Source organism: Pomacea canaliculata, linkage group LG3, assembly GCF_003073045.1.
Source record: "Pomacea canaliculata isolate SZHN2017 linkage group LG3, ASM307304v1, whole genome shotgun sequence".
Lineage (NCBI taxonomy): Eukaryota > Metazoa > Mollusca > Gastropoda > Architaenioglossa > Ampullariidae > Pomacea > Pomacea canaliculata.
This window is the reverse complement of record NC_037592.1, coordinates 31,650,545-31,722,633: the sequence shown is the minus strand read 5'-3', so window position 1 is coordinate 31,722,633 and position 72,089 is coordinate 31,650,545. Positions and strand designations below refer to the sequence as shown.

Sequence of the window (72,089 nt, the reverse complement as noted above, 5' to 3'; positions counted from 1 at the left end):
TATCATATCACACGTTGCGAACCGACGAGAGTTAGCGAGGACAAACACACACACAAACACGCGTGCGTCACAAACACTCCAAGCATAGATAAGTTCGTGCGAGACAAGAAAGGAGGACAAGAGGAAGAAGCCAGTGATGAGGATGGCGTGGCCTGTCTGTATGTACCCCAGTCTCTACTAACCCCGATGTCGGTGGAGACCGCGAGTAAAGCGCCGGCTCGTGGAGGTGGGCGGGCTGGGGCTGGGGCTGGAGGGTTAACTGATTTTTGAGAGGAGCTCGGCGAAAATTCGGGCAAGAGATATCAGAAAATCCTGCCAGGCGCGCGCTGTGACAACACTAATCAGCCCTGCGTCTGTGACGTCATCGTGTCTGCTTGGTTTGGGCTGATGGACTGCATGCACGCAGCCTGGAGATGGGAGGAGAGGGCAGAAAGAATGTGTGCTCTGCGTGTGTATGTGTGTGAGAGAGAAAGAGAGGTGAAAGGTCAAGATCGGGGGATGCTTTTTATTTGTAGAGAAGGAAAGCTATACCGAGATGCACTGGTTTCCACTTTGTTTACTTTTATTTTTTTAAAAAGGGAAAAAGAAATCCTAGCTCATTCACTTCATTACCGGTCTTTCACAAGTGTGTAACTGTAAGACTGTAGGTGTGTTGTCAACAGGGCAAAACCCCACAATGTTATTCTTACCTTTCCTTTCTTCTTCCCCAACTCTCTCTCTTACCTGTCTCTCGATCTAATGATCATCATCGTCATCATCTTTATGTCAGTTTTGCAGGCCGTAACAAAAAAGCTGGCTAAGAAATGTAATCGTAGTAAGAAGATAAGTTCAGTAAGTGTCTATTTAATTTATCGTACTGGCAAGATAGAGTTTCAGTAAATACAAAATGTTTCATAACAAGACAGAATATTCGCATACGGTCATTTCCTACTTTCAGTGTGAACATTGCTACTTTGAAACAAAGCTTCTCATGAAGATGAGAGCAGAATCGTTGCATCTTGAGGTAAATAATGAAAGGTAAGTGCGTACGAGAGAGGAGGTCTGCCGCTTGTTGTAGCTGCACGCGCGGCTCGCATTTCTCTGTTGCCCTCCAGCCTCTGTATCAGGGACCAGGGGAGAGAAGAGAACTTGGTTATCTCCCTTATCCTCACCCTTAATCTCCGGGTGTGGCGGCCATTTAAGATACCCGGTAGTTTGACGAAGGGCATTTGTTTGTAGAAACCTGAAAAAGGTCAAACTTTTTTATTTGTTTATTTTTTATCTCTCCCTCTGTGTTCTTAAGATTTCTTCTCTCGCAGGTAGACATGCCGATGTGTGTTACGTATTATTCTAATTAATTAAATCAATAAATCTAATCGAATCGGTGGAGGATAACGAAGTCGGAGCACGAGGGAAATGCAGTGCACCTGTGCGTTGTTTACACTCCAGGCTGTTGCCGTGCGACCACCAATCGCGATGGGTCGAGGCTCGAGTGCACGAGCTTGTGAATGCGTTTCACGATCGAGGACTTGTACAAGTGCCTCGAGGCTTTGCGTGAAGTAACACCGAGATAAGCTCGTGACAGTGTGTGTCAGAGCCTACCTGGGAATGATGGGAGGGGACAGAATCATGTGTGATTCTCAAAAGACCGCAAAATCGCTTGATGAGAACACATACCCCGACTCTTCTCTCTCCCTCCTGTCAATACCGCATGTCTGTAGGCTTTGCCCCCACAGAACACAACTGCACGCGCAAAAGATGCGGCTAAAACCGCGCATGCAGCCTTCCAGCAGCAGCAGCAGCAGCAGCATAGTTCTTGACGACACGTGGAAATGCGGGCTCGTGCTGCTGCTAACGTTTACATTCCACGCATTGCACGCGCATCTCGTTCGTGCAAGGGGCGGGGTCAGCTCGGTAACCTTCAGTATGAGGTCCGTGTACTGTTAATGTGGGGGGTGGTGGTGGAAAGAAGGGTGCCGATGTTCATAGAGACTTGGAGACAAACGGAGGGAATCTTGCACTGGTTTGAAGCGCTGCCATACACAAGCACATATCACCACAACCTGCTTAATAATAATGAAGGTATTTTGCCGTTGGTGGTTAAAGCTGAAGAGGAGTTCAGTCTGTTAGTCACTCAGTTGCCTTTACAGAGACACACGAATCACTGTTGTGTCATCAACTGTCACAATGATAAATTTTTTAAAAAAAAAAAAAAAGGTCAAGAGGTAAGTTAGTATTATCTGCTTTCCCGATAGCAAAAAAAAAAAAAACTGTCGCTGGAGGCGTCAGAGCTTTGTGGTGACAGCAGTCTCAACAGTATAGGTCGACATTTCGTATCAGAATTACATGTATAGATAAACAACCATTGTTTCATCAGCTCGATCCCAACATTACAGGCAGACCGTGCTTTAGTCTTTCACGCATGAAGCAGGCTGTCCTGTTGTCTCTTTGTTTCTGATGTCCACCATATAAAATTGTTACCTCGGCAACTGTAAAACGATCTTTCAGACTTAGAACTTCTGTTTGATTAAAATCACTCTGTATCCATGCCAATAAAGCTGAAATCGTCTTAGCTCATAGAAGACACAGAGAATGCGAGGTAGCCACCCACATACATGTACACTCACCCTTCCCACACTTTCTTCCGGTTTGAGTAATGCAATGAGAAAACTTCTAAATGGTGAGTGGATGGTGCCATAGGTCTCTGGTCTAAGTGAAAGAAGACCTTCATTGAATTTGTAGAGCGACTCTATGTAGAGGTGAGTTTTATGTGTTGTGACAGAAGACTGAATACAAACCAACAGTCAACCATACAACAAAGAGGAGGGACATAGGAGGGTGTCCCAGTTGTTGGCATCAGCAAGCCTCGAAACTGCAATCTGTCTCAAAGGATGTATAAGGTTTCGAACTTTCCAAAATCTGATTTTGATGTTAAGATCCGTCAACGAACAGTCATGATGACTCATCAACAAATCCTCCTCTCTATCACACCCACGCACCCACGCACGAATTAATAGGCGAACGGGGCTATTGCGCTTGTAGTACATACAGAGTTCACGCTTAATGGCGAAGATAATTGTTATACATATTTAAAAAACACTACACTTAACTACAAGAAAACGTGACAAGAGGAAACTACTAAAGACAAACGGATATGTAGACAGATTGCCCTGACGTCTGCTTTACCGTTTGTCAAAAGAAACTGGACACACTAAACACACTAGAACGGAAAAAAAATTCCAAAGAAGATGACCAAAAAAAAAAAAAACCTGTAATAAAGCACGCAACAACCATCACGCACAATGTCAACAACAATCATCACACACAAGTTTAACACCTGTAATCGAATAAAAGACCAAGACCAGTATCACACGCCCAATGCCAGCCATCACACACAAGGCCAGCACCATCATTCACGAGGCCAACCCCAGCCTTGACTCACAAGGCCAGGAACATCAGCAACCCGAAGAAAAGCCTCCCACCGTGACCTCAGTGACCCATGGGAGGTCATCGCCGTGCAAGGCTGCTCAGGGGGAGCGAGCGGCGCTGCGCGGTCACCGCGGCAGACTCCTCCGATGTCAGTTATTTTGGGGCGAAACTCTTCGCCTCCAGACGCTTGAACGAAAAGCTTCAGCGCTCCGACCTCAAAAATAGCTCCAGCAGAAATTGTGTGGGAGAGACGGGTGGAGGACGAGTGGGGTGGGTGAAGGAATCTAAACATAGTTCCATAGCATGGGTAGCTGGGTAGTAACCTCACCCAGTAATACATACATACGCTTGTCACACACTGAATGTTCCTGTATGTTGGATCCAAAAACAAAAACAGAAAAAAGGAGAAAAAAGACGTGGGAGGTTACCGGAAGTCTTCATTCTAAACGCTGCGCGACTTTTCACTTTTCTCGTCTGACGGTTGTTGTTGAGACTAAACACCGAAGTATATTCTCAAAATGTAAGCTGGGTGGAGCGGGATGTTAAGATGGGGTGGAGTGTGTGTAAACGAGAGGAAAAGACGAAGAAAATTTGCGTGAGTGTGTATACGGGTGGGCGTGTGGCTGTGAGACGGTAAGAATGTCTGCGAAAGAGTGTTTATCTGAGAGAGAGGGAGGGAGGGAGGGAGAAAGAAAGAGATGCCGGTTTTCACTTCAAAGCAAGTCCCACACTGCCGTGCCTCAATGTGCCTGTCTACCGCCAGCCCGAGTTCTGCGAGGCTTGCGAAAGAACTGCAGCGCTAGCAGACAGGGTGCAGACGCCACCCCAGAACACACAGGCCTGCCATCCGGTGATTGTGGCCAACGGTAAGCAGAGGCCCGCATATAGGACGGCGGCGAACGTTGAAACGTGCGCGAATGATGGTCTGGCAGGCTGACACGTGCGCGTGTGCAACTATCGGGGAGGCCACAACGGACTGTTCTCTCCCCTGCAGGAGCAACAGCCCGATGCTGGGTGTATCCGCGGGTAGATAGTTAAGGCGACCTGTTTACACACTCACCTGTCCACTACCTTAAAAAGCGAGGATAGTCGTGCAGGGTGGGTAGGTGGGAATTATTAAGGGCAAGAATATGTAGACATGACTAAGGGTCCAGACCCCTCGGATGTTCCATTATCCTTGGGGTGGTAAAGGGTAAAAAGTAACATCAAGAAATATCCTCGAGGTCTGGACACTGCTTTGTAACTATGGGCACATGATCATTGCCTCTGATTTCCCCCAGTTTCAGAGAAAGAACAGAGTGCCCGAGACGAGATCTGAACCCAGGACAGCAAATCCTCACTGCATTCTTAGCAGGAAACATCCGTCTCTATGTAGGCGTGCACTCTTTTATCTTCATTTAAAGTGCTTGTCTTATATCCAACAGCATCTACCTGTCCACCCAGCCTTAGTTTATGTTTTGAGTCTACTTTGCACGCTACATCAAGAATGAAGGATGACAATGTCTGATGCATGTGGCATGAAGTATTTTGCTCTCTGATATAATTTCTCATCACCAGTCAAGGATATCGCCGAGCTCTTCAATCATTTCGTCAGCGCCAACCGACGCCCGGCAATCTGGAGGATTCCAGTGTTATTCACAAGGCCCTCCGTAATGTGTCACGTGTTCGGATCCCGGATTAGATGAGAGGAAGATCCGTCTTAGTCGCTGTTCAAGAAAGATACCAGTCTTTTCACCAACTTTAACGATGTTTCATGGTGAATGTAACTATGAACCCAATAAAGTTAATTGCTGGGTGACAGATTTCACTTGATTGTCAATCCATTAAGAATTGGGACAACTTGATAGTGTGTGACTTCTGATGCAGGTTTTACTTGAAAAATGAGCCATAGGTAAGTCGGATTTCTAGGCACCAACACTAAACTCTACTAGAAAAGAGAGAAGGACAACAAGAAGGAGAAAAGTTTGTTCAACATTTTAACTAATCACCTAATCACTTTTGCAAGTAGCGGTCAAGAAAAAACCTCTTCACAAAACGAAAACTCTAATTTAGTGTCCACTATAATTCTCGTTGCACTTCTGTGGTCCGTCTTGGAGGAGGAAACAGCTAGGTAAAATACTGCAGCTTACATCCCTTTCACCGACGAGAAGCAGCGAGAGTAGAAAGGGACGCCATGAACCTCGTGTACAAACGGCCGGATATGACGTCTACAGCAACAACAGCACCCGGTGCAGTGACAACAAACAGTCAGACATTCATCCGGTGTGCAGTTTCTGGCCGGAACACACAATAGGTGAGTGTTATTCACACCTTGTCAAAAGTGCATCTACAGTTACCCAGGATCTGCTTCTTCTCATCCCTCTCTTGCATTTGTCGACTCGGTTTTTTTTTTTTTAAAAAATTGTCATGAAACAGGTGTGGGATGGGTGGCTGTACACCAACTACAGCGGAAGCAGATCAAAGAGCAAGGAACCATTTCTCACCTGAAATGTCAGGCTGCAAAGTCTGTCTTCAAACATTGCAATCGTCTCTGGGGTCAAGAAGTCTGCTCGCCCTGTCAGCCATGTGAGTCATCAAGTCTATGGCAACAATTACAAGAAACTCAGACAACCAGGGAAAAAGTCAAATCATCCAAATGTTTCAGCTTGGAATTCAGCCAGACTGACTAACTACTACAACAGACTGGGATAAAACCTCTTGTTTTCTTTAATTTCTTTAATTATCTCATCGATAATTCGGTAGACGCCACACAACTCTATCTGTCCTCAGAACTTAACCCTCCACCGCCACCTTCTTCTGACTGCTCACCAGATATTCCCGTCTCTCCCCTTAATATCCCCGACTTGTATCTCAGGGCTGTGTACATAGCTCGGTTTTAGACCACCTGTGAGTCATAATGCTGTCGGAGATACACTGGCATCATCATGGCAGTTAGAGAAAAAAATTGTTTTCAGCTTTTCAGCTTTGCCAAAAATAAACTTGGCAACTGTGGGCCATGCAGTAGGACATGCATCTGATTGTGACTGCTCGTCAGTGCCTCCTTAAAATCAGTAGACGGAAACTAAGAGGCATGTAAATGTCGCGAATTGCTAGTCCATCAAGACATCTCTACCCAGTCAGTATTCCTGCTGGAGCGAACATTATTTACAAACAAATGTTTTGAGACGAGGGGAGTACGGGGTGGGGAACGGCACATTCCGAAACTAGAGGAACTCAGAAAAAGAAAGTAGTTTCTGCATCAGATGATGAGCTGTGTCCTTGTGACGAAGAAAAATAAATGAATTCTGATTGTGGGAAAACAAATGATAATTTAATGCCATACATTCTCTAGCATTAGTCTATCAACAAACATCATCACCGATCAGTCATGCGTGTCCGAGGTAGGGTTGGTACTAATGACAGTTGGCGGAGGTGTCGTAGTGTTGGCGAAGGACAGCTATGATACACATGATACATAGCTGTCGAATGGTAGTGACGTGGCAGAGATGGATGAAGATGTGATAGCAACAAAGATGGATGGTAGCACCAGAAATGTTAGATATTATAATTCATCACAACAAAAGCAACGTGAAATATGAAGTTGAACTACACTAGTTGTGAATAAACTTGTGCTTTTGAGTTTAAAATTTCGAATATTTGCAGTAAAGCTGCTGAAACTGCTACTTCCAAGCATACGATTAATCTTTTTGTAAAGGACAAAAAAAATTGCACAGGTGTACAATATTACGAGATGCAACCACACGTTCAAACCTACACATGAGCATGCATTTTCTTGTTTCTTTATATACACTTGTCTAGCATGTATACAAGATCTCCTCCCCCGCCAAACACACACACACAAACACTCCACACACGCACACACACACACACACGAGCAACAGACACACGCAAACACACCACACAGACACACAAACACATACACATAAAAAAAACTACACACGCACGCATGCAGACGAGAATTTCCCCACCAACCATCTGAAAGCGACTGTGTGAACTAGTAAACAGAGAGGGAGGACAGTCGGTAGGGAGTGGCGAGGGATGGCATGCATGTACAACAACAAACGTCTACAGCCACCACTGTCTCTCTGCAGGCGCCACCAACAGTTGCAGGCAATACTTACTGTCTACGCAACTCTCTCTACTGACATGTCCCATTTACAACGTTGCCGGCGCCAGAGCGGAGCTGAGCGGCTACCACAATCCACAAGTCGATTCCGATGATGGCGGCGAAGAAGTCCACGCCTGAAGAAGAACAACAACAGCAGCAGCAACAACAAGGGTGGCGAGGGCTGCTTCGTCACCTGTGGCGCCCGACGTCGTCTCCATCGCCACCACCATTGTGCACAACGACCGAACGAATGCTCACATCTTCCTCGACACCTGTAGCACCGCCAGCCATCTGTTTCTCACCTTCATTTCACCCCCAAACCCCCCCTCTCTCGCTCTCTCTCTCTCTCCTTTTTCTGCCTCCAACTCTTTCGCCTAGCGTCTACCTCCAGGCGAGGCAGCGACTTCCGGCAACGGCGGAACTTCAAAAGTAAAATTCACAAGCATAATGCTGCTGATGATGCTGATGATGCCGGTGGTGAAGGGAGGAGGGCAGGCTTACAGCACCCACTCTCGTCTGTGTCGCTGGATACCAAAGAGTTGACGTCACTTCCGTGTCGGTCTGCCTGCAGGTCATCCTTGCGACAGCTGACGAGACACAGGGGCCATTCCGCGAAGCCACTGCGGGTTCGGTGTTACATCCAGCTTGTACTGACAGGGTGGAATCCTCGTCTTGCACACCCCGAACACAGCCGTCCTTAAAGGAAAACTTCAAGAACACTCATTGGAATCCACAGCGAGAATCTGCCAGAAGCAGCGCCTGCATTATTCACTTATCCCGACAGGTCTCGTCGAATGCGAACAGTTTCCGGTTTTTTTTTTTATTTCTCGTTTTTCTTTTCTTCCCCCTTCTGGCCTCTTCTGCCATTCCACAGACGATCGGATCTCTGTAGCAGGCTGCGTTGGCGTGGGGGTGTGGTGTGGGTGGGGGGATGGCGGCAGACAGTAGCGTCAGGTGAAAGAAAGGACTAAAGAAGACCGGAGCTCTCAAACACACCTGACCGCTGTAACCAGCCGATAAGTGAGTTTGAAGACAACATCACCGGCACCCGCAGCTAAACACACACCTACCCCCACCATCACCTTGTCTTCCTCCTCCCCTAACCTCCCCAACCCCCAACCCCCGCACACACTCGCCTTCCTTCTCACTTTCTTCACCCTCCACAGCTCCTGCTCGTGCACTGCGCTTGTGAGAAGTTCACCGAGGTCAACACGCTCGCCAGAGAGATTGACGAAATTCTGTGGCATCCGCCCTTGCTGGTGGATGTGGGGTGTGTATGTGGGGGTGGGGTAGGGTGGGGAAGTGGAGCACGGTACAAGGTTGAGCGGAAGACAAAATATAGGTACCAGGGGCAGGATGATGGTGGCTGGAGTGTGTGTGTGGGGGAGAGAGGCAAACAGCAGAAAAAGTTGCTTTGAATTCCGAACAAAGTTGTCGGCAGGAAAAAGCAAAGATGTATGTAATTTATGCTAGTGACTGTCTGAGGTTGCTGCACGACACGGCAAAGGAGCAGATGGAGTTTTCATTGCCATCAGAAGACATTTGCAGCTCACACACACAGTTTCACCTTTACAACAATGAACCTGAGGATTTAGATTAACTCGCTCTCTCTCTCTCGTCAGCCTCCTTCCTTGAAGTCCCCTTCTCTGATAATTATTTACCCTAGTCTTGACCCCTTTCATTTTAATTTGTTCCCTCCTAGCCACTCCTCTGCACTAGTCTGTCTTAATAAAGCTAGTTTTTGTGAATAACGAACTCTAAACTCAAAGTAATGAATTAAATACTCTGTGACACGGATAAAACTACCGACAGACAGCCCTTAAACAGGTGTCATGTCCAGAAAAAGAGAAAGAAGGAGGTGTATCGGAGTCGAGATGTGAACCCTCAACACCCGATTCTCCTCAGAAGACTGATTGCCGGTATTCACATGATCACCAAGCAGAAATGCAGTCAAATGTTTAAGCATGAGACCTTTTGACACTGATGTAAAGTCTATCGCAGGGAAGACTCGTACAGACACAGAAACTCAAAAGATGTTGGGGACCATTTAATTCCAAGATGCGTACAATGAGCGGATGAGATTTATCTTATATATTACGTATCAATTACTAGCCACTTCATCAAGTCTGAGACGGACGTATGGGGCTCATTCATAGTCCTCTCTCACAGTCGCTTGTCAGAATGACAACAACCTTTGAACCAGTCTGATCACTACGGCCGTCTGTAAAGACGATTTGTACGTTCATCGCGGGTACCCGACAGGACGTAAGTCAACCAACCGTGACGAATTTGCACTTCCCACTTGACCTGATCCAACTTACAGCAACGAACGCAGACAATACTTCAACTCTAAAACACACAGTCGGGCAAGGTTGCTTAGCGTCAGTCCGTTCATATTCTGTGTGCGTCCATGTCTGGTCAGGTGAAAACGTTGAGAGGCACACAGGTAGCTGACGGAATTCCATGCCTGGCATCTTTTAGATATCAGAGTGTGCCATCACTTAAAGAAAACAAATCTCTCCATTCAGAGCATTAAAAATAAAAAGAAGCAAGAACTGCTAAGAGAATGGCACGGTGCCATAGGCTTTTGAAGTCTCAGCATGCCGCAGCGAGCCTCCAGAAGCAGACAGACATGGCTATGCCCTCGACAGACTTGTCGGCACTGTGTGTGTGTGTGAGCGCGAGCTACGTTGCCCAACATTTTCACGCCGCAAAATCAGCGCCTGCTAAACAGTTCTTCGTCTGCCTTCGAGGCTCCTCTGTGTGTGTGTGTGGTTTTTTTTTTTTTTTCCATTTTTTTCTTCTTTTTTATTTATTTTGGTAACCATCCGACGCTGCTGATTGGCTAGTCATGACATCATCGCGGGTACATATAAGGAGGTAGTATACGCAAGGGGCGGAAAGTCACGAGCAAGACATTCGACACTTGCTTCCAGGCTGAGCGAACCCCTTTCCTCCCCTCGATTCCTCCGTGGAAGACGAGATTTGTCTGTCTGTCAGGTAGGCGAGCAGCTCTACGGAAAGCGGGGTAATGCGCACAGCTCGCAGGTAGAAATCAGTTGCTTCCCTTAGAAAGGGGCGTTAACATTACTGAGCAGCTCGAGGAATAATTATTCGTCTTGTCAAAGTCTCTATTTTTCCTTAATCAAAGCATTGAAATGTTCTTCAATTTTACACTGAGCATGCACCCACGGAACTTAAAAGCAAACAAAAACAAAAACAAAAAAAAACTTACTATGACATATGTTAGAATCAGATTTCTTGTTCAAAAGTGTTGTACTACTTTAGTCATAATAAAAGACCATTTTCTTGTTTTGTAGTTGCATAAGCATTTTGTATTTTTTCCCAGATTACATTTGTACTCTATGTTTGTATTGCTGACATACTGAATTCGCTGACAGTACAATTGCTTGATATGTAGGTATGATTAAATAGAGCAAGCTAAGTAGATCGTTTTGTATAGCCTGCGAATTGTGTTATAAATATTAAAATGGCCCTTAGAGAATAAAAATCCTGATTCCTTCTTCACGGGGTCAGGTACCTGCTTCAACAAATGGGACAACTAGAGGAATATACGTTGTACCACATGAGAATCGAACTTGTGTGCTCCTCTCTTCCCCAGCTCGCATTGTAATATTATAGCTTGCTTGTGTGCTTGTGTGTGTGGGTAGCGGGAGAGACAGAGTGTGTGAATAATGTGTGTGTGTGTGTGTGTGTGTGTGTGTGTGTGTGTGTGTGTGTGTGTGTGCATACCTGCGTGTGTGTGTCTGTGTGTGCATAAGATTGTATTGTGTGGAAGGAAGTGTAGGTGGAGGAAGAATGTGGTTAATGGCACTCGTCTGGCACTCGAGATAACCTGTTTTTGTTATGGAATATCAAAGGCAAGTGGCGGTCTTCTAAAACCCATGGGACAATATCCTTGCTAGAATAAAATGTCAGCCTTTGAACTTGCATATTTTCTTGCTTGTGTGGACATAGCTGCTACATTAGTAATTGCCGGGTCGTGACCTCGTCACTTGTGAGCAGTGCTCAAGTCACAGCCTACATTTCTGACTTACCAAGGTGAGATGGTATGGTTGGTTGAATTTTGAAAGAACAACTCCAAAAATGGTTGTAAATGTTTTATACAATTTATTGAAGTGCACCTCATAATGCTAAAAGTAATGTCAAAATGCGGCTAAACCACAAAACTCGTATCACAATCTTACTAAAGCATTGTTTACAGCTCTTATTGAAACAACAATCAAGATGAGTTTATTTCAGCAAAATATTAGTTTCCGTGTGTGAGACAGCTTTTGGGTGGTGGGATGTCTTACTTTAATAATTAAATCGGTCCAATGTAAATGGACCTGCAGTGCAGTGGGTCCTAAACAATGAGAGACAACAAGGTCCCGGTCTGTTGGACACATTTCTGACAGTCGTCGTCTTTACAAAAGGTAGACTCTGATTTTAGGGCCTTGCATATTTTCAGCTTTTTTCTTTGCTGCAATATTTACAAGAAAACAGTTTTCGTCCATGGAACTTTTTATAAAAATTTGTAAATTTAGCAGCAAGTGCTAACACTCTTGCAATTGCACTTCATAGTGTTTGTCATACGAAAATTATCGTTATGCTCTAGGAAGGTATCCACCTTCATAGCATTTATTTTTTTAAACAGTTTCAATATAAGAATTTAATGTGCCGACCTCTTTTAAAAACACAAGAAATTTAAAGACAAGCAAATTCATATAGAAAGATAGTTTTCTACTTAAACACAACTTTTTGTGTACAGCAAGTCTGGATACTTTAGCATCACAGACATAAAATATCGATCCCAAAGTCTTTGATAAAAGCATGAAAACAGATGAAAGCATTTTAGCAGTATAGTCGTGTCATTTAGAAGGGAAATGCTACTTTGTGTACGCAAAACAAACACATGTAAACAATGAAAATGAATATCCCTCACATAATCTCGTCAACAGAGTACATCCAACAGTTCCAACAAAATGTAAATCTTAACAGCACATCTGAAAACAGGTTCTGCAGGAGGCAAAGAGACTAGTGCCTCCCTCAAACACTGTTACAGAATGTCTAAGGACTAGTGTAGCTAACAAGAAATGTCACAGAGACACTAAGCACGACACCCAGGGTTTTGCAGTCTTACTTGAAGCGGCGTTCCCCTCACCCACCAGCCCTTGAGCAGATACACAGATTCTTTCCCTGTGGAACTGATGATGATTTCTGACATTTGACAGAATCTGTAAACAGTTTGGGGTGGGTGGGTGAGGTCTTGGGGGAGGGTCAAGTGGTTTTGGAATTTATTATAAGAGTACACGACCACACGCTCGAGGAACACACACAGTCTGCTTGTTATGCGTTTGAAGTTTAAAAATTGAAGTTTATTTAAAATGAATAGCCTGTCTCTTTTTAAGCTCCACTTCTATTCGAGGCGAGAAACAAGCCAAGTGCCCTCTTGTTTTGAAGTTTTAGGCGTAGCAACAACAAAATACAGAGACTGTTCCTACTGGAATCGCCGCTAGTTTTGTGCAAGCGGTGCAGCAACCTGTAAACTCTTGTCATCTTACAGTCTTTTCTTAAATGGATTGTAAAGTTCCTTGAGTGGCAGATCCTGGAGAAACATTATTATTAATATGGGACCCCGTTGTCTTAGTTTTCAAGAGAGAAACAGGGGCACACAATTGGTTGAGGGTGGGGGCGAAGGCACGAGTAGAGGGTGGGCAGGGCTGAAGTTGGTGATGGGCGTGGCCGCTGGCACAACAGCGCGTGCTCGATAGGGGGTTGGCACTGGAGGACGTAGGTACGAAGGAGGCGGTGTATAGGTGCGTGTAGATGTGTTGGTCATCTGGTCCTCCACAGCCTTGCTCGCTACTTCTTTCTCTGCAAGACAAAATGATGTGTTTATCAGCAGCCGAAAAAGTTTAGTTCTCGCCTTTATCTACAGGTGACTTACCTGACGAAGACTTCCCGCTGAGTTTATTGAAGAAGTCTATATGCAATCACATGCATGAGTGAGCGAATGAGTGTGTGCCTGCTTAGCATCAGAGAGCTGATAGGGTCTCATCAGGAACTTTAAACGTTTACCTCGCGACATATCGTGACCAGAAGTCAGAAGTCTCACCTTCATTCCTGGCTCTCTCCACGCTCGCCATCAAAGCTTCTCGTTCCAGACGTCTGTTGGTGTCACGAATCTGATCAGCCACGGCGCCGGCATTGTCGTTATAGTGGCGGTCGTAAGTGGTGCGACTCCTGATGTCCAAGCATGTGGCATTAGAAGAGGGAACTAGAAGATAGAAGAGACATATGTCTGAACAACATTCTTTCAACAGAAGATGTACTGGAGCTCTCTGTATCCAGCAACTGTTCATTGGGTCAGTTTTTGGCTGACAACATATGCTTTATATTTTATAGTAACCACCACCAATAATTCGATCTTTTGCGGCATCTTGCTTACCTTTAATGATTCTCATTTTAGATGTAGGCCTAACCAAACCTCACCCTTGACCTAACAACGCAGCACACTCGCCCTTTGTCGGAAATTCCAGTCATATGGGTCGGTTAGGTAACTTCACCTCCTCAGGGGCTCATATATCGGGAGTTAGTTTGTCTGTCGGGGATAACTTAACCAGATGGTTACCGATCCATGTTACCTGTGGGTAAACTGCCAGCTATGCAGCCACTACCATTGACATAGGAATCTGGTCGCTGTTGTCTACATCACCTAGAGTACTACTTCGGGCTCTACAGTCGAGTGTATTAACTACCAGAAGCCTTCCGCTAAACCTTAAAACTAAGACAGAATAATAGCGGGAGGTACAGGAGCTAAGGCAGAAAGAGAGAGGTCTGTCGTAAGACGATGCGCTTGACTGGCCGTTAAACAGTTGCACTGCCTCACCGATGCCTTTGGACGCCATCCGTTGGCTGGCGCCGTACCGGGTGGTGGGTACCGCGTGCTCCGGCTGCTGCTGCGGTACTTGGTACGTGGAGCGCTGGAAGCTGTCCACAGAGTACTGTACCCGTTCCTTCCAGTCAGGGGGCAGATTGAAAGCGCTCTTCATCTGGTACCCTGTAATATCAGTGATGCGTGGAAATAAAATCTTGTGACCTGGACGGACAGGCAGGGTGCGTGTCGTTCTAGGTAAAGATGGACAAAGGGATGGGTGGATCTGAAGAGCTGGATGTTAGACTGGCAGACAGGCCCAACGAGTGACACCTGGTGTCTTTTTTTTCTTCTTTTCCTTTCTATTTTTTTTTTTTTTTTTTTTGCATTTTCCTTTTCTTCTTTAATACGAGATATAGAAGAAAGATTTACTAATGCCTTTGCTCCTCGATGATTTCATGATGGCAGACTCTCAGGGCTTATTTTTTAAAAAAACGTTTTATTTGCAACCACTGTGTATCTTCTGGCTAGTTAGCAACAGCAACTGGCGTGACATTTCTCCATGTTAAAAATTGACTATTTCTCTAAACGTGCATTTTAGTTCAGTCTTTTTACTTTTGTCATAATACGCGTGACATTTTAACTTTACGGGTTTTTTCCACAGAACATTGTAAAACTCGATTCCTGTGACTTCTTGTCTAAAAATAGTTATAATTATGATTATAGTGATTACAGGAAGGTAGTTTAAAGAGCAAAGGTAGCCCTGTCTGCGAGTGTAATTAATTTTAAATTATAAAACATGTCCGCCTCACCTTGGGGAATACCCTAAGTAGTCTGTCTTGATAGACAGAGCGACAAAGCCGCTTAGTCACCTGGTTCAGCTTCTCGTTGGTCACTTCTTCTGACCAGGGCGAAGGCGGCTGGAACCTCTGACCCTTTGAGGGTAATTTCCAGACAATGAAGGACTGCAGACAAAGAAAGACAAGGCTTGAGAAGAGAAAAAGCAGTTATAGCGGTAACAGTCTGCCCTGCCCTTCCCATTATCCGTCACGGTAACATGGTGGATGCTTTAGGTGTTGTACATCTCTATTCCAAGAATCCAATGTAGTACGGATCCTTTGAATTGTCGCAAAATAACACTACTCATCGTCACACTATAATGCATTTAGATTCATATAAGTACCCACTACCGCAGTTTCGTCCCCCTACTATCAGTTATATGACACACTGCAGTCTGACTAGCGCTCGTTCCAAAGAAGACCAACGACATTTTGAATGAAGCAGATAATGCACTGATAATAACTGAGGATCCAGTGACATACCTTAATGCCTCATGTTATTGTCCCCATGAACACTGTGCACGCAGCTCGCCTCCACAAGCGGCAATCAGTCAATCGATCGATCGATCACTATTGTCGCGTAATTCTGCTACTTTCAGATTGATCTCTCTTTTACGCTGGTAGTTCCTTTCCTCAGTTAAAATTTAATACAAAAAAAAAGGCTTTTGAAATGTACTCATTCACAGTATCCCGTACCGGAAGTTCCAAAGTCATATGTCTGAAAGCACTCGTTCTCTGTCATTGTCCTCTGACCCGCGACTGGCCAGTGCTAGACTCCACAATGGCGACAGCAGGCTTTCACGTGCAGTCTTACCTGAGGCGGATGGGGTTTGTTGTTCCTGTCGCCGGAGGCAGTGCCAGAACGAATCGGAGTGGCCGGACGCTGATTCTTTCTAAAAAACTCGTCCTGGTAGGTAGTGATGCTGCCAACAGGGGGCGCAGAGCGCGGTCCTGAGAATGCATGTGACGTCATTGGCCTGAAAATATAGGAGACGGTTCTCTAAATGCGAGAGTCCGGGACTGTAGAGAGATGAAACATTTACCTTATAACTCCCTTCTACATTCAGTGAAGCTATATTACTGTGTTTATTACTGTGTTACTGTGTTGTGTTACTGTATTACTGTATTACTGTATTGCTGCAGACCAGACGCATCTATGTTATGAGAATGTTGAGGTGAGTTCTTCGCTGATAGCACAGCTGTTCTTTAAGCAAGTGCACATTCTTGTGAACACACTCAGTGAGCGACACTCGCACACAAGCCAACACATTAACGTACAACTAAACTACACAGTTACACAACCTTACGCCGTGACGAACATGAAAGCATGGATGAAGATGGTGAGTTGAGGAGTGAGTTTATCTACATGAAGAAGGTATTTCTGAAATGTTTGGGAGTAGGGGAACCTTGTTGGAAGTTTCCAACGTTGTCACAATGGGAATCTGTCTCATCTTGTGGATGTACTTATCAGGTCGACGAGACTGCCTTGGGTGACAGGGTGACGAAGAGATGAACTTCACTACTATGGTAGCACACTGTAACGATTGTGTCATCATTGCCACTCCATCGTCATATACCATGAGCCTCCCCGGAACCATATAATCGATCCTCATTTCGTTTTTGGACAATCAACCATTTTATATGCGTTCTTCTCTTTCGGCGCGTGCGTGAGCATGTGTGCGTGCTTGAATTAGGGAGAGTAGCTGGAGCAAGCTTTACTGCACAACTCTGTTTATCTGCAACTCAGTGTAGTTTAAAAAAATCCCGCTTTAAAACAAAAAGACAAATAAAACACAGTGTGCAATAATATCAATTACTTAGTCTTCCACAGTCAGAACCCACTTTTGTACGGCGTATGTTCTACATAGTCAGAAAGGCGTTCGACCGGTTCCATTTCTAAGCCGTTGAGCGTATGCTGGCAACACCAAGAGCTGTGTTCCCCGGATGCAAGATAATGAAACCTATCGCGGTGAATATGGAGAGGGACAGATAGTGGAAACTGAACACCATGTAACAGCATGTCTAGTGAAGCCATGTACACGTCATGCTTGAAATTCTCCAACAATACCGCCACACCGTGCGCGGGTCGGTGCCGTCTGCAGATTGTATGAAATAAAAGGCGCTACCTGGTGGAGTCATGATTGTTTTGTCCTCCAATAAACCCAATAAATCCCTCTCAGGTGAATCCACGCTTTGCTGGGCTTTTGTGAGCTACCTAACTCGTATGATATTTTATGTTCTAAAATCGTTGTTGAGTTTTGGACTGCTATTGCTGTCTTCTCTTTAAAAAAAAAAAAAAGTGCCTCAGAATGTGTGTAAGAAGCCGAGTCAGTTCTGCAAGCCCTACTCGTCTCCCTTTTCCCCTCTATGTGTTTGTGTGAGAGAGAAAGAGAAATAGAAACGATGTTCCAATCAAAGTGTTCACCTGGCAAGCCTGCAGAATGTTTTAAAAGTACAAAGTATTACGAATACTGCTCTGTTGATTTTGCTGAAACATTCTGGCCGCTTAACGAATGAACATCAACATTAGTTAAATTACTCAGCCAATAATACTAAGAGTAAGATATTGCAATTTTTAAACGCTTTGTGTTATGATTAGGCAAAAGCTGAAAAGCAAGTATTCGTAATGCCGGCCAGAATATGCATATCTTCTTGTTTAATATGTTGAGACAGAAAAGTTCTGGTTAAGGAAACCTTGCCAGGTTTTACTGTAAAACTTTTTTTGTTTCTAAGTTATGAAGATTTACGCAGAGTGGAACCAGTACACGATTAAAATGAAAGAGCTGACCTTAATGCCCTGACATCTGGATCGGGTCGTGGTACATACTCTCGTGCATAGGTGGTCTCATAAGGCTTGGTCAGGCAATGTTTGTCAGACATACCTGCAACAGGTGAGGCAATGTTTTTCAGACAAACCTGCCACAGGCAGATGAAACGTGTTGCTGATAGCTAGGTGAACAACAACAACACATACACACACACAAGCACGCATGCACAGATAGATGAAAAACAAATCATTTTGAAGAAAAAGGAAAAAACTTTGATAAAGAAGACAGCTGCATGATCTGCCGAGTCTAGCTCCCCAACAGTTAACAGCAGGTGCTATCATCTGTAACTTTTACAAACGATGGAGCCGGGTTGTTTCTCGGGAACACTAGCCGTATTATCCCCCACTTGCAGACGCCCTATAGAAGCATGATAACTGAATAGTAACTAGTCAATGCAACCTCGGCCTCCCGAGAAGCTGAGAAAGAAAGAGTTTGTTATTTAGTGTTTGTGTCTTTTATTATAAGGTCCTTGGTTTTTGTTCTGCATGCCTACCCATTGCCCACACAAGTCGAAAGAAAATCGCTTATTCTTCTCAGCACGCTTCGGAGTAAGGCAAGTACCCCGCAAAGGGCTTTTGTTTGGTCTGGTAGAGCAACATGACTGAGTTCCCTTCATAAAATGTTCTCACGGGCTCCACAGGGATATCCTACCATAGTAGTCTGCTACTTCTCATTCCTCATCAGTGGACCAGTTTATTAATTTCTGCATTCTCTCTACACGTCGGGCTTACACCGAGACGGACAATGTGCTTTCAACAGATTTTATTTATTTTTTTGCCGAATAAAGATTATTTAGCGGCATTAAGCAGGATCTTTCAAAGGAAATCCCGTATATTGTAATAAAATACAGAAAAGTTCGTCTTTGAATACAGGCAATGTCAGGTATTAAACAAACAAAAATCGCGTAAAAAATATACATTTTTAGCACTATTAATTTTCCTGTGGAGAAGAAAGCCACTTTTTTCTTGCTGAAACATAGTGTGACCATCTTTTAGTTTCTAGTGCCCCCTTAAGTTTTCACCACGTATTTTTAAACTCGAATAACTTAATAATGGCTTCTTCCTCATAGATATGGATAAGATGTTCTCTCACTTCATAATCGCTTGTTCTCCAAAATATTTGTTATTCATATCCATTGACTTCATAAAAAGCCGTACTTACATAATCGCATTTAAAAAAATTTAAACCACTTGCGTTTTTATCCTATTTTTAATTAGCTCAGTTGCTTTTATGGCTTTGCGTTCGTCGGTCCGATCGTGTATTTGTCTCAATGCCGTGCCGTGTCAACGACGACAGATTAGATAGACAGACAGACTCACTGACAGGATGTGTGGTGTTCTGTCTGAAACTCACCAAGTTCAGGCATTGCTGTTTTAGGTCTCCGTACTAGAAAATCGTCTCTCCTTACTTCCTGGCCGGTTTTTAAAGATGCTAATAACTCCAAGCACTTTGCTTGATCCCTTCGATCTGCTTTGTCGTAATACTGTTCAAGCGTTCTGGCAAAACTTTCAGTCAGCACATCGTCACCAAGCTGAAAAACAGAAGACGAAAGATACAGAGCTTTCGACAAGAAAGCCATATTATCACATTCGTTTGGAACGCATTCTGGTTGAAGAAAACGACTCACCCGAGTCTCATATTTGCCGTTAAGGCCCATGTTGAAATCTGTCGTCTGCCCGAAAGGCCCTTCGACGAGCGTCGCCATGTTTCGTTAGTCCGTGACCCCGGATCAGCGTTTCTGATTGACTGCGCTGTTAGTCACATGACTTGAAACAGCAACCGGGAGCGTTGTCACGTGACGCCTAGGCGGTTGTTAAGGACGCCCCGTCAGCCACCCTGCAGTGCAGCTTTGCTTGTCGTTGATCGACACGGCGCATAAAAGCTGCATTTGTCAAAGCTTATTCACAGAGAACAGTTCACCCCCTTTCACTTGATAATGTTACCCGTGTATGGCGGACATATTTACTCTCCTAAATAGTCGCGATAAGGTACGCCTGAGTTGACAAGAGTCACGCTGTGTAAGATTACCTCGACACAGCTCGTGAATTCTACCAAAGACAAAAAGCCATCTTTCTCAAGAAAATTCTTCTAGTATCGAAAATTGGATGATATGAATGCTTTCAAAATGTTAGCCAACCCTTCTCAGACTCTGTGTCAGAGGCATTTTTGAAATGTCTGCAATTCTGCGGGATAATAGACAAAGTTCTATCGGAAGAATTCCATTTTATGACTGCGCGCTATCCACCGTGAATGAAGGGGTGACAACAAGCTTTTGATAGAAATTAGTGAAGGGTGGAAAAAGACTGAAAAGTTACCAAGAGGGAAATGCTAAAGTTATGCTTTGTTGACATGACTTTCATTTTTTCATTTCTCTCTCTCTTTTTTTTTTTTGGAGGGGGGCTCGATGTACCGTCCTCGTTCTCAAATACATGCTTCACTTTGCTCGTACTCCGCTTATGGAGTGGCGTACTCCAGAGTTCACGCAGGAAAAAAAAAACCAAAAAAAAAAAGGATGAAACGGGTGTTGCTCATATCATGTTCTTTCATAACTGAAGATCACCGACTAGATGGAAACGGAATGGTAAAGAATAAGTTCACTCTAAATGTTCCAAACAACAGAACTTTTTTCCTGAATTGTTCCATAACATTAAGTGCTTCAAATATCGATGAAGTTTTACTGTAGGTATATGACACGAGAGAGAGAGAGAGAGAGAGAGGGAGGGAGATTGAGAGAATCAATAGCCAACATAGTCAAGAGATAGTCGATAAATCAATATTTCTGTTAGCTCAAGTAACTGAACTGCATGACAAAAAAAAAAAAAAAAAATTTCTTCGTGCAAACTTCACGTCGAATAAACTTGCCATGCTTGCACGCTGTATATCAAGGTAAGAACGTTTTCTTTGTTCGACCTCTGACTGCTGGCTTCATATTAAGAAACACCTCTCTCGCACATAATGAACAGAAGAAGGGCCTAGTGACGATGCTGGGGTATGTTAGGTTCTAGCTCGAAAAGCAGGTTGATCAAGAGGAAGCAAGTTACTTCGATGGAAAAAAACCCATCCCAGAAGCATATGTGTTAAAGAAGTGTGCGACATAAATATTGCACCCATGTTTTGTCTGGAAGATGCATTTCTGGCTGGCTTTCCGCAACATTGAACACTCTAATGTACTGTAAACCAGTTGCGTAATAAACGCACACGCTATAAACAAATATGCAGTTTTGAAAATAACAAGGTTAGTGCCAGTAAGTTTATTTATTTTCCTTGTCATAACTGCGTTGTTCTAGAAGAGACAAAGAAAAAAAATCTCCGACTTCGACTTTGCACTTTTGCATCTCTCGCTTGGAAGAGAAGAGTATTAATCAAGGTGGTATTATCTTTTAGCAAGTTCCCCAACATGAAATGTATTGCTGACCTTTCTTACTGAATTCGAGCTGTATATCCTTGTTATTTTTGTGTAGTCAATAGTCAGTATAGTCTTCTGTGACCTTTGAATGAAATGCAAACACATTTCTGGTTCATGCAGAAAATGAGTCAGGAGGTACCAGGCTAAATATCGAGAACAACAACAGCCCTTGCCCCACGAACTTCATTTTCTTGCCATCAATCAGGCCTTGTCCAAAAAAGAAAAAAAAAGTAGGCTCATATTTCAGGCAAAGGGTGTAGTAGCCATTCAGCGTATCAATGCAGGTATTGATCAGCACACCATGATATCCTGGCCCTAAACACCAGCCGCCAGGGTTAGGGTTAGCCTCGCGACGCAGGAGGAAGTGACTGAAGAACGATGCAAGCTGAAGGCTTAATGATGAAGCATGTTTATCGAAATGTGAAGATGGTGAATGAAACAGGCTTCTGGTGTGTGTGTTGTGATGTGCGGAGAACTACCAGTGATCTTTATAGACAGTGCACCGAGTTAGAGGTGTGTGTGGGGGGAGCATAGTTGCCACCATTCCTAAATGTACCCTACAATAATAATTTAAAGTTAACTTACAGTTGCAAAGAGAAGCCTGGCATGAGCTCTAGGTTTTTCCAAATGTTCCTATAGAGTGTTTAGCATAAACAGATTAGAATTATTTACAATTCTTCTAATTCAATCGGAAAACTGCAGCGGGTCAAGAAATTTATCAATACCAGTCATAATCTCCCTCCTTAAAATTTGTTTTCAAGTGTTTTCAGGTTGTGACATAAAAGCGACTGGTCTGAATAACACAAATAATAAGATTTGCAAATCTGAGAACCCATCATAATGAAAAATAAAAACAAACAAAAATCAAAACAAAACAAAAACGAAAAACTTACCTAAACTTGGGTAACTGGTTGTCCAAACACGTCATCTAAACGACCCTAAGAGCAACAAGGAAGCACACATGATAACAGACAGCTACTCAAATATCATCTTATCATTTGTAAAATAATGGTAAGTCCAGATATTAAAAAAAAAAGATGACAGCTTTCAAAGTTTGTAGTTCCGCACAAAACTGTAGGAAACGACCATGATTTTGTTTCACACTGACAGTCTGCTGGCGAGAGATATTACATTTGTATTTGGTATACTTCAGAACATTCATATAGCTGTCCAATATAGCTCTCTCTCTCTCTACCCCCAGAAAAAAACAAAGGAAAACAAAAGAAACTCCGATATTGTAGTCCTTTCGAAAAATGTATTTGTATAGTTAGTGTTAAGAGGGGTAGGGCCAGTGGGGTGAAAGAACATTGTTGCTATTATGTCGAAAGGTAAAGACCAAAATTAAAATGCGTTGTTAACGGTTTTATGTAACTACTGATATAACTTCAAAAAATATTTCAGTGAAGATACACAGAACAAATGCTGTTAAAAAATGATGTACTTGTCTGCTTTGCTGTTTAAAAAAAAATTATTACGTGAAGAATAAAGAGTAGTGTTCACTTACTTCCCACATCACCATCATCTCCATCGGGCCAAACAGCAAGCTTCTCCTAGACTCTCTTCCTCTTGTCAGCATCAGGACCTGGTGAGGGTCTGGGGAGACAGCCACTTCTCTGTCAGTGGGCCAACTGGTCGAGCAGCAGGTTCGGTGGGAACTCTTCAAAGGCGAGAAATCAATGCGACAGACAAGTGTCATCTTGCTGTGCCGCGGAAAAGAGTTAATGTTACACTGTAATCGATGTTGTGATTGACACACTGCAGCCTGTCAACAAATACTATCCTCATGGAAACATCATTTGACAGCGTATGGAGGACGGTCAAACCATCCGTGACCACAACTACAAGAGGGGTCTGCTTGGAGACGGGAAACATTTCTGATTGGAGCTGAAGGAGAGGGGGGAAAAAATAAAGGAGTGTACAAAAAGATAAAATGGGAAACATCGATTTAGCTTTTAAGTACTAGTAGCAGGAACACTGTTTTTAAGCAGTTCATTTTACTTCAATGCGGTTAGAAGAATTTTAAACATGGGACAAAGTGAGAGAAAATAAAGCTCTCTTTGAGAGATATGGAGTAATGAAATTTATAATTAAAAAAAATTACTGTATCGGAAAGGAAAGCATGAAGCAAAGAAGAAGACTTATGACACTGCAACATCTGAAATGATGAGAAGTATATGACAATAAGAGTGAAACTAGAGGATGGTGAAACAAGGGGTAAATAAGGGATGAAACAGAGAGAACCCATGTTTAAAAGACGATACGCTCATAAACATTTGAACCGTCAAAAAGAAAGAAAAATGTGGCGCAGTCCATGCTTTATAACTGTCAATAAGGAAGGTGAAACGATTTGCACCTACAGCTTCAATATTAAACCTCATTCTTTGGACACCATAGAGATGGAATAAAGGTCCGGCCACAAAGGTATGAATAAAGAACTCGCAGGAGCTCTGAGTACAGGTAGGACAGGTCAGCGGCCGTAACATATGTGTGGAACGAAAAATAAATAATGAAGACTTTCCCAAAGAAGACATAAATAATGAGAAGAGAACTTAAAGTCTTTGTACCCGGAAGCAGTAAAGCTTGACGAATGACGCATCGGAACGGTAGATCGGTAAAAAGCTGGGAAGAAAGATGGGTGCCAGGGGGCGGGGGCGGGGGCTGGGAGGGGAGCAAGAGCGCCGGGGATCGAGCTGGAGAAACAAAAGCTCGATAACTGGCAAGCGTTCAGTCTCCAGAGACATTAAACCAACGCTCCATACGTAGGGTGCGTGTTTTTGTTTTTGTTTGCCTGACAGCAGACAGTGGAAGAAAGTCGCCATCTGAATGAGGTAGGCGTTAAGGTCAGCTGGAAGTGTAACATCAGTACGAGCGATAAATGAACTGGCGACGATATATATACCTGTACTGTACCGGACATACCGCATGCAATAAATCTTTGTCCTGCACTGGCGACACACCCTTAATGTTTCCCCCACCCCCACCCCGTTTTTCTGGGCTCAGAGAGAGAGAGAACGTGCATGTGCCTGTTTAACTGTTGATCCAAACACAAAAGAAATAAAAATCTGCGCTAAAGCTCAGATTTGATATCTTGTTTAAAAACATCAGCACTGCGAGGGTTAATGTGTATTTCCCATTCTCGACAATATCCTTCTGATATTTCATCGATTCTTTGTTTAAACTTGATAATTACGTCGCAAGTAATGGTAGAAGCCAGCCTCCATTGTTCTGTTGGGTTTCTGTGCATGCCTATCCATAATTCCTTAAGAGATTATTTTGTTTAAAAAGTTCATTTACCGTTGATGTTTTGACTAGCTCTGAAGCATTCTTTCATTTGGATATTTTCATGAACTCGCTCACAGTCATTTTCTGCCTACAAAATCTCTAGTCTTCTCAGAAGTAGTAAAAATCAGTAAAGCCTTCAAGATGATCAAATCAAGGACGTGGATATTAGTTCGTGGATCAAATTATACCCTGGTCTTCACAGAGCACACACCTTGTGCATGATTAACCAGCCCAAAAGAGATCACAGGACTGCTTCTAACACAGCAGCGATGTAAGTCATATATGAAAAAATATAGCAATCAAGGAACTAATATTGTAATTTCTCTATATAACTTTTCAAGTTACTCATAAGCAGTTAAGATAATCCTGTCATGATTTTACTAATGCACAGTTAAAGAAGACAGGGAGATTTATGTCATTTTGATGATTTTTGAGCGTTTACTAACCAGAGATGAACAAGATGCATTACTAGGCATATCTATAATTTCTCCCCGAAACCATTTAGATTCTAAAATGAAACCACTGCAAAAAAAAAAAAAGGAAAGCAAACAAACTCAGTAATCACTGTGATGAGACACAAATGCATGATTTTTAAAAATTTTGTCAAGTCAAAACAATTGTTCATATCCCTGCAGCATAAATTGTTTACAAAGACAAAATGCTTATAGGAATGTTTCAGATAAAAAAATATCAAAATTATCAAACAAATGATAAAAGCAGGACAAATGGAGACCTTTTCACACCGTAGCATCACAGCATCATGTTAACTATATCTGGTTGGTTGGTTGATGTACCAATCAGGTGTCATAGCTTGTAAGGAGAGCAGCCTAGATTACTTCTGTCTCCTGGTGTTGTCTCAACATCATTATTAAAACAGATCACATAATACACTAAATATAGTCTGAACCAACAAATGTCTGTCAAAAAGGGAATATTCCATGGTTCCTGTTCCAAATAACTAAACAAGTATGAATTATCTGAATCTCTCCAAAATTAAATCAATTATTACAGTTCACCTGAGAAAACTTCTCAAAACCATCAAGCACTGTTGCTATTAACAGAAGCTTAATGTTTAGGTTTAAAAATACCATTTTAATAATAATAATGAGGATTAATATAGTTTATTATATCTCTTTCCAAAGGTTTGCTCATAGCGCTTTACACAAATCATACATAAACTAAATCATCAACCACACAACCATTTTTGCATATAACAGACCTCTCACTTCTACAACATATACAAAGTAAATACAGACACATGTTATGCATGTATATTTGGATGTATAGGTGATTGATCGAAGAGACATAGCTATTTGTCTGCAATGAATTTTTTGTGTGTGAACTCCATAAGATATCTGGAAAGGTAGGTGTGTAAAAATATTCATTATTATTCAATGTGGCTGCTTTACATCTGCAGCCACTCCAACTGATCCTGTAAATGGCAGTGGTGCACTTTGCTTGATCTGACTTGAAAAAAGAGCACTTATTACAACAATGGATCACAATGACAATCTTTAAAACAAAAGGCACTTGTGAATTATTCTCCAAATACTTACATTTTGTTTGCCCTGTTTTCATCTTGCATTAAAACAAAAGCACACATTCTCTTTGATTTTACTGCATGAGTTCAGCTTGATTGGTTATCTATATTTGGCCAGCATTGTTTGTAAGCACAACATATACATTTGATCACACTCTCATGCAGGTCACAAAAGTCAAGTAACAAACTTTGTCCCACACATTCTTCAGCATTTGTCATATTCTTCAAGTTGGCTAAACAAATGTACATCTCATGGTGGGACTCCAGTTGCAGTACACTTGTCTGAATAACATTAATAACTGAATTGTCTCTAAGGAATGAAGTATTTTGGTGTGTTCATGTGAAATCCATGGAAAGGAAAACTACCATGACCTCTGTGATGCTTCCCAAATCTGAAAGATAAAAAAGTAACAAGTTAACACAAACTCACCTAACAAAGTAATTATAAGATCACATTCACACGTTTTTCTCTAATACTACTTTATAAATATAAACATAAAAATAGTCATAAACATATAATAATAACGAACAATTTATATAGCACAGAATCCCACTCATATAGGAACATGAACTCAGTGCTTGATACAAAAAGTTAATTTGCAGTACGTGAAGAAACAGAAAGATGGGCAGAAATGAAGATGCAGTACAAAAGACAGTAAAGACACAATGGTAACAGTAATAAAAGACCAAAAAAAAATTGAACAAAAGAGCATTGGCAGGACAGATTAATCAAGAGATATATGAAAGGAGTTAAGGAGAAAAAACATGGAATGTGTTTAAGAATAGCGCTCACAGAAAACAATGTGTTTTAATGCACATTTAAAAGACTTAATGGTTGATAAAGGCTGGATATAAAAGGGAAAATAGTTTTATTGGTTTGCTGCACAACAGCTAAAAAGTTGATGAGAATGTGGCAGATGGCACTAATCTTATGAAGCTTACACTAGAGTAAGTCAGACTGACAGATGACTGCAACTTGTTTCTTAAGGGCCATGTAAGCAGTGATGGTAAGGCCAAGATTCCTAACAGATAGCACAACAGGGATGTTGGCCTCACCAACACTGATGTTCCTGGGTAGTCAGATAGTAATAATAATAATGAACATTGATATAGCACTCTTCTAATGGTTTACTCAGAGTGCTTACAGAAATGATATACAGACTGATCCAAGTAAACTGCATCTGCTTTTATCACAGATTAATATTGACACTGTAGATCTGAACTACTAACTGTAGAACTTTAAATCCTGAACATCTTATTTGAGACTAGATGCTACACTCCTGGATTTTATATTTTAAACTATTGCTGAATTGATTTGGTGCCCCTGCAGTGGAAATTTCTTCCATGCTATCATTTTCTGCAGAGGATTATACCAGTGTTTCAACCATTCTTAGAGTACTAAGCTAAAACAGTCTATGAAAGCATTTGGATTTATAATGAAAGATGATGAATGGTTGAAAGTCTTGAAAGTATTATTTTGGTGGATTTGCACTGCTTCCCTTCCGATGGCTTGTGAACTCATTAAGGTTTTTCAAACGGGGCATTCTGCAGGCAACCCTATAAGCAGCTTTAAAAAAAAAAAGAAAAGAAAAAGAAAAATTTCTACTTATTAGATCTGGTCTTTGACTTAAACTGTGGTGGGGGGTTCTATATTCATATGAATTGGCATAAAGCTGGGAATAACTTCTGGCTACAGCACTTTCGTCCCATATGGCATTCTATGGACAACAATTTTGCATGTCATGTTGCATGCATTGATGTATCATTTGTATGTGTGTGTTTGTAAAGTGCCATGAGTTTGCCCATAGGGCACATGGACAACTAATGCATGCATGCCCACATGCACACCAACATATAAATGACAAAAATATGCAAAATGTATGCTAAGCACTCACACAGGGTTAAACTGCACACTGCTGTCCACATGTCGAGAGTCAGTGATCATCTTTTCATTGTCCTTGTAGTCTCTGAGATTCTTCGGAATCTGGAATCGACCTAGCTGTAACTCGGTGTCACTGAGTCCACCATGTGAAATGCGGGCATAACCCAGGCTGCAGTGCACAAGACACAAATTAGCTGTTTGTCTTAAGCTTATTAATTTTATTTTAAACAAATTTGTAATGAATTTTTTACCGCATTTTATTCATACATTATGTCAGAAATTTAAATTAAATGCACATTTTAAAAAGTAGCGAAAAAGAGCATCACAGTATAAATCACAGTCTCAGTAGCAATTGTATCATCATTGTTTGCCTTCACTTTGACTGCTGGTTGGGTGGAATAGACACTACCATCTGACAAGCACATAATCACTGCTTTATATGAGGTAAACACTTGTGTTATGTAAGGTAACACCTATGTCAGAAGATTAGTAATGCTCTCGACACTTGATGAGCAGCCTTTCCAGCAGAAGTCCATGATAATTTGATAGCCAAAACACTGTTAGCATTCTTTGTGGAAAGAAGTATCCTAAATGAGAATTATTCCTCACCGTATAAGACCCCTGTACATGATATATTCACACCACCGTTCCCGGTCTGTACTATCAATGTCCTTCATTTTGCCGGTGTTTATGAGATGAGTATAGTCCCGACTTCCTGGAGCTGATGTTATGTAGCCCATGAATACAACTGGGTTTTTGCTATATAAACAAAGTGTACAAAAAGTATAAATACATACAGGGAGTACTCTCTATAGACATGGCAGCACATGCATACATAGGGTACTCACTACAGGTATTGCTAACACCTGCATATCATATAAACATCTCCTGACAGCACTCCATTGTCACTAATACAGACACTTACCTTGCCTTCAGCTGGTCTGCCAAGAATGAAGCCTGAAGCTGCCTGTCTAGGTTGTCGCGATCATTGCCCATGTGGGTCACCACAAAATCCACGGCCTGTCCTGAGATGTTGATGGTGGCTGTAATAGCTGGTGCAAGCTCCCCTGAGAAAAGTAGCGTGAGTGAAGTCAGTATTTTATATACAGCATCTTGCTCAGTAAAAAAATAAGAAAGTTGATGACAAACAATCCTTTAACTACTGCTTCCAAAAGCTACTATCAATACATTATTAAAAAAATTCATTAACTTCATTTTTTTTTTCAAATCCACTGTATTTAAGAAATGTCAAAACCAGATAATGTAATCATAACATTAAATTTTAAAGTGCAGCATAATTTATAGACATGTATAAACTGTTATTCGTTGTACAACCTTTTTTTCACAGCAAATATTCACCTTCTGGAGATGGCAACAGGTGGTGAACAGAGCTTATAATCGGGTACTTGGACAAGATGAGGTTCCTAGAAGACAGCAACATGTCTCGAGTTTAGGTGTTGATGTAATAATTACCTCCCATGGTTACCATATTCAATTTCTGTCAGTTGTGCTAGGGTACACACAGACACTACTTTGCACCAAAGTCTCTCAGTCATGTTAGAATAAATGCACCACCCATGCACCCACGCCTCTACACTTTTTCAAAAGTATGATTTTAAAAAAGTCTGTAGCAAAGCAAACCGGAAGGAAACAAACAAACATGAGCAAGAAATCTATGAACATCTTTAAAAAGCATCATACCCCCATGTGTGATCTCTCGTGGAAGGACCAAAGTCAACATACATTCCCAGTCGTTCACCAAGCCACATGCCAAGATCATTGTTACCAAGAAATGGTTTAGATGCATCACTTTCCAGCAAGGTAATCACATCAGCTCCTGAAAAAAAAAGTGATTATTTGATATTCAATTTACAGCATCCGTTTGCATACTCTCTCTCTCTTTTTATCTGTTGAGATTTTAAGGACTAGTTAATAATTCACAAGCCTCAAACCATTACCTGTATTGTTTAAGAACTCTGCAGATCTTTCCAAACTAGGCCATCCTTTGTTGTCATACCCAAAGTGATAAGTCCAAATAGCTGATGAGAATATTTGTGGATCAGCCTGATAAAAAGACAAGAAAAATTTCATTGACATCCATATGCATACTTTGTGGTATCATGTGAAAAGTTATTTTAAGAACATGAATATTCTGTAAAAAATGGGTGGAAACTCACCCCAGTTGGTGGGTTTATGTTTAAAAAAAAGTGTGGATGTGTGTGTGAGAAGGAAAAAAAGATGATCCACTTACAATACCTAAGCTTAAAGGAAGCGAGAAATGTCTTTGAATAACACAATCTTTCTCTGAACACTGAAAAGTGATCATGTAATAAGAAATGGGATCGGTGGGTGGGAACTTACTAAGGCATAAGGGATGAAAAAATTTGCATGGCAGCTCTTGGAAAAGGGCACAGAATAAGACAACTCACTGTGGCTTTTTAAAAAATAACTGAATAGGATGAGATGATGTTTGTACATTATAAAATTTTTTTAAATCCTGAAACTATAAGTGTAGTAATGTTTGGGGTTTCTTTTAAAAAAGTGATGGTCTATTATGTGGAAAATGACAATGTCCATTTGAGATGTGTCTGTTATTTAGTTCTATCTTCTTCCAAACTATTTCTGCCCATTGAGAGGATTGTCTGTCCTGGTTCAGCTTTAATCTTGAGCTCTTGAGCATGCTATTTTTTTTCTGCATGTGGCACAATTTTACAAAAAGGGCTGGCTGCATTGCCATGATCTAGCCTTCGTAATTGGCTTGGCGTAAAACACCAGAACCCTCACCCAATGGCCAATGAGATCTGTCTTAGACTAAGGCCACCTTGCCCTTCAATCTAAGAGGTTCTATCAGATACAAAGTTTTTTAAAATCAACTACCTTTTTGGGAGGCAGCATTTCAGGACCATTCAGTCTGGAGCCAAATCTGTGAAGGCCAATCACAGCAATCAACAGAAGCACTGAAAAAAAGTAATAAAATTTTTGAAAAAAAAAAACCTACAAAAAAATTAATATCGTCTAGCTCACCCTAGTGTTTTTTCATTATTCATACGTTTATTTACTGTGACACTAAGGAAAAAAAATATTTGATTATGTAACTAATGACTTCAATTATTTATTCAAACTGTCTATCTGAGAAACAATAAGAAAAATGATAAAATAATATATTCCTTTATATATGCATTGCACTGAAAAATAAAACTGAAATCAAATATTACTAGCTTTGTGAAGTCCAGTAGGCATCTGGACTTTCTGCACCACACTAAAGCAGGTGAAGTCTTCACGAATTTTACCTCCTGTAACAGCCCCATACAAATAAGGAAAAAAATACAAAAGGCTCCTGATTTATATATGCTCAGCATTAGCGTGGGAATGGCAAAGCCTACCTTTCCTTAATGCTTTTTAATCTTCTGTACTCAAAATGTAGAGCTGTAATAATCCCTTCAGACAAATATACCCAATTATTGCCACAAAAGTTCCCAGTCTGTTGTTTGAGCTCATTCACATTTCTTCAATGTTTAAAACCTGCTAGAATTTAAAAAATGCACAAGAAACAGTAGAACTGGAACCAACATAATTTGTGCATTTTAGGTAATTTATCTATTTTTGGATCTTCAAAACAATCATATATCAATGCTGAAATCTGTGTGGTTAAAAATGATGATTATATTCTTACCTGATTTGAGCCCCAGCAAAATGCAGAACATAACAAAAGCAACAAGCCAGTCTGTGTGTTCACGTGTGTAGACACCACCTGGGACAAAATTGTATGCTACAGTCCAGACAGAGAACAGCATCTCAGCAATGTAGACAAAGTTAGCAAGGGCCAGAGTACAGCCAGGAGGGCAAGCTGACACTTGGTTGATCATGGATGGCCAAATGGATAGCGTATATATTCCCAGCAACAGACCTCCTGGAAAAAGGCAAAAGAGAAGAAAATTACCAGAGGGATTGGGAAGTGGTATTTTATGAAAATGACTCCAAATAAAGCCACAATACAGCAAAGCAGTCTAACCTGGGACACACACAATCCCATCTGTTGGGTATAACAGTTGCATCACACCACCAATGCACAATAGATTCTATTCAACCTTTTTTTGAGCCTAAAATCAGAAGTTTAAAGGGTTTGAACACAGTAACAAAGCAGACATTTTGAAGCTTAAAAAATCTCTTCAGTCAATGATTCATAAATTGTATAAACATATTTTTATTTATTTTAGTCTCTCGTTCCAACATACACTTACATTTACATGAATGCAATGATTTTCTCATCATTTTACATGCACGCATATGCTTTGGGGTTTGGTTTTTTTTTTTTCTGCTTATTAACACTCCCCCCCCCCACTTCACCACACACACACACACAGATAGCAAGCAAGAAAGAAAACTAGGTGCTATTAGATGATACCTTTACTGAACTTTAAGAATTATATTCATTAAGTGTAAAAAGGTTATCGCCAAACATGATTTACTCAGGCCCAGCTTTTTATGAGGGCAGTCCTCATCACCTCTCCCTTGCTGTCTTACCTTCCCCAATCTTCTATAGTCTGGTACTCATTCTTAACAGCTGGGTTACTGGAGGAAAACTTCACTGTCACTAACTATTAAACTGGTGTGCCTCCAGATTCAGAACTCTAATCCCTCAGTGCTCTAACCACTCAACTGTCTGCTTCCTTAAAGTGTATGTCATAAGACGTATGTACCTATGTAACCTTGCCATATAGGGAGGTACAGCAAAGCACCAAAAGCTCCCACACCAAACATCCACCACATCATACTTCTGCCCAGTTTGGAATCTGTGCGATAAAAATTCCAACCACAAGACTAATAATCACTGGGCCACTGAAACAAAGCACAACAGTGTATTAGGTCTGGATGATTAATTACAAATTACTGATGTGGCAAGCTATTGTTTAATAATCAACACAAATAATGTCATCTGAAAGTAATTTTGCACTAGGATTAGTGTCCAAATTCTTACTGTAAACTTTTTATTCTTTTACATGCTGGTAGAAAACTTAGAATTTGCACAGCTTCAAAGTCTTTGCATAACAGCAGCTTGTTTTCCTGTAAAATTATGTAATAATCTCAGCTTTTACCTACCCCCAAAGTTCTGGCTGGGGACCAGCGTGTGGATATCCCTTGACAACCCAACGTGCAATGAGTGACACTTCTCCAAAGACCCAATGAGTGAGGAACAGCAGGCTGCCAAAGCCAAGGGCTGCTAACGGCCAGTATGGCCGATCTGCAGCTGGCAGGCGTGTTGCTTTTTTTTCTATTACATCTCCATCTGAGCACAGCAATCAGTGAACAAGTGGCATAGGTAATGGTAAAAAAATGAAACACTTTTAAAGGACTTGTAGCTGATAATTAATACACATTATGCTACAGGGTAATGTTACACTAATGTGATAAATGTAAAACATAGCATAAAAACACAAAACAATTATATAAAAAAAAATTTAACAGTAGGATTAGAACTGAAAATTTAGACAAATATAGCTTGAGTCTCATGGCTAAGGAGCCTCAATCTTTCTGGACACCATCACACATTGGTACAACAATATCATCCACTGTCTTTATAGCAATTGTTTTTTCTTCCAGACTAGCCTTTCCACCTAGCACACACTTTTAGTCTTCATTATTTTCATAAACACAAATGTAAGGTAAACAGGTTACATTTTTAACAAATAGATAAGTTTTTGAGGCATACCATTCAAAATATGATCAATTGTGACAATGAATCCAAGGGCAATTACAAAGGAATTAGCCTTATCGTTCCACCATACTGGCACAAATGACACAAACCACACTCGGCTGCTTAGGAAGGCAAACAGACCCAGAATGAGACTCCAAAATGTGTTACACCTGTGAAAAAGGACCAAACACTGTAATCACTATTCAGCTGTCCTCAAATTATCCAAATGCACAAAGCACTTCAACAATTGGTCGAACGATATTTAAATTTGTTTCTTATAAAAATATGTCACTTTTACACTTTTACTTATATTGATTTTTTTTTTTAGGCCTTCATTTGCACAGAAATTTTGCAGGATAATTGACAAAACACTTTGTGTTTGTTCCCTCCCCACCCCTGCCACAAACGCACATTAGAATCAACTTCTGAAAGGACCAACTATTGCGTAATAATTGTTATCAAGCATATTCATACACAAAAACAGTCTTCCTGAAAAAAATGCAAACTGAGGAAGACTTACAATATGCTTGATGGAATAAATTTTGATGATGATGACCAAACTATTGACATGCACTTGTGGTTCACTAAATGCATTCAATAGTTTTTATTCAAAACTCACCTAATCCTCTGACTGGGACTGAACAAAGTGGCTGCAAGAACTAGCGATGACAATCCTGCACCAACTGCTAGAATGATTAATCTGGACAATGTAGATGGTGCTTGAAAGGAGGCTAAAGAAGCAACGGTCCCCAGCCGCATGACCCAAGGAACCAGTGATTCTGAACAAGTTGCAACATTCCTGGTATGACACAAATTATAGGAAGAAGCCAGATTGCTGCAAATGCTTCGTATCCTGAAATCTCAAGTTCATTTAGAGGATAGAACCAAATCATGGGTGCCAGTGCCTGGAATATGCTCCAGAAGATGTAGCCTGCAAAAATAAAAAATATTTTAAATAAAGATCAGGCGTTAATCTTTTATCTACTGCTCTTAGCAGCTTTATATCTAGCATACCCTCATTAAAACAAATATAGACTTTATTTTTAGTTCTTTGTTTCTTTTCCTGATTATAAGTCTCTTAGCACGATAGGCCACAATCGTGGCTTTGCCAGCAGAACACAATAGGCCATGATTGTTAATTTTCTTGGATTATTGCTGTTACCTGAGTGAAAGTCTGCAATTTTCATTTCTTTTATTGCAAAGTTCAAGTTCTATCCTTTCCAAAAATTTATAGGTTTCTTGGTTAATGTTTTACTTGAGAGCAGCACAGTATAAAAACAGAAACCTTCGGAAATCTTAAGAAATACGCCATTATTTTATTGTGTAATTATATTTTATGCCGTGCTAAGAGGGTTAAACATTGAAGAATGTGGAACCTTCCACATCACATTACTGACGTGTAAGTGCTTTTATATATACACACACACACATAAAACCAAAGCTTACAAGTTTTAAAACAAATTTGTAGAAAAATTGAATGTAAAACATTTTTTGCACAACTTTGAGATGGATCTGGACGCCATGACTCGTTTTACAAACGATAAAATTAAGAGGCTTGAATTAGACTGGGTTAGAGTTAGGGGGTTTTCCAGTTTATCCATAACATTCTGTCAGTGTGTAATGACTTTTCCCGATGCAAAATTGTTCCAAACTTTTAAACTAAATTCTTTAAACATTAAATGGTTTTTTAACATCAGTACTGTTTAAAATGTGAACGTAGACTGTAAAGTATTTCAAAAACCCCAAAAGTGGCCTTATACTAATGTAACAACAAACTAGAACAAGCCTTGAATGGTATCCCGTATCAAAGTTCGAGGGCCGGGTTTTTCATATCGATATTCTTTTTCTGACGATTTTTCTTTGCTGGTTTTTGATTTTCCTGGCACTCTCTTTGGGGGTTCTTTGGAGTCTTCCTTTTTGTTAGCCATTTTGAAACAAAACAGTTGCTTCCCTTTACAAGCGGAGCTTCAAACTACGGAAATGTATAAGTGGACTGCTGTCTGTCTGCCGAGACCAACGTTTAGCCTCTTGCAAAGTTCTCCACTGTAAGTCTCGGCGAGGCTAAACAATGAATTTGGGTAAACCGGAAGCGTTGTTTACACCTGCCTCGTTTGTCTACCAGCAGTCCAGTTCGTGCTCAAACAGCATTTATAGTCCGCATATGTTCGACGTCAAGATCATTACTAAATTGAATGGTCACGTCTGCTTTCTTTGGAGATGAAAAAAAAAAACCCCAGTTGATATTCTTTTCTCTACTCAAATAATGTACATGTAAAGGAGCAAACTAGTTCGCTTATCTAGTGCACATATGCCAAATGATCAACCTTTCTCGGGAAGGGTTGCTACGGACGCTGGGGCCATTTTCCCGGCCGTCGCTCTCATAAAAATGTTAAATATTTCTGGTCAACGTTGCTTTATATCCAAGGTGTGGCTGAATATTATTTTTATGCATGTAGCTAATAGCTGAAGTGTTTACTGAACTAAATTTTCTACAATCTACTTGGTAGTATATATTTGTAAATATACATATTTAAGTATTCACGTTTTCCCCACTTACACCCTGTCCAGCATTCAGAAAATATGCCATGTAAATTTAAAGATAAGAACATTTATTTGTTACTCTGAGTACCCAATTTTCAATGTTACATCGATCTCCTTTATCTTGTATAATTTGAAATAGTGCAACCATATAGATCTGACACCACCTACCCCCACCCCCCAATGCACACACACCTTTCCAGTCTATAATCATGGATATGTATAGGTGGATTGCTGCCTGTCTGCCGAGACCAACGCATAGCCTCTTGCGAAGTTCTCCGCTGTTAGTCTCAGTAAGCCTAAACAAAGAATATGACTAAACCTGAAGGTTTATAGTAGAATGCCTCATTTTAGTAATCTGAAATGTGAATAAACCAGAAGCTTTCTAGTATCATGCTTCGTTTTAGTAGTTAACTGGAAAAAAAATTGTCTGCCAGCAGTCCAGTAATACAAGTTTGTGCTATAATCATACATGGTGACCTACACTCTGACCACCCATCCCCTCCAACAAAAAATAAGAGAAACAAACATGGATATAAGTCTTTGTTATTCCTTTTCTGTATCATCTCTTCAGCCGTGGTAGTTATGCAGAACATTATTATTTTCAAACTTCATTTTGTAGATCCAGAAACTTATATCCTATATAAAAGTCCATGGTAGATCAGGACTAATGCAAGAGTAGACATACCCAGTGCTAACAGTTCATTAGTTGTCATATACAGCTTCAGATCTTTTAGTAATCATTAGCTGTATGTCACTCAGATCATATGTCCCTTGAATATTTGCAAACATCATTTTTATGTTAAATTTCTATCTGCCACCAAGTCAAGCTTAATGAGTAACTCTCCATGCAAGGTGAAATACACATACTCCTTTACTTGATGCATTCTTGATATCCTTTTACAACTTGATGTTGACAGTTCATTTCAAAACAATGGAACAGTCACAACTGACACAACTTAATGTGTCATTGCAAGAGAACAAGTTGCTGTGCAAAACTAATCAAACAACATTCCCTCCCTCCAGCTTCTCACTCATAAATTACGTTAATGTCAGAATTGCCCTTTATAGTTAGAATTTTTTCTGTACAGTTTTTTCCCCCCTGCAATACCCAAGACAAACTGTCTCATGAGCAATAGACTTCAACCAAATATAGACTACAACCTTGCCAGAAATGAAACGAATGTTCCTCCCAAATCTGGCAATGATTAGTAAACATGCATAGATCCATAAACATAAGTATGGATTTGCATTAGAGCTGACTAAAAACATCACCCAATTTCTAGCTACCGACCTGTGCTTTATAACTTACTATCAATTCAAACCAATATTTTTAATACAAGCTGGGACTAAGAGTTCCCAACATGAACCACATATTAAAATAAACATCAAAACAGATCAATTTAAAAAGAGAATTTTATTAGTAATTCTTTTAAAAATTAGTCTCTTCAAACATTAAACATTGTTGCATGTAAAACAAATTGAAAATTAAAATAAGTCTTCAATATTAATCATTAAGCCTACACAGACACAACCTTAAAAGTAAAACATGAGATTCAGTCAACATCCTAACATTGAATGTACTTGTTCAAGAATACAGTTTTATATTGGCATCAACAGCTTGTTAAAGCACCAAGTATGATGCTCATATGGGGAAAACAATGTATGTTAATATTTCAAAAATGGACAAAAGAAAAATGCAGCAGTAATTTTTCTGTTATGCTTCCCAAGTCACAAACATCAGGATGTGTTCACTAAATACAGTGAGCTTTTCTGGTGGTGGGAAAACGGGAGAATATCTGTTCTGGTGAAAGTATTTGAGGGGAGCTTACTTCTACACATTGATTTAGAAGTAAAGGGCAACAAATTTTTATGGGCCGCACACAACAGACGGTAGAGCTAAAAAAACGTACTGATTACATTATCAAATGCAGTTGTGTAAATATTCACTCATTGAAAAGAAAACAAACTAAAGCTAAATTTATCTGGAATGAGCAAGAAATGACACCACAAAGATGTAAATGTAAATGCAAATTTATGTACAGAAAAGAATTGGCTTCTCAAACACTTTCTGTTGTTTGCTAAAGAAAAGAATATTTCCCTCAACTGTATTTTATTTCTGAGAATTTCAGAAGTCAACTAAAGAAAAACAAAGCCGCTGCCAAAAAATTTGACTTTTTAACTGCGTTTAAAGCTAAATCCCAAGCATCAGAGTAACAACTTTCAAAATTCTTGCTGGTTCTTTATAAAGCTGTATCTGTGAGGTCATGCTGAAAAGCATTCATTAGTAAGACTGTAAAAATGTCATTGTGGGTTGTCTAACAACTATTTTCATAATTATTCTTGGCCATTGGTTCCCAACAGTGATTAATTTCTCTTAACAGTTGTTCAAGAAATAAATGGGAATTTAAACAATATTAGCATGTTGGATACAAAAGATTTATATATGCAAGATTCTTAAAGGCTTGTGCAAGTGCAAAAATTATTATTCCATCCATCAACAGATATTACTTTCAAAATTAAAGGCTTAAAATTTTTTTACTCTACTGACAAGATACAAGCCAGAAGTGGGAGAATTACTCCCCTCACTGCAGTAGACATTTACCTAAAATTTCAGTACAGATTAAATAAAATACAAACCTGTATGTTTTGTGATCTTGCTGGCAACTTTGAGCTTACGTTCTTGTTTGGCCTATGTTGGTTTTTAACACTATACAAATATTTCGATCAAGCTCACCAAATATATCCACATAGCAGCAAATGGGTACTGTACTTGATTCAACAATGAAAATGGTAGGAAAGGCTTATACTCCGATTTCTTTCACATCATACCTTAGACATGCTGTGTCAGCTGCCACTTGCCCAATTTGTAATAAACCAGACATGAAAGCTGATGTTTTGTCATTATTATTGTTTAGGAAATGTCAGTTACAGCTTTACATGTATACAAATATGGTGCTAATTTAAGCTATGTCTTGACATCAATAATCACAATCTACCCATATATATATACAATATATACTGCAGTGTAAATTTTGATAGACCCCCATAATTTTATATAATTTTATGAGGTCTGAAAACTCTTTGCATTTTACAGATGGGAAATAACAGTGTTTTGTCTTAACATAAGCCATCCTCAGATGAATATTGTATATGTGCAATGTAATAATATGTGAATAGTACATCAGTTTTATTTATAGCTGAACACCAAAGGAGCGCACACAAATACCTTTTTAATAAAGAAAATGACAGAACTTGCTTTAACATACATGTATTTTCACATTTATAAATAGGACACTGACACAATATGTCTGTAACAATTATGTCTGCAGTAAGCAGTATTTATAAGCATGATTTCAAATATACTATAAATGCTCTTGGGACAGGAAAAGGGGAAAAACTTAAGTGGTGCTGAAAGTATACAGATGAAGTGCATTTCTGCATATATTTCTGCACTTGGTCATCTATTATATACTTAATGTACATGTTCAAAGTTTGTTATTTCACCCAACAACAATTATGTCAGAATACTGTTTAAGGACCATTGACCAACCATGCTTGTTTCCAAATTACCTGCTATACAAAGTATAGATGACCTTGTTAACTGCTTACACAAGGGTGACAACCAGTAGACTGTAAACAGGTGATGCAAATAACAGTTCCCTGTATTTTCTATCAATTTGGGTTTCAATCTAGGAAACTATTATCTTTTTTAGTGTGTGAAAGAATAATATAAAATAGTTTGTCATTTGATTTGTTTTTACAAAGAATTACCTGAAAGACACTAATCATAAATTTCTGTACTTGTTAGTCCTGGTGAGATGGCAAAAAAAGAGAGAATCTTTACTGAAAAATCATGTGGATTTACGAAAGCAGTACAAACAGATTGACTTCATCATCGCCATAAAGTCACAAAAAAATCAATAATTAAAAACTAGGTTTATAAAGTACACTTCTAATAGTTATCAAGGCATATAATAGCAAACATAGCATGCACAAATTGTTCCCAACATTTCAGTTTCACACAAAAAGAACTGAAACAATATCAAGAGACAATTACAAGTACACAACCTGAAGATCACAAAAATACCACCCACACTCCAGTCTTCAACTATTATTTACAGCTTCATGACAGAGGGGGAAATAAAAATCAGCTTGGAAAAGATTTAATGGATTTTACGCACTTTAATTATTTTCCTGGACAAGCATACCTAGAATTCGTGTATGTACTTGACTGGAAACCTCAGGGGAAGAGGAGAGTTGGGAGACTGAAGCACTAGGAGACTTGAAAAAGAACAGTAGAACAATAGAGCGAGGCAAAAGACATTGGAACCACCTGGGCCCAACTGAAGGGGGCTGCCCAAAACAGGGTCTGCTGGCGAGGTGTTGTTGTGGTCCTATGCTCCTCAGAGGAGCAACAAGGAATAAACTAATCACATTGCAGTGCTTGCCATCTAGTCAACATATTTAGCATCAGAATTTTCACAGCCAACAACATAGTTTCTGCTTGGGGGTGAAACTTTCATTAGTGAGCATCATGATCTTTGTTTTACAATTTCTACTAGGTAAAAAAAAAATTTTTTAACTCTATAAAAATGAAGGATAGCCCTTTATTAAAATAAGAACAGATTTTTAAAAACAAAATTCATTTTTTTCGGTAGATATATAAGTGACAGTTGTATTGTTTATGGATATTTATATTATTTACAAAGTTGCCCAAATTCATAGGTCCACTAAGTACAAATCGCCTTCTGAGGTAAACTTTAGTGAGATAAAAATGAATTCACCTTTCTATCGAGTAAAAATTAACTTTAATGCATAGGTCTACCTTAGATGTGGATCTATATCAGCCAGTTCCAGGTTTCTTTAAGATTAAAAGAGCTGTAATAAAACTATACTAATGAATACATTGTAATTATCAATATCAAAGAAAACATTGGAATATAACAAGTATTTTCCAAGACATACAAAATTGGCTTCACTTCCTTGATAAACTAAAGACAAGCAATAAGTGATATAAAAAATTACACATTTGATGATTGACTGATGATTGATTCATGGTGATGATGACAATGATGCTGATTATTAGTATGATGATTGATTGATGATTATGATGTTGATTGATTGATGATGGATGATAATGATATGGGCAGGAAATCCACAGGAATAAATAGCAATAGTAAATAAAAGCTTACAATTTAACTGGCATTAACCAAGAATTAGAAATTATTTGAAAATATTTGAAGACACTAGTGTATCCAATTAACTGGTCATTTGCAATAATTACACAAACAGAGAATGTACCAAGCAGCACTATGAGAAGTAAAATATTTAATAGAAAAAGTGAAGACTTTCAGCACCACCAACACCATTACTTCACTTGTTCCTGTCTAAGTGCTCATTTAACAATCTCCAGCTTGGTTTGAATAAAAAACAATCTAATAACTAGAAATATACAGCATCATGATTGTGCTTATTACTTGTTACAAATATTGTGTAATATTTTTTATTGGATAAAATGGAAAAAGTAGAAAATAACATATTAATAAGATTGCTTATGCTGAATTCTGTAGTCAGCAGAATGTCTGCGATCATTCAAATAGAACAAATAGTTTCCAAAATTCAAAACATAATAAAAGAGGATGGAAAAACTTGACCTAGAGACAACTCTTTATTCTGCTGAGATCAACAATGATTACACTGACCCTTGCTCTACATGAAATTTAAAAAAGACAATACCTAATTGGACAGCTGCAACCATAATCATGCTGCTTTAACCCCTACTTTGAAATCATAACCTACAAAAATACTGAACTACTTTTGTATTTGTGACAGTAGTGCTAATGATGAATAGTCTTAATAAATATTAGTGATTTTCAACTTTTATTGCAGACATTACCATCTTTGTACACTTATCAAGAGAGACAAGCTTTTCACATTGGTGATTGATGATAATGTAATGAGGCAGGAAATCCATGGTTGACATGGCATTTATGAAGCAACACTGAAACCAGGATTATTATGTTTGTGTGTTTTTCTTTTTAATAAAGCACTTTGAGCCCACCTTTAATGGTCGGGGAAAGCGCTATATTTTTTTTTTTTTTTTTTTTTTTTTTTTTTTTCCCTTCGCACCTCCAGGTGCATAGGCCATCGACGACAGTTTACTGTTGTCGATGTTTTAGTAGCAAGGATTTGTTTTTACGAGGTGGGGTATTTGCCACGTTTGAACTCAGGGCAGCCAACCTTCACTGTATTGGTGACAGGCGCTAACAGCGCTACGCTATACAACTTTATTTTTATTATTATTCCCACACATGAAATGTGTGTCACCAGTATTCACTGATTCTTGTTTTAAATCTGCCAGAGTGGGAAAAGAACAGATTCAAAAGATTGGGTTCAGTTCAAGATTCTATTTTCTCAAATCTAAGTGAAAAACTCCATTCTTAAGTTGTGATGCATGCCGAAACCTCCATCTATGCAAGGTAATGCTATAGCCTTGTTTACTGAAAATGAAAGGTGGTTAACCAGGTTCTAGAAAATTATGTCTTAAACTAATTTCACCAAAGTCCTTCCAAAAACTTGTACTTTGCCAGAATTTCCTAGCACTTCTGAGGGACAACTGCAAACAGATTTCTTTTTTTATATAACATATAATGCAAGAAATGCAGCTATTGCAAAAAGCATTTCCTTCTCAAGTAAGAACTATGCATCTGCAACAATATATTTAACTATTGGGTAGGACCTGAAAGGTGATTTTAACATTTAAATAAATGAGATAAAATAAACTCCAACTGACAGTCACAGCCAGTCATATTGTGTCACACACCAGCAGTCAAATCATTTCAAACTGAATTACTAAATATTCAAATGATGTTATCATCAATATAAGTACCCAAAACAATCTGTTACATAATAAAGATGAGCCACACAAGAGTGACATTTACATCTGGTTGAATGGATCTGCATAAAATAACTAATGCTAACTAGCAAAACTATTAAAAATGGTATGTCACATTATCTTTACTTCAGTTTACATGATCAAGATGAGCCACTCAAGCAGGATGTTCACCTCCATGGCATATAAATTTGTGTTTAAAAATATACAATGCACACTACTTGCAAAAAAAAAAAAAATAATACTGACCTACTGACATGGGTATGCAATGATGCCTTAACGTACTGAAGATAAGCTACTCAAAAACTACATTCACCTCTAACTGGCATGAATATGCTTATAAATCATATAATTCATGTAATACCTGACAGGCGGCATGATTGAGCTTGTGTTTCAAAGCATTCCCATTATGTGAATGCACCAAAAAAATTCTATGATAAAGCACCAAGATGTTCCATGGCAGTTTCTTAGCAGAGAAGGTGGTATTTACCCATTTGATATTTGGGTAGTGCATATATCAGAGCACAAACACACACAGAGTAAAAGGGTAACGAGAGTGCCAATATTGTTCCCAAGTCAAATGTCTGAGCTTATTTCATTGCCACTAAACATATTAATATGGGTGAATATATATTCTGTTTGCACGAGACATGACCCTGCATGTTGTAGTTCTCATCTGCTTGTTGGAAAATGGTCAAGACGTAAATTCATGCAACATTACAACAGCATGACCTTAAATCTCTTGCACTGGCTGCAGTCTTCTTTGGTGGCAAGAGAAGTTAGAAATGAGACCAATCCATGTGCTTTCCTTTCATAAAATTTAATTACAAAAAAAAAAAAAGCCACAGCACATCCTGGGGACAACAGGGGTATATCCTTATGAATCTGTCAGCAACATTTTTTTAACTCAATTTTCTGTTTGACTCTATATAGCCTTTAAGTTAACAATACTATGTAAGCCCTGCATTATGCAGTAAAGACAGGAAATTAACTATATTTTAAAACTGTTTAGCTGCCTAGTATTTTACTTTCTGTGTTTCGTCTTCTCTTGTAACCTTCCATTTTACAGGCTTGCCCCGATGTACCTTTTGGATGTGCTTCTTCACCTTGCAACTGCAAGAAAGAATTCAAAATGTCATGAATAAAGGTTTTTAAAACACTGTACCTTTTTTTTCATTTTTAGCCTTTCTCTCACAAATGCATGAAGCAGCTTAGAGCTCTAATGTTCATCTAGGGGTCATCTGCATCAGACTTGCTAAACAATGTACAGAACACTCTCCAGTAAATGTGTGCATGGTATATGCCCTCCCTACTTCTCTTCCTATCCCATAACTAGCATGTAGAATGAAGTTTGTGATTCCACTGTTAACATTAAGATACAAACATTAAGGCCAGACATTCTCACTGTTCATTGTCAGAAAGGATGATATGAACAAAAAACTCCAGTGCATGATACAAAATGTTTTAAGAGCTCCTTAATTTAGCTTACAACAACCAAATTATCTGCTGGTATTCACTAGCATATGAACTAAAGTCATAATTTGGATGTCATTATATCATTATGACAGTTACCATGATGATATGCTTATCCTCCTTGCTCACTCATGGTACTGTCATATTGTAATGGCATCACAATTTTGACCACTAATGACAGGGTTTTTCAAAACATTAGGCTGAGCAAACCCATGAATACACACACACACAGTCTGTCTCTCTCTCTCTCTCTCGCACACATGCAAAAACCCACACCCCTCTGTCAGAAGAGATCTGCAACGTGTAAAAACTACCCACCATGGGTAAGACCGATAGTTGCAATAAAAGCACTGAATAGTCTTCTTCATGTGTTTATAAAGGTGTGCTTTCATGGTATCATTGATTCTTTGATCCCCCAGTGCACCCTCTACGTGAAAATCACAGCGCAAGCATCGTTTTGTCTTCCTGCTGCCATTAATCTCCACCACACAAAGATTGCGAAGTTTTATGCCTGTCACACTTTGACCCACTCTCTTCTTGGAAGTACTTTGCTGCTGATAGTCCTCAGTGGATACATCAAAAATCACAGATGAGTCTTTTGACACACACAGCTGTGATGCATTCACATTCTTAGCCTCAATAGGAACTTTAGGTGAGGATGTTTTTCTTTTGCCCAGTGAATAGCTCCTTTTAGTACTGGATGCAGAATCAGTCTCTTTCTGTTGGGTGCTGATCTTAAGAGTTCCCTGCAGAAATGTGGTGTGTTTATGACTATTCATATGACTACGAAGGGCACTCCTGCAACAGACACCAAATCAGACCAAACATTTGCTATATTAAATTTTCTGCTCGCTTTGCCTGTTCCATTGCTCCGTTACTTCATATATAGAATACAAAACTATATCAACATCGCAATTTATAAAATCTGCACTTGTTTAATGCAGTTATTCTTCCTATCCAATCTTTTATTAATAAATGAGCAAAAATATTAATTTATAGCGTTTATTATGACAGGTTACTCTTTCATTTATAAGTGGAAAAGGATGCATGGATTTCTCATAAAGAAACCCAAACACACAATACAAAGATGACGACTAAATTTGAAACCACTGTTATGCATACATTACAGGAATTTAAAAAATCCTGTCACAGTTTCTTCCACTGTTGGTAAGAGGGACTGCCTGTCACTAAGCTGTAAAAGTACTAACACTCAATTGTATGTTTACTGCATAACTTACATAGGATAGAAATGACGTCCACAGAAATCACATGGGAAGATCTGAGGCATATGTTTGTACACATGTTTTCCCATTTTCTTGTAAATCTCAATAAATTTGGCTGACTTGGTATCGAATGTAAGATTGCAATAAAGGCACTGCACTACCCTCTCATTGCCATTTTGAAACACAGTGAAGTAGTCTCTTGGTCGAGCACTACTGCTCGAAAGACTGCATCCCTGCTTCTGGTCCTGTGCTGACTCTATTGATGTCCTTTTCTGAATGTTGACCTGCTCGTTCTCTTCTATGCTATTATTTGTTCTTGGTATGGTCATGCTTTTTCCTAACATATTACCAGATCCTGAACTGCCAGACTTGTTCTTGGACGCAGTCTTCTTGTCATTGCCAACTTTTGACAATTTGTGTGCTCTTTCAAGCAGCTCTGCAACTCTTTGCTCTTTATATTCATTTATGGTCACATCCACCAGGTCTGGCTTACCAGGGTGCTCCTGGGCAATATGTGCTTTGATCCTTTCCTCAGAACTTGAGGAAAGACCTGTGCAGTAATGACAAGAATATGGCTTGTAGCCCAGATGACCCCTAATCTCAGTCTTCACTGCAGTAAGCCTCTTTCGTCCACTTCGACAATATGGGCACATAAGATATATTTCTGCTTCATCTGAGGCTCTACTGGCTTTTTTAGACTTTTTAGACTGTACTTTTGAAATGTCAGCATTAGTAGATGATGCCATATTTGAAGAAAAGGTCTTGCAATTTTTCTTATTTGCAAAGTTCTTTCTCTCCAAACGCTTCTCATCATATGGCTCAGAGACAGGTACACAGCAATTTTGTATTTGTAAACGACACTTTCTTTCTTTTGCTTCATCAATTATTTGTTTGAATGCTGCATCCACACTATGTTCTGGATGAAGAGAAGATATGTGATTGAGGATCGTATTCTTTGAGAAAGCCTCATAGGCACAATAGTCACACTTGAATGTTTTGTAATGTAAATGAAAGCAGAGATGATAATAGAAGGACTCTTCTGATTTTCTAATTGTCACACAGTATGGACATCGATATTCCATTTCGGTTTCTGATCCTATAGGTGGAAGTCCTCTTTCCCCATTATCTTCTTTCAAGTGCAATGCAACTTGACTATCAGGTTCTGAAGGCAGAGCAGTTAGTTTCACTTCTCTCCATGCATCAATTCCGCGTGTCCTGCAAGAGGAATGTTCTAAGATTTTCTCTCTTTCTGGCTTAGTGTTTGCTAGGCATGGCTCAGATATTACCTTATTTCCTGTCACTCTTCTTGGTTCCGACTCAGATGCAGACACTGAATGAGATCTTTTGGATGTCAGTAACTTCCTGGTTATCACCTGAGGACTAGCACCCTTAACCTCTAGATTAAATCTACCAGCAGGAATTTTATGTTTCTTGTCTCCTGGAAATTCAAGCCACTTCCTGACATGCATCTCTTGATACAATGAATCTCTGATGTTATAATGGTCGACTGTCAGATGTTTGTACAAAGAGGCCTGGTTCACAGGACAAAACTTGCAGATAGGACATTGCAACACTTCTGAATGGTTCAAGTATACGTGCATATAAGCACCCCATTTAGAACGTCCTGTGCAACAGCCACAGAGTCTGCAATGGATTGGTTTGCCTTTGTAAACTCTAAGTGATTTCTGAGACACAGAGGAAGTTGGTGAAATCCTGGTTTCTCCTTTCATCTCCTCCAGACTCTTGTGTGAGGTTTTTTTATATTTTCCTGATGAGGGAGGACTATTATCTGCACAAATTTTTCTCTTGTGACAAGAAGCTGATTGCTTTTGCAGAAACTCCTCCTCAACATGCTGACTTAGCAAACTCTCTGACAAAACAGAAAATTTTGATTTTGGTTGAAGTCTGAGTGTTGTACACCTGTGAGTGCTGCTCACATTAGGATCCATGCTGATAAAGTTGCACGTAGTACAGGCAAATCCTGAAAAGCTTTCTGAATGAGCACTGAAAAGATGATGAATGTACATTTCTTCTTTGAAGAAGACCTCTTTACAAAATTCACATTTCATTCCTGCTGGGTCTGACAAGCAGTCCTGCCAGAGCCTGGGGCTTAGAGTCCCATGTTTTGATTTTTCAGAGCAGGACTCTTTCAACTCTGAGCCATGCCTCTGCATATTACTAAAGTTGTCCTGCATGTTAACATCGGTCTGCACAGTCAAAGGCTGGATAATTCCTATTTTCTTCTCTTGGCACAAATCCATATCTTTAAAGTGTTCTGACTTTTTTTCAAGAGTGGTAACAGAAAAGGTGTTTTCTTCAGGTGGCTTGGACTCTGGGACTGTATCAGGTGACTGATTTAGCATGTCCATTCTAGAAATTTCCAAAGCCATATTTGTTCCTGATATTACCTGATGTTTCAGCCAGTTTTGCCAACCTGTCTGATACCTCTCCTGACATAGCAAAATCTTGTACACACTAACCATTCGACAACAACTTGGATGTGAGATGCTAATGTGTGTGACTATACGCTTTCTATCAACATCTGTAGCTGAGCAATGAGGACACTGCACAATCTGTAAAAGGTTTTCCTTAATGTGAGTCAAAATGTTCTTCAAAGAATCAAACTGCTGTCCACACTGACCGCAGGTAAAGAAAGAATTTAAATCATGGATAATCAAGTGAGCTAGCAACTCCTCCGGAGTGGAAGCTGAAAAGTTACAAGTGTTATCCGGACATACCAGTTGCATATACTTCAGCTTTAAATGCTGGTCAAGATGTTGAAGAAGGTTATCACATGTAGTTTCAACACTTCCACAATGCACACACTGAAACACACCTGGATCTTGATGTGCCTCCTGCAGGTGCACTTCAAACTGAGCTGGAACAAGGGTGTTATAGCTACACATTCCTCCTTCAAATCCACAGCGATAAAAACCCTCTGCTGAGAGCTGGTGAAGAGGTTTGGTGTCAATTGCCTGAAAAAACCCACCAGTCTCTGCCTGGAGAGAAAATGTCTCCAGGACTTTGAATCCGAAAGAATGCTCTACATCAGAGTGCTCTGCTGTAGATAGCTCAGTTTCAGCAGCACAAAATGTATCTCTTTTTAACTCATAATTATTTGTTTCTTCCAAGGATACAAATGTTGGCAAGATCCTGACATCCTCAGGAATATTAAGAAAGTTGTTCTCTTCTGAAATGCTTGTGAACTTTGGCAAATCAAGCTCTGGTAGCTGATTCCCAAGGAAAGAATTAGTAAAATCCCTCCTAATATCCCAGTTGACCTCACAAGCACTTTGGTCATCTGCAGAAATGAAAGCCTGCAGACTAATTCCCACAGTCTCAGCATCTGTTTGATAACTGTTTGAATTAAGCTCACTTTTGATATTTGTTATGTTCTGATCAGTCTGGTCAAAATGAAAATCACCCATGCTAGTATCCATTGTGTCTGGCAGCACTTATAGCTCTAATGTGTTTTTCCTAAATCAAGGCTGATGCATCCTTGAAGTATTGTAGTGCATAAGTAGCATCAGTAAAACAATGTGTTCACTAGGTATATCTGTAACAAAAAAAACACAAGGTTATTCCATTATGTTTGCAATAAAAAGCTCCCAGCCATCCCCTCAATTTTTACTGCTTCGGAAATTACTGCTTCTGATAATTATCAGAACACAAGACCTAATATAAAGGCTGTCCCCTGACTTTTTTCAGGTCATTTGGAGAGTGAGGTGGTAGACCTCACTTTTCTCGGGGCCAGCTGTTTGTGAGGGCAATGTCCATCTTTCCCTCTCTACCTTACCTTTCACAACCCTACATCGTTAAGTGGTTTTGCAACACAAAAATCACATTCACTATCATTATTATCGAATCACAATTTTTATAAAACTCATTACTAATTTTCAATAATCAGGAAGGCAAGTAATACAGGTGTTTACATGCTACAAACAGGCTGAAATTTAGAAAGATAAAATATTAAGATATGAAAATTTTGCAACTTTCACAAGGTCAACTACTTTTTTCTCATAATCATATTCTCTTAATATCACTTTATTTTCAGACTATCAGAGTAATTTAACATCACCTTGTTATATTATTCTATTCTGGTTTTTAAACTTAATGGTAGGTAAATTGTTGCTGTTAAAGTATGTCACAACAGTAACTCAGCGTGTAATGATAAATTCATTACAAAGGAAATGTTTACTAGAAACATGAAAGGTCTGGATATAAGAGATAGTGTATCACTGAATGTGTATACTGATGAAGAGAGTAACAAGTTCTCAGCTATAAGAGTAGAAGCAACTATGTTTTGTTTATATGTCAACTAAAAGTCTATAGATTTAAGTTCAACATTAAAGTCTGTTGTGTTCTAACCAATAATAACAGTGTCTAAAGTGAACTGACAAAGATGGGTAGTTGTTGCATTTTAGGAGTGTGTGTGTGGCTCATTACCGAAGTGCAACATTTCAGCTGAATAATTAGCGAACCCCGTTCTTATTAGAGATGTTATTAAGCAGTTTATCAGCCTCTCTCCATTTTCAAAGCTTAACAAAGACTTTACTGCCGAGGCTTTTGGAGTAGTACCCAATAATAAAATAGCAGGCGGTCAAAACTATACATAATGAGATGCACTTCCACATTTGCCTACAAATGCATCCATCGTAAAAATATATTTTTATTACGTGATGATTTTGAAACGATTCAGAGTTTATTTTATTACACCATACGATAAATGTACAAGATACAACTACACTTTAGATAAGCATCGTGCGCTGTGCTATATTTACATGACGTCGTTCAAAGCTGCACGAGCCCTATTTCCATTTCACTTGTTCAAGTGAAAATATAAACGATAAGGAAAGGACGGTATATCTGCAACCTAACAATAAAACAATTAAGCGTTCATACCAGACTTTATGCAGCGTGATTACATTCGCCAACATCAAAGTAAAATCCAGCATGCTGGGGTTTCAGATCAATAAATTAGGGCTTCCCCTTTACTCCCTCCAGCCCGCTTGCTTACCTAGAGCATGCGCGTGGAGACGATGGTGCAGACATAGCTCAAGCAAGCCTCGAAAGTACATGAGCTATATGTGGACGAAATCTCTTTGGCTTTTATGTATATTCTCATTAATCTTTTATTTTTTTCAGTCTTGTGAAAAGGAGACATCTTTAGATGTAATCTAGAAGTGTCTAGATTTATTTGTGTTACTAATGTTTCATAGATCTGGCAGGAAATGCATTCGGAATGTCAAGTCAAAGACGCGTTAATTAATGTTTGGGACAAAGATCAATTGCATCAATGATGATTATATGTTTATGGGTTTTATTCTAATAACATAAGAAATGTCATAAGAAGACTCATTCTTCAGCATAATCGGTCGCACAGCATTCCCTCACCGGTTACTTCGACCTAAAACCTTACTGACCCAGCCATATATATATCGACCGTGACCCAATTAATCAGACCAATACGACCCATGCCAAGACCAAATCAACCCTCTTAAAACCATTTCTAATCTGAAAAGTGTCCTTATTCACCTGTGTAACTGTAAGATGTGTTGTTTAGGCTTCTTTTCAGTTTCCCGAAGCCTGCTTGCTCCAGTTGGACGATGATGCTCTGTGCTTCCAGGCAACACTGCCGACGCTGGTTGACAATGCGCTCCATGGACTTGCGTACTCAGCTCGTCAGGATGATAACCGACTCTCGCCTTCTTCCTACCTTTTGCAGATTACTGCTAGCCTGATCTCTCAACCAATAATGGAAGTACAGTACTACAAACTCATGGGTGTTACAATCGAAAATAACGCGGTTCCAACACGTACATCGATCTTTGCCACAAGCTAAAGTATTTTGAAAGAAAGTTTACCAGCTGTCAAACATTAAATATTTCCTAGACCCTCACATAAGAAAACTCTTTTGTATAACCCATTCAGTCAACCCTTGACTACACCTCCACCTTTTGGGACTCCACTAGTGGAGCTTCCATGAAACCTCTAGCATGGACGTGCATGTGTATAAATGACTGCATGTCATGTCCTAACCCATGTCTCTGAGTGTCCTTCCTCTGACAAACATACTAAAATTCGACAAATGAATCTGCATTTATAAAATACTGACGGGTAAATTGTTCCCCGGACTCAGGGTTATTGCTATTTTCCTCCAATAAGACTTGAACTTCTCTAAAACATTCCCATTGCTAGAATAGACCTTTTCAAATCAAATCTGAAATATGAGCGTGCTATGGAATAATCTCCCTCTCCATCTTAAGTAATTGAACTCCCTGAGCTGCTTTTGACTCGAATTACTAAAATAGGCATAATAGAATGTAGGAAAATTAGACGAGGCCTGAACCATAAAACATTAGAGGTACCAACTCCAGGACACTTGTAAATATGTTTCAACCACTGCTTTTCTACACATTCACCATCCACTCTCTTTTGACTTGGTATGTTTGTTACTACTAATTTTTTTAGTACTTGGTTATTTACATAGGAGTGAATGAAAAAAAGCATGTTTTGTTTACTTTACTTTTCTTTAATAAAGCTTCGTCACAGTCATTGTCGAGAGAGAGTCTAATATAACTAGTGTAATAAAAGTATACAACTCCAATTTCAAACTGACCCATGCTTAAAAGATAAATATCGATCACAGATGATAAAAGAAGCAGTAATGTCAAACTTCCAACAGGTCATGACAATGTCCCCTACCATCACTGCAGTCTCTAACAGTTTCTAGAATACCAAGTTGCATAATTGAACTTTCAGGACAAATTTCTGAAAGGGGTCAGAGTAAAGAAGCCACACATTGTGTCGTTACTACTTATACCTGCCTCCATCGTAGTTTACGTATTGCATTTTAGAGATCATATCACTATACTAGCGCCAATAACAGGTAAATCCTGTTATTAATATATGGTGCTTCAAAAAGATATATATATAGAGAGAGAGAGATGTAGGAATGAGTGGAATGTTTTGTGGCTCAGTTGCTGCAAATGATTCAAAAGCTGAATTGCTACAAATGTTTTCATTCCATATGAGCGCACACTCTACAAGCGTACAGTTCATTCCTTTGGGAATTATGGTAAAAAATGCAAAACAAAGTACTGCAGCTTTAATATCTTTTATTAAGAGTGCTTATGCAGATGTATTAAATGCTCAGTAAAAATTAATAACAACTGCACACAGAACAAAAGCAGTTCTGTCAATCCTTTTTTCAAATGCAAAAAAGATAAGGCAATCTCAGGTTGGGTGTTTACAGATTTTGATTTCCTCACAATCACACACATTAAAAATTTTATTAGGACATAAGAATCATACATTTGTGGAATCCTCTTTTTATGGTCACTTGTTTTTAAAGATACAAACTTGGAGTGTTCCCTGTGATGAAAACATATCCACTATGGTTAAAAGTTTATTACAGCCCAATTTTTTAATACAAAGCAATTTATATGCGCTATCCAAGAGGCAAAATGCACTCAAAAGTCATTCTTTTTTTGCGGACGTCAGAGTCAAGCTTATGGCATATATTTTTGTTGGCATGACAGCTGACAGCCTCACTAGACAGTTCACTAGGTAAGAGATAGTAATGATGCCACAAAACAGATGCAATCCTTTATGTCACACACACATTTTGTAGACCATACTCTTTACAAACAGTAAATGTGTACAAAATCACAAATGCACACATACAAACAGAAAAAATAATAAATCTTACATCTAATAAGGAGAAAATAGCCAGTTTCCCTTAGAAAAATATTCTTTGTTTAGTTTATTCCTTGTTACTCCTCAAGGAGCACAGGGCCGCAATAACACCTCGTCAGTGGACCCAGTTTTGGGCAGCCGCCTTCAGTTGGGCCCATCTGGTTCTAATGTCCTTTGGGAATTCTCTCTACTGTTTGAAAAATATTCTTGGTATTTACATATTTTATGATGACAAGTGCTTTAGTAAAAGTGCTACTGGCTCATTCAAAAAGATTTACGATAAGTATGGCTTTTTTTGCACAATGCTGAGAATTGCTACAGCCACCACCAATTGGTGCAACTTACCTTGAAGTGGTGTGGTGGCTTGTGTGCCTCGTCGACCCACAGAGCTATGTCGGCGGGAGCCTTGTGCTCCTGGCAGGTCCAACCAAGCCGAACAGGTCTCTCAGGGTAGAGGCCAGACTAAAATGTTGCACCCGGCAAGAGGATGGTCGTTAGCCTTGGTCGGCAAGTCTCTCTACGAGAAAGACACTCGGAAAAGAAAACTGACGCCGAAGACGGATGTGCTGGGCCATCGGGCGCTTAACGGCAGCACAACGCACTGACACTCGCATGAAATGGACAACGCTCACTCTAAACGATATGGTGCTTTGCCTGTGAGGTCCCGCCAGGCGGGCGAAGTGCCGGGCCCTGCGCCTCAACAGGGCCCACCCCATGATACTGGTGGTCACCACGCCCCGATGCGAGGAGCCAGGCTTCGGAGGCGGAGGGAAATGGCTACTGGCCGAAAAGGAACAACAACCACAGAAGAGACCCTGAGGCCTCTCAACATCCTACAGTGGAACGCCGAGGGCGTTTACAACAAAAAATTAGCCCTCACCGAAAGACTACATGCTGAAAAAATAGATGTGGCCTGTATTCAAGAAACACACCTGAACCCCAACCACAGATTTACCATCAGAGGTTACCAAACCTACAGGATGGACAGAGAAGGAAGACACAAGGGAGGTGTGCTGATTCTTGTCAAGAATAAACATCCCAGCAAGAGATTTTCAAGTGGACACGAATCAGCAAGCTGAAATAAATGGAGTCAAGATTACAGTAGACAGCACTGTGCTCACTATCTTCAACCTGTACTGCCCACCCGACAAAGAACTTTCCCTGCAGACTCTTGATATCCCTGCCGAAAACTGCTTGGCTGTCGGCGACTTCAACAGCCACTCAACCTGCTGGGGCTACGACGAGACGGATAATAGAGGAGAGGAAGTGGAGGACTGGCAGATCGATAGCAAGATGATCCTGCTGAACGATCCAGAAGACCCACCAACTTTCTTCTCGCGCAGATGGGTCTCCTCAACGACCCCTGACCTTGCTTTCGCCACTGACGACCTCTCCAAGAAAACAACCAGAGGGGTACAGAACCAGTTAGGCGGCAGCGACCACAGACCAGTCAAACTGGCCATCAACTTGCAGTACAGGCCCCAAGATTCAAAGACATTTCCCAGGTGGAATTACAAGAAAGCCAACTGGAATATTTTCGTCTCATTGTCAGACCAGTACACCAAAGGAATACGTGTGGCGGACCAGAACATCAACCGTGCCATCGATGCATTCAACAAGGCGATCTTAAAAGCTGCTTCAGAAACAATACCAAGAGGCGCACGAAAGAACTATAGGCCATACTGGACAGAAGAACTCCAAGAACTAGAAGATGAAGTCTCCAAGACCAGGGAAAGGTTGAGAATGACCCACCATAGAAAACAACATAGCACTGAAAGAATCAAGCGCCCAAATACAGAAAAGCCTGCAACGAAGCTGCAAGAAAGAGCTGGAGAGAAAAGACAGAGGAACTGAACCTAGACAGAGAAGGAAACAAATTATGGAAGCTGGCAAGGGCGATGAATGATGAAGATACTAGAAGTGCACCGATCGTCATACAACAAACACAGATATGCTAACAGGTAGAAAAGCAGCAAACGCTTTTATTGACAGCTATGAAGAGGTCAGCAAACATCACAGTACCAGAAGAAAAGAAACAGCAAGTTCATGAAGAAAGAAGAGAATTCAGCCAGCAAAAACACCAGGAAGACTACATGAACAAACCATTCAACATGAGAGAGTTTGAAGAAGCAGTCAAGACCCTAAGTCAGAAGAAATCCCTGGTCCAGATAAGGTCACCAATGAAATGCTGCAACACCTGGGCCCACGAGCCAAGACCAAACTCCTCGACCTCTTCAACAACAGCTGGAACAGCGGCCATGTCCCACAAATCTGGCGAGAGGCAGACATGGTGCCCGTCCACAAGAAAGGCAAAGACCGAGCGAAGGTGGACAGTTACAGACCCATAAGCCTCACCAGTTGCGTGGGCAAGTTAATGGAGCGCCTCATCAACACCAGATTATCATGGCACTTGGAAAAGAACAACATCTTTACACCAGAACAAACAGGCTTCAGACAACATCGCTCAACTGAAGACCAGGTTGCATACATTGCCCAGAAGATCGAAGATGGTTTCCAGGACAAGAAGCACACGCTGACGGTGTGGATAGACATGGAAAAGGCCTTCGACAAGGTCTGGAAAGATGGACTGAGGTTGAAACTCCAGAAGTGTGGCGTAACCGGCTGTATGTACCAGTGGATCTCTCAATACCTGAAAAATAGGAAGGCCAGAGTCCACGTTGGCGGAACATACAGCCGAAAGAAGACGCTGAGAGAAGGAGTTCCTCAAGGGGGAGTACTCAGTCCTACCCTGTTCCTTGTCTTCATAAACGACATCATCAAGGACCTCCCCCGAAATGTCCAAGGAGCCATCTATGCAGATGACCTGGTCCTCTGGTGCACAGAAGAACACCTGACAACTGCCAACTACCGACTCCAAGAGGCGCTAAATGTCCTGCAGGACTGGACGAAAAGGTGGCTTGTCAAAGTCAACCCCAAAAAGACTACCTACAGTATCTTTAGTCTGTCCACTAGGGAACAGAAGGCCACTCTGAAGTTCGATGGACAGATTCTCCCACTGGAGGACAACCCTACCTACCTTGGGGTAACCTTCGATAAGAGACTTACTTGGAAGCCTCAGACCAAGAAGGTTGAAGCCAGAGCCAAGATGCGACTTGCAATTATGAAGAAGTTGGCTGGCACGAACTGGGGCGCGGATGACAGAATCCTCAAGAAGCTGTACACCGGAAGGGTCAGACCAGTCCTAGAGTATGGCATGACAGCATGGGGCACAGCAGCAAAATCCAACTTTGAGAAGGTCAGCAAGGTTCAGAACCAAGCAGCCAGACTCATCACTGGAGCCATGAGGTCTACGCCCATACAAGAACTGGAGACAATCACAGGGTTGGAACCACTTGAGGACCGACGTGACACAAAGATGCTCGTCCAAGCCGCCAAGTTCAAGAGACTTCCAAATCACCCCATGAGAATCAGACTTGCTCAGCCGACGAAGGGAAGGTTGAAAAGGGGAAGTTTCATCCACCAGGCGAGGATCCTTGAACGAAAACACCAAGATATCTTGGAACACGACCCCAGAGAGATCCCCCTGTGCCGGACAAACCCAGCATGGAATGAAACTGCTTTCCCCCTGATTCACTGCAGCATCCCTGGCGTCGGCAAGAAAGACTCCCAAGACGCTGTGAAGAAGTCCTGTACTATGGAGTATATCCACAACAACTTCCCACAAGATCAGTGGACTCACGTGTTCACTGACGGGTCAGCTGAACAAGCCGTGAAGAATGGTGGCGCCGGAGTCTACATCCGGTACCCAGGAGGAAGAGAAGACCGTCTTTCCCTCGCAACCGGACTCTACTCCACCAACTTCAAGGCTGAAGCAGTTGCCATTCAGACCGGTGCCACCCACGTTGAAAACAGTCCAGACACCTCCAACAAAGTCGTCTTCTTTACGGATGCACTGTCTGTCCTGCAGGCCTTCCAGACTGCCAGAGACAAGAAATTGAACGACCTGTCCACTGCTCTTTCCTCCTTATGCGAAGACTGCACAGTCGTACTACAGTGGATTCCCTCCCACTGTGGAGTTTTGGCAACGAAGCCGCAGACACTCTTGCCAAGGAAGGATCCACAAAAGAGCAGCAAGACAGGTCCACCACCTATAGTGAAGTCAAACCATCATCAAGGCCAAACAGCACAACAAGTGGCTGCAGCAGCACCCACGTTTCAACCGAAACGACCCATACTACCTGCTCACAAGGGCTGAGCAGGTCATTATTTTCAGGCTGAGGACAGGCCACAACCGTCTCAACCACCATCTATACACCAAGCTCCGGATCGGCCAGACAGACCAGTGCCCGTGCCAGACAGGCAGTCAGACAACAGCACATCTACTGCAAGAATGCCCCATGCACGAAGAACTCAGGCACCGCATTTGGACTGATGAGACGCCAGTATTGAGGAAGCTACACGGCAGCCTGGAGGACCTGCGGCGCACAGCATCATTTGTGCAGGAGGCAGGCGTGTCCATTTGAGTGAACGACGAAGAAGAAGAAGAAGAAGAATTGCTACAGCAGAGAGATTAATGATGGTGCACTTTGTACATGATACAGGCTGAAAACAAAAAGCCTCACTGAGCACAAAATGGGCATGAATTGCAACAATGCATTAAAGACATTATAGAAACTATAATAATGGAAGATAAATGAAAATTCATTTAATACAAAATATGTAATGACATCTTTACAACAACCAAAAAATACAACATGGCAACATAATTCACTGATTAATGATAAATGATTAAGTAGATGACATCTATTAACTCATTGGAGACTACTGCAGATTTACTGCATATTTGGGAAGATTTGGCAGCTGTCCATCACTTTAGTTTCTCTCTTTGGCATTAACCACAAGCATAACTTAGGCTTACATTGTTATGTAAAAATCATTAACCTTATGCATTATACAAGGTCACTCAGCATTAAACCCAAGTACTGCTTGGGGTAGTGCTCTGTTGCAATGGTGACAATGTGGGGTTTTTTGGGGGATTTTTTCAGCAATGTTAACAAAGTCACAGAAATAACCTTGGATGATCTTTCCATAAGATCTTGCAGGCTCCATGTCTTTGATATTTTTTGGATGAAATTTCTTTGGACAGAATCTTCAACTCCAGACTTCAATATTCTAAATTGTCTGTTCTCTCTAACAAAGGTTGTAAAACACCAGTGTTCTCTGCCTTGCTTAGTTTACTCTTTCTGTTGGCAGGAGTCACCACAGCCTGGTAGCTAGTGTAGTTGACTTACAGCAGAATGTTGGTGGTGAAGACCTTTAATTGGAAAATGGGGGCTGGTCGATTTGACCTTTTGCCAATTTAGCCATCAGTCGATTCGACTAGGGTTCGATAAAACCCCGGTTAAGAACCGCTGGTCTATATTAAGAATATATGTTGAAATTATGGAATGTATAAGGTCTCTTTCACTTATGAAAAATATATTACTTTATTATCATACAAAGATTGTACTATATACTTCATGTTTAGAACCTTAATAAACTACTGTTAAGACTGGTAATCTTAGTGGTTTTGCATGCACCAAGATCACAATGCCTCTGCATTAGATGTAATAGATGTGATATTGGAGGTGAATTTCACTATATTTTAGAATATAGAATGTGATTAAAAAAAAACCCTTAGACTTATTTTAAGTATAATAATGCAGGGATGCCAAACCTACGGCCCGCGGGCCATATCCGGCCCGCGACGCAGTGCCGTCCGGCCCGCGAAGCTTCTGCCTACAGTACAGGAAATCGGCATGTTAGTAATTAAAAAAAAAAAAAACGAAAAAAGGGAAGAAGAAGTATTTATCCCTACGTAGGGGCGTCTCTCAATCTTTCGATGGATTTCATTCTTGATTTTCGTCTTGGGAGGAAACCAGTGTTTGAGAACGAGGGAACGCCGCATTCCACAGGGGATTAGTGATCTTTTAATTGGTTAATATTAAGTTTAAGACAATTTCTAACTTTTATTTTAACATAGAAGTGTATTTTCCTGTTAGTTCAATAACCAAGGAATCCATTTTTAAAGAAAAGTCAAACTGCACAAAATTGACCCTCAACACCTTTCTAGTACGAAAATGTCATGTCGTGGGTGGCGGGTTACATTTGCGCGCTGGTGAAATGGGAGAACCGAAGAAACGAAGAGTTGACTCTGAGTGCAGAAACTTCCAAGAAAAGTTGACAGATCTGTACTTTTTTTATGCAACATGCTAACAAGCCAACGTGTTTGATTTGCAAAGAAAGTGTGGCTGTTTTTAAGGAACACAACATTAAACGGCACTATGAAACAAAGCACAAGTACAAGTATGGTGGCATCCTTGGTTCGAGCCGCACAGAAAAGATTGCTAAGTTACGTCAAGAAATTGGAGGCTTGACGAGAATATTTACCAAGAAAAGGCAAGAAAATGAGGCGGCGGTAAGGGCAAGCTACCGAGTTGCTCACATTTTGAGCAGAGAAGTGAAGCCATTTTCCGATGGCGAATGCGTAAAAAAGTGCTTGCTAGCAGTGGTGGAGGAACTGTGTCCTGAAAGAAGAATGCAGTTGAAGCCGTCAAGCCTTTCTCGCATGACAATTGCAACGGCGAGTGAGATATGGGGAAACATCTCCCAGTCAAAACTAAGGGACAAAGCAGCACGTTTCGAAATGTTTTCTATTGCCGCTGATGAGTCCACCAACTCATCTGACACCGCTCAACTCTTGGTATTTATTCGCGGTACAAACAGCGGTTTTGAAATTACAGAAGAGTTTGCGGCCATGAGGGGCATGCACGGGAACACCACTGGCAAAGACCTGTTCAAAGAAGTTTCAGACAAGTAGATTTCGCATGTGTATGCGGACATAACAGCATCCCAAGCGAAATTACTTCTCTTCATTCAGCAGACGGGAAGGGTGCAGCTTGTCCACTTCCCAACGTGTACATCTCTACCTCAGGATCAGCAGCTAAAAATATCTTTCCCCAAAGCAAGAATGACACAGCTTCTGGGGATCTTAAAGGATAATTTCAATGAAAGATTTAAAGATTTTCATGATTTGAAGGATGAAATACGTTTCTTCGAAAATCCATTTGCGGCAGACGTGCCAAGTGCCCCGACAGACCTGCAACTGGAACTGATTGACTTGCAAAGCCAGACATCCCTACTTGACAAATTTCGAGCTCTGCAGACAAATGCTTTCTACGCCGTGTTGCCTGCAGAAACTGTTCCAAATCTCCGAGAACAAGCGTTAAGGATGATCACGATGTTTATAAGTACTTATGTGTGTGAACAAACGTTTTCAGAGATGAAACTGGCGAAACCCGTCTTACGTAATCACCTCGCGGACGAACAGTTCGATTCAGTGCTCCGACATTCAGAAGTCGGTTACGAAAAAACAACTTGAAATATCCCACTAATTACTACATAATTAATGGTAAGTACAACTTGTTTCTAATAAAAATGATATATGTTCTATTATTTTTCTTTTTTGTTTTTTTTGCGGTGAAGCGACGCGTGACACGCGTGTCGGAAATTTGTATGGCCCGCAGGCCGAAAAAGGTTGGGGATCACTGTCCTAATGCAATAAAATTCAATCACCTCTTCTGCTCTAGAAAAAAAAGGCATTTACTGATAAAACTAACCATTTTTATACAAATTATTCATCATAGTTGTGAAATAATTCATTGGTTTAATCTGTATTTATGCTGCAACACTACCATTATTACTACCGTGCTTATCATTCATATCGTTATATTTTTTATAATACTGTCATATATTTATTTTCTTGTACAATCATTCAAGCTCTAAATAAGGAAATAGTAGGTGTGAGTGTAATGGACGTAATAACACATTTTCTACAGTGAGCTACACTTAGTCTTATAGTCTTACATGACTCCATACTCTCATGGACTGAATGAAAAAAAGTCAATAGCAATATTAGCCAGCAATCAGCAGCTGCTTTAAAGTCAGGGTAGTCAAGCTGTTAATTAGCAGGGCAAAATAGAAGATTCATTCCTTTGTATATTTCGTTAAACAGGGCTTAACTAGACTGTGCATGTGCTGGAGTATGTGTGTGTATGCATGAGTATGCTAAATGATTTTTTTTAATCACTTCGATGTTAACAGCTAAAGGCATAAAAATACTCCATTTCAGAATATGCATGTTCCATTTTTTCTCTTGTAAATACCTGGCAGCAAAATACACGCTTCAATTTCTCTCATGAGATTATAAAGTTGTTTTGTACCTTCCTTCTCATAAGACAGGGCAGTCTTGCTTAGTACTTTTGAATTTGTCATTAAGGCGCAATAGAGAAGAAACAATGGCACAAGTTTCCAGTTCTGTTTACTAGGTAAAAGAGTATTGAAAAAGGCAACACAAACTAAATTTTGAAAACTGATAATAATCTTGATACTTTCTTCAAAGTTTAAACAAGTTTTACTGTCAGTGAAACACATCTTTATCCTTCAGAGAACATACATGTGCAATGTTCAGTTACAAGTCTTCCTTTTCTTTCTTCGCATCTTTTTCTGATTTGCTGCCTGTGCAATAAAATTGAAAATGTCAAGAGCAATATATAATAGCAGTATAATAACATCCAATAGCAATATAACAACTCAATGCCAATAGAATTCAATAAAATTTCTATTATTTCTGTATAGTGCATGGAAACCAGTGACAGTGTAAAAACCTAACACGGATAGCCCTCAGATTGGCCAATCCCTGCTGTCTGGTCACACTCAGACCTCTGGCAAAAGTGTCACTGGATGACATTTTAACGTGCGTAGGCCACTTATCCTTCACCTTCATATTTTCTCTACTGCTTCTTTCTGAGAGGCCTCAAAGGACTCACACAGAACTAATCCTTGAAGCAATTGCTGATGACACCTTCTACTCACCTGCCATTGCACAGTTCCAATTAAAAGACAGCTTTGGGCAGGGGAAAGTTCTCCATACGGATAACATTTACCCAATAGAGCTGCTTGATCAAGAGGATATCTTCAACGCGGGGCAGATTTGCCTTTTCCAAGACCTGGAGGCATGGCCCTACTGCCCATGAATAATTCCTGACAGCGCTGGTGGAAGTGATTTAACTGCTGCTCTATGCCTCTGTTTTATATAGCAGCACCAGAACAACAATGACTCCATAGAGCTAAATTTGCATGATGTGCAGTGAGTGTCAGAAGGTGCAAGCTGATAGAGAGATTATGTCAAAGTCCTTGGATATTGCGGTCTCATTTTTGATTACACTGTGAAGCCATGCCGTAAGCTTGTTGAGGCTTTTGGTACATTACTTCTACTTTCTTCAGGAGCTCTGTTTGGGCATATTGGTTAATGACTGACTGCAGTGTCTCTAGTGAGTGGGCGAGGAGAGTGCAGTTGTTGAAAACAAACAGCTTCAGGATAGCTTTTCAATGGTAGTGGGTGCTAGGAAGCAAAGATTAAAGACATTTTATTCTGAACACAGCATAGAATCTAATGTACTCTTTGACGGGTTGTTCTTGACTTCTTAGCTTAGGGCTGAAAGGGCACACACTTCCCACTTTCACAAGACTTGCAGAACCAAAATTCTTCTTTGGGTTGTTTGCATAAGCCAGCACACTGAAAGTGGTACCAGCAAAGGCAGGAATCACACCCCACAGACTTCTTCTTAAGAGTTCTCTCACAGCATTTGCAAAGCCATGGCTCCTCTTTCTTAATCTCTATTAAAGCATATATCAATTTCCAAGCATCAGCAGTGAAGAAATGCTGAACCAAACTAAGGTTCACACTATCATCTAAACAAGAATGTGGAATATCCTCTAGGGTCAAATGGATGTCATCTTCATTGATGATGTAGTCTTCATGAAGGGCTTTCTTGGTGATAGACATACTTACAAGCCAAGATAACAAGACTGTAAACAAAGACAAAAAATAAAATAATCTTGAAATGTAAACGCAAACAGAAAAATAATTCCCAACATCAAAAGAGTATGTAATTTCTATCTAAAATAATTAAATAATAATTATGACATATGAACAGTGACAAAAGCAAAATGTTTAAGATTACCTTCTTCCCATCAGTAAATTTTAATTAAGCGTGACGGCAACAATTGAAAAATATCTTGTATGGGGTGACAGACAATTTTAAATAAAAGTTTGCTGAAGAATGCATAATTCAGAATAGAAAATTTGATGTAGCAAATTTTTAATCACTGACAAAAATAAATGCAATATACTTCAACATTATAATAAATAATGATTGAGAAAAACCTTGAAGAACTTTGTAGTCTTTCTGTGTCACACAACTTCAGGTTACCAAATTCTTTGGTGTTTGCTTTTCTTTTTTAAACCAGCTGATGCTTCTGTGGGTATGCTGTTTGTTTTAAGCTTTTAGGATTTACGCTTTTCAAGAAGGGAGGTTATTTACTTTCTTTTGTAGAAGTGGGTCGTACATTTATGTTTGGATGATAGTGTGCACAATTCTTTCTAAGTAATTATTTACATATTTTGTCAACATTTACATACTTTTCTTTAGCAAATGACTGCAATTTCAGATGTTCCCTTAAATCTTAAAAAAACAAAAACAACCACCAACCAACCAAACAAAAAAAAAAAAAGGCCTTAATTCTGAGAAATGGAAATGTTACATTACCCTTTTGTTTCTCATGATTTTTAAGTTTCACAAATGCCTTTGGCTTGCTGTTATAGCTCCCTGGTTGCTCAGTGTCCATTTGAGTAGACTGTTTGCTTCCACATGAATCTGTTACAGAAAACCCAGTCAACAAACAAGCAATTTAACTATTTTTTGTTTTTAAAACATCCTTAAAAAATGGCTGGAGTCTTTATATTATTTGTTTTGTGTATGTTTCCAATGTGTTTTGAACATGGATGGGAGCTAAATACTACTAAAAAGATGTTTTATTTCCTCCTATTCAAAATTTTTAATCTAAAAAAAAAATGTTGTCATGATCTGGATAGACCAAATAAAATAAGTTCAAAAAAAATTCTTAAAACTTTTATTTCAAATGCACTAAAAAGGGTAAAATAGATTTATTATTAGATCTTGGGATTAACTTAAAATAAAAAAGGGCACTGGAGGATTTCAAGTTCCAAGAGTACACCTCACGCTTATATTTTAAGTTAATGCATTAAAGAAAATCCTGAGACCCAAGGAAAAGATACTTTACCGTTTTTACTGCATTCAAATAAAAATGTATTTAAAAAGTTATTTTAAACTTTTCAGTCTTTTTCAATTTTGTTATCAACTTTTTCATTTCACTTTGTCACCTTTTCCCTTCTAATAGGCTGACTTAGGGATATATCCTATAATTTACTAGTCCTAGAGCAGCAGCTACCAATTGCCTCTAATTTGGCCTACAAATTCTCATACAAAGTAAAAAAAATTTTTTTGCTTCTTGTGGACTGTTAGAAATTGTTCAAAATTGCATTGTCACTGGAAATGAGTAACTGGTAAAACTTTGACCTCTAGTATGATGGGAAGTGGTTGAAAAATCTATCATAAAATTACCACAGACACATATACATTGTAAGTTAAATAAAAGTGTGTAAAAAACAACTGTTTTGTTGTTGTTAAAGAATGTATATTTATTCCCAGTGAATTCAGTGACACCTGTTAAAAAAAACAACCCTCAAAAACAAGCATCTTCCTGCAGCTGCTTCTAAAAGTGCTTCTAAAAGAATGATTTATTAGCAGCACCATGGGGCGGTGTGTGTGTGCATGAGCACATATGTAATGTCACAATTTGTCAATATTAAATGATGGAGCAGGTCTCTGTGCTAGTTAATCCCTTTGGTTTATAAAGTATTGACTTTATTATTTTCCATGATTGGTATAGAAAGCTGATATATAATTGCAACTATGCCGTCCCTTCTAGCACAATTAAAGTAGACTTTTAAGTACTAATACTGTAGTTAAAAGCAAAAATGTCAGTTCCAACACTCTCTTTTTTGAAGTTCTTGAGGTTTAACAGATGCATTTATGGTAACATTACAGTGCTCTGATTCTTTAGGCTCCTTCCTAGAATTCTTCACAATGTTCGGCACTGTAACCCAAGAAAACTCCTCAAGTATATCCTTTAAGTTATGCAAATAGGCACTAATTCAGTTCTTTAGAAAACAGGCATCTTCTGGCTTCCTCTGAATCAGAAAGTATCTGAATACAAGCCAGCAACAGCATTACGGCTCCCTGATATCCACATCATGACTTTATGACAGATTTGATAAAATCTTTTTAATGTACCGGTAGCTGCATTTATGGGGGGAAAATGCAATGGAATTGTACTGCAATAATGTATTTTTATATATCAGTATTTCTCAACATATAGAAATGTGTCCAGGTCATATGAGAGCTCCAAATCATGCAAAGAAAAGGGTGTCTGAAAACATAAATGATTTCATGGGGTCTGAATATCATGCAGCATAATATACCAAAGATATAAATTCTCTTATTTTGTCATTGTCAACACAGGTCAGTGCAGCTTTATATCTTCTTCTTGTTCCTTATCACTCCCAGTGAAGCATAGGGCCACAAGCTTTATATCACTTCTAATTAAATCAGTTGGGTTTTTTTTTTAAACCTTAAGGATCAAGATCATAATAATATTAACACTTGTAGATTGATGCGTACAATAAAAGCCTACTATGTTTATAAGGGAATTTAAACTTCAACAATTTTAAAGCGAAATGCAAGGTAAATGAAAAACTGAGTTTAAATAAAACAGCCTGGCACTCTGAATGGTTTCCACTCAAAATTTCAGGCTAGAAAACAATCAGTTACAATCATGTCTAAAACACAGCATAAAGGAGATTGCAATATTGACATTCATCCTCTAAGCACAATGGGCCATGATCGTTGCTTTGCTAGGAAGCATGGGGATGGCGATTTTCATTACTTTTATTGCAAAGTTTTCTCCTTTCCAAAAATGTATAGGTTTCTTGGTCATTTTAACTCAGAGCAGCAATAATAAAAAAACTTCACCCACTTCACAGTCTTCAGTTATAAGCCAGTCATTGCGATGTTATATTTTTATATCATGCTAATCATCTAATGCAGAGTTAACTTTCAGTCCCCTAAGAGGGGTTGTCAAAAATGTTAGCATCTTGAATTTGGATATTATGCCATAAAATTTTGAACCAGAATACAGTGAAGAAAAGTGATTATTGGTTAACAGAGAATATGGCTACAACCAATAACTCAGACCACATTATTGGCACTACAGTATTATTGTCACACATAAATGTCCTAAAATGTTTAAGCATGGATCAATCACAACTTGGTTTAAAAAAAAAAAGTGCTTCATGTGGGGACCTGAGAAAACACAGCTGACATATGGTCAAACCTTGGCTGGTTAAAATGCCCCCTAACATGAGTCAGCACAATGGGGAAGGTTTGGTTATCATGAGGAACCTTTTGGTGGCCTCCATCAGAACACTAGTAACTCCAAACAGCTATCCCAGCCACAATGATGAAAATTCAATATAAATAAAAGGTTGAAAAAGAATAATTTTTTTAATACTTAAACTCTTTAACTAAATTCTACACTGACATTACTAACAATAATTAAAAAACATTTTGCTCTATTCCCCTATAAGGTAAACTCACCAGAAATGGAGCAACATCATCTGATACAACACAATGAATTCCACAATGATGAAAGAACAGCTATTACTTTTGAAGAAAACCTAAAAAAATACTAATGCATGTTGTTAAAAAATATTAAAGAACACTGACCACGACATTTTGATGTACCTTTTTGATGTACAGTCTGGTTTGGTCTTCTGTGTTTTGAATGGGAAGATTTTGCATCTTTCTCTACCACACCAGATCTCTTTCTGCAGCTTGATGATGATATATCAAGATGTTGTTTCACATCACAGTGCTGGATGCACTCTTTGCTTTCCTTCTTAGTCCCTTCCACTTTAAGATCATGTGTCTCTTGAGAGTGTGCACTGTCCGTGCTTGTCAATGCATATTTTGCAGGCGTAGAAAGTAAAGAGCACATTGGGTCCTTAGAATGTTTACATAAATTATGCTGGTGCACATGTTTAAAAAACTTTTTTCTATTTGTAAAGGTAAGCGGGCAGCTGTGACAACAATACCTGATTTCTTTTGATGGAGATGTTGAGTTTTCACTGCTACAGACTGTTTGATCTGATAATTCACTGTCAGTTTGGCTGGATTCTGAGTGTGATCTTAATTGTTTGAATGGTAACTGACTGAGTGAGCTGGAAAGGGTTATTTTGGGTGCTCCTCCTTCTGACTTCATGCTTGCCAGTAAAGTCTGCTTGGATGGGCTGTGTTCCTGCTCCTGGGCTAATCTTTTTCTTGTGAAAGGATACTTTGCAGTTTTTTGCCTCATGTCTGTTGAAAAATGTTTTTCACTTAAATTTTCTGCCAGCAAACTGGGATTCAGTGGAACAAGGGCATGAATATGCTGCATGTGGTTTGCTTTCTTTGCAAAATATTGCTGGCAGATTGTGCACTCATATCTTTGCACTTCCCTATTTTGTTCAAGTACTGTTTTGCATGAATGAGACATATTAGGGGCGTCAAAGCCACTGTGTTGATCAACTTTTTTAACTGCAATTGTTTGAACTTTCAATTCCTGCTTTTCATAGGAACGGGATGATCTAGAACATAATTCACCACCCTTTTGAATTTTGTTACCCTCCATTTCTTGACCTTTTGTCTTCTGCTTCTGCTTGGTGGAAGGTGTCTGCTTCTGCTTTTCATGGGAAGGAGTTAGCATTGGACTAGGAGTAAGCATATCATTCTTTTGGTAATATTTTTTTTTTGCCTCCTGCTTTCTGCTGGGAGGAGTCACTTTAGGACCAAAAGTAATACTGTCGCACTTCTGCTGAATTTTATCTGAAAATTCTTGCTTGTTTGTCTGCTGCTTTTTGTTTGAAGACAGTGATTTAGAAGACAACTTGCTGCTTTTCTGAATATCCCTATGAGCTTCCTTCAATTCATGTTCTACCATAGGACTTTGCATTTCCATTATCGTGTTTTTGATGCAATTTTCTAACTGATGTGAGCCCTCTTTTATCCAGACAGTTTCAAACACAGATGTTTCACAATCGACAATGTTGTCTGACTCATTTAAAGAATCAGGTTCATTTTCAGCAGGTTCATTTTCTCTTGTTTTTAACAGTTTCTCTTTGCCTAGTACATTAGGCACCTCACCTGATGCATTTAAATGCCCCTCCTGCTTCTCGCTAATAATTGATGAGTCATTCTCTGCAGCAGCGAGCACAGCATCATTTTTGCAATGGTTTGATGCCCTCTCCAGACAAAGAAGGACCTTTTTAACAGCATACTTTCGCTTGCCCATTGCATGGTTTTTATCTACATGCTTCAGAATGCGTTCAATGCTGGTGTCTGCCGCCTCACAATAAACGCAATGCACCATCTGTAGTAAATTGTATTTGACATGTGCTACCAGCTGACTGAGAGATGTAAAGGTCATGTGACAGTTCCAGCAAATAGGATGAGGAAGATCTTGGTGAGTAAGCACTGTATGCCCTAAGAACTCTTCAGGTGAGATACAGCTATATCTACAATTTGTCTGTGTGCAATGTATCATATCTCTGCTCTGGTCCAAATGTTTCTGAAGATGGTCTACAGCCTCTTTGTTGCTCTCTTCCAACTTCCCACAATGTACACAAGTAAATATTTTACTCTTTGCATGGCTCTTTTGCAAATGCATTTCAAAGATAGAAGCAAACTGAGTACTGAAATTGCACTCTCCCAACATGCAACCACACACGTAAAATCCTTCAGATGAGAGCTCATGAAGAGGGTTGAAGTCGGGTGTGACAGTCTTTACCTCACTGATAAAAAATCCCAAGTTATCATTATCTGAAAATGAACTATGAAGCTGGCTGTTTGGCAATGAACCTTCCAACAAATGTGATGTTCCAGCTGTTGCTGAGGGTGTTACAAAGTCCCCAGCATCACAGGTTGATACATAGTCTTTACCACTGCCACCTCCTGGCTGAAGAATGGAGGCTTGCACATTCAAAGGAAAGCTTGCATCAATCATCTGATTGTATATCGGTTCTAAATGCTGGGTTACATGATCAGAGCAGTCACCTGCAAGTTGCTTTTCCTGCTGTCTAGCTACGCAAGTGTTTGCACCAGAATCAATTTGAGGAATGGCAGAAGGTGGCTGCTTTTGTATGTTTTCTGTTTCAGAATGGATACTTCTATACTGAGGTGAGTTGTCAGGGACAACATCATATGCTCCTGCAGTGTGGTCACTGCTTATGAGATAAGACTTGGATTTTGTACCTTCTTGTTTCACTGAGCTAGTTTCCTCACTAAAAGGAACTTCCAAAACTGCAGAAGGAATTCCTTGTAAACTTTCTGATTTAGAATGAATTTTTATATGTGAGTCTTTAGAAGTAGCAGTGTGATTGTCACTTGATAATGGAAGCGGAACAGGCCTAACTGACTCCGCACTTAGTATTTCAACATCGTTGTCGTCATCATCATCCAACACAATGACACCAGGTGGATTCTGCATGCGGAAAGAACACTTGGTACTGTGAAAATCACAGCTTGGTTTGCCTCTAATAGTTCTGTTAACCCAGATTATGTCATCATCACCTTCAACAGCAATGTTTGCTGCAACCTTGCATGTGCTGCCCACAGCTCCACTGAAATTCCTAATGTTGAAGTTAGGACAGTGACAAGTGCAAGGAGCTGTGTTCTTGATTTCACAGTACGGTTTAACTTTAACTACCTTGTTAAGCCAGACTATTTCATTGTCATCACCATCAACTCCATAATTATTAGCTGCCATATCCACTGCATTCTTTTCATGGGTTTGTCCAGTTCCCATAGGCTTATGAGCTTTGACGTCTGCATGCATCTGCGATGGAAGAGTCACAGATATGGTATCTGCATTATTGTGCTCTCCATTAACAGGGTCTGAGTCTAGAGAAACTGACATCTTTTCCACTGAAGTTGTTAGAAGTGTTCTCATGTAATTCTCTTTGGAATGGTTCTTCTTGATTTTGGAAGCAGACACTTTTTTGGAAATGACTTTTGGTTTCTCATATTTCTCTTGGATTTGGGTGAGAGGATGTTGTGTATGCCTTTCACTGCCAGCTGATATAGTCACAGGGGGAAGAAACTGTGAAAATAAAGGCACCAAAGCTACATGATTCTGCTGAGAAGAAACAGTTATCACAGACCGATCAGCGGATGTTACAATGTTATCATTGTCTTGTATTGGTGACATTTGTGCATTCTGCGACTGAGATGGTAGGCAATCAAGATTATGCTTGCTTGAAAGGACATCGTGTTGGGTATCATGACTGTGTTTTTGTGAGCTACTACTATCACCTTCTGGTCCTTGAGTGGCTTCAGCCAATAATAAACTGCCAGAGTTACTCTGTGCCCTGCTTATCTGTAACTGTGTCAATGAAGGTGTTTTTACTCGGCATGTCTGTGAACCATTTACCATTAATGGTAAAGCTGATGACAGCTTGGTATTATGATTCATGCTGTTGATAAACGGAAGCTGAAGACCTGGTGACGCCATGTTTGTTCTGACAGTGTTTGGAAGGTTTAAAAAAGCTCCCTGTGGTAATAAATGAACTGCAGGCTGGAGTAACTGTGTGCTTTGTGGTGCTAAGCTTCCACCCACTTGCTGGAAAGTTTCTGATGACAGGGTCAAACACTTCCTGGCTAAGTTTAACTCCTGAGCACTTGTTGCCTTCTCTGTATCCTCTCTGGAGGATGGTACCTGGTCTTCAGTTAATTTTGCAGCAGATGGATGGGCAGGTTGGAAACTTGCAGCTAGGGCAGATGATCCCACATCACCAGGAGGGACATGTACCACAGGAACACCCATCATCTTGTCACTTTAATGACTACCTTCCACTATCGCTCGGTAGAAAATGTAGTATGGTGGACCACGTGATTTATGAAATCTTTCTCACTTCAAGGTGACAAAGAAAATATCCAATCTCTGATATATGTCACACTGATTCATGAAATCTTTCTCACTTCAAGGTGATAAAAAAAAAAATCCAATCTCTCATATATGTTACACTGTTAGGCTGTAGGTAGGATTCTTGAGCCATCACATCATAGTTAAGCTTCATCTGTAAGTCATCATCTCTGGATCTCTAGATTCTGGAAAAAGAAATAACTATATTTAGCACAAAAAACCCCTAACATATAGTAATACCCAGATTATTTTAACAATTAAAAAAACCTGTAGCCAATAATAATCAACAAAATATTTTTAAAAACTCACCAATTACCATAAGTTTTCCTGCCACAGTGAGATATGCTTAAAGAAACTAAATGGAATATGGTGGCACTTAAATGCATACATATCTCTACACTATCTGGTGGTGAATCCGATGTGTGCATGTGCAAGTGTAGATGTCTAAAAGTGATTT

The 72,089-nt window shown here is 39.9% G+C and overlaps 4 protein-coding genes across 10 annotated transcripts in view; all 4 read right to left on the bottom strand.

Moving 5' to 3' along the window:
- Nucleotides 1-11,988: 11,988 nt before the first annotated feature.
- LOC112560035 (testis-expressed protein 26-like) lies at nt 11,989-20,131 on the bottom strand. The gene is given in 9 exon segments (XM_025231596.1): nt 11,989-13,393; nt 13,635-13,796; nt 14,409-14,579; nt 15,206-15,218; nt 15,221-15,358; nt 16,047-16,209; nt 18,021-18,114; nt 19,414-19,591; nt 19,688-20,131. Coding segments are annotated over 9 exon segments (1,221 nt in total). The 5' UTR covers nt 19,766-20,131; the 3' UTR covers nt 11,989-13,169.
- Nucleotides 20,132-25,417: 5,286 nt separating this feature from the next.
- LOC112559618 (PGAP2-interacting protein-like) lies at nt 25,418-35,849 on the bottom strand. Its single transcript, XM_025230954.1, is given in 16 exon segments — nt 25,418-26,680; nt 28,184-28,339; nt 28,780-28,929; nt 29,096-29,237; nt 29,530-29,594; nt 29,872-30,007; nt 30,129-30,234; nt 31,048-31,127; nt 31,386-31,463; nt 31,844-32,080; nt 32,871-32,947; nt 33,271-33,457; nt 33,881-34,035; nt 34,485-34,626; nt 34,629-34,796; nt 35,652-35,849. Coding segments are annotated over 16 exon segments (2,103 nt in total). The 5' UTR covers nt 35,794-35,849; the 3' UTR covers nt 25,418-26,598.
- Nucleotides 35,850-42,687: 6,838 nt separating this feature from the next.
- On the bottom strand, nt 42,688-51,856 carry LOC112560392. Of its 3 annotated transcripts, none has more exons than XM_025232228.1 (4): nt 51,530-51,856; nt 46,010-49,550; nt 45,090-45,569; nt 42,688-44,411 (listed from the first exon to the last, which is right to left on the bottom strand). In XM_025232228.1, exons 2-4 carry the CDS (start codon nt 49,432-49,434, stop codon nt 44,315-44,317), a joined length of 4,002 nt encoding a protein of 1,333 aa, XP_025088013.1. In that variant the 5' UTR covers nt 49,435-49,550; nt 51,530-51,856; the 3' UTR covers nt 42,688-44,314. The 3 variants fall into 3 exon arrangements, with proteins under 3 accessions (XP_025088013.1, XP_025088014.1, XP_025088012.1); XM_025232229.1 differs by lacking the exon at nt 51,530-51,856 and adding an exon at nt 51,012-51,460; XM_025232227.1 differs by lacking the exon at nt 51,530-51,856 and adding an exon at nt 50,897-51,025.
- Nucleotides 51,857-61,995: 10,139 nt separating this feature from the next.
- Nucleotides 61,996-72,089, bottom strand: part of LOC112559724 — a 12,269-nt gene continuing 2,175 nt past the window's right edge. For 3 of the 5 annotated variants that reach the window (XM_025231075.1, XM_025231077.1, XM_025231076.1), the window contains exons 2-4: nt 67,402-71,817; nt 64,303-64,410; nt 61,996-63,562 (exon numbers count right to left, since the gene is read on the bottom strand). In XM_025231075.1, coding sequence (XP_025086860.1) covers nt 63,183-63,562; nt 64,303-64,410; nt 67,402-71,536 — 4,623 coding nt within the window. In that variant the 5' untranslated portion in view covers nt 71,537-71,817 and the 3' untranslated portion in view covers nt 61,996-63,182. The remainder of the gene's footprint in view (nt 63,563-64,302; nt 64,411-67,401; nt 71,818-72,089) is intronic. The other 2 variants (XR_003098359.1, XM_025231079.1) reach the window with 2 other exon arrangements.

Bases quoted from the DNA above. Each gene is read 5' to 3' on its own strand.
- LOC112560392 (XM_025232228.1), bottom strand. From the start codon at position 49,434: ATGGATACTAGCATGGGTGATTTTCATTTTGACCAGACTGATCAGAAC. The intron at 45,570-46,009 runs GTAAGTTATGCA...TGTCTGTTGCAG, and splicing joins GGACGTCATTTCTATCCTAT to GAGTGCCCTTCGTAGTCATA. The intron at 44,412-45,089 runs GTGGGTAGTTTT...TCTTTCTTGCAG, and splicing joins AACTATCGGTCTTACCCATG to TTGCAAGGTGAAGAAGCACA.